Source organism: Sprattus sprattus, assembly GCF_963457725.1.
Source record: "Sprattus sprattus genome assembly, chromosome: 11".
Taxonomy (NCBI): domain Eukaryota; kingdom Metazoa; phylum Chordata; class Actinopteri; order Clupeiformes; family Clupeidae; genus Sprattus; species Sprattus sprattus.
Genome location: NC_137909.1, coordinates 10,935,239 through 11,007,327, shown reverse-complemented (window position 1 = coordinate 11,007,327; position 72,089 = coordinate 10,935,239). Strand labels below are relative to the sequence as shown.

Below are 72,089 nucleotides of genomic sequence, written 5' to 3'. Positions count from 1 at the left end.
CTTTGTATCACAGCATGGCACACTACAGGAGACCCCTTCACGCCCAAGCTATGTCAAACTATACATTATAATAAGCATAAGGAAGATGATCATAGAACATGATAAACTAACAGATTTAGACAACCAGGGTAAAGTGAGGCTTTGATTCACCTTAAAGGAAGGGCCGACGTTTCTCTCTATATAAGGAGAATCAGAGCCTTCCAGACGGAACGGAGTGCTCTCGATCTCACCCCAGGTCATCAGCGGGGAGTCAGCCACACCTTAGAGAAGCAGAAAGAGGTCACATGTGTAGTCTTGGCCACATGCATTACAGGGGTCGTCTACACCCATCCAATGACGCCCACTTTCACAATACATGACATCACACCATTTTACCCAGTGTAATATTCAGAACTCCCCAAGAACTCTATTCAATTTCTACAAAAATAATGTGTTAAGTTGGCAGATAGTGTGAACATGCATATGCGACACTACTCAATATTAAACAATACAAAAAAAAACTTGCACAATCCTGCGTCAACTTTTTATAATAACTGAGTCTTTGAGGAAGACGGGACTGAATGTCAGCATCCCACAGACCATCGTACTCACCAGGCATAGGTGATGGAGTCCCAACATACCCAAAGCCATTTACTTTAGGGGATTCGTGTGGAAGCAGGTCTTTCCCATCGGGGCCAACCTTGCCCTGTTTGTACTGGGTGAAAAAAAGACATAGAGGAATATGATTGTGGTTGTCACACCGGTTATAGGGAATATTTATTTAACAGAATAGTTTAGGAGTTAGATCCGTTGGTTATTGGAGTACCTGTGCATTGAGAGCCGCAGCCTCCTTGATCTGGCTGTTGTTGAGGGCTTTGCTAAAGGGGTCCTCCAGAAACCGTGTGTTCTTATGGACCACCTCACGAGGTCTCTTAAAGATCGCGTCTTCGTCTTTCACTCCTTACAATTCAGAAAGGTAATCAATGAGTAACAACACAGCAAATTACTTTCCAGCATATAACGTCATGTAAAAAAATTATTCAATTAACAAACAAGGGCGGCAATCCTGTCCTTACCTTCTGGATAATACATGAGGGCGTTTTTGGCTTTGTACACCCACGTCTCCAATCCTGCCTTTGTGCTCTCGATGGCCTGGACCTCTGATGAAGGTAGCGCCATGTATTCCTCATGGCGCTTTGAGGGGGGGAAACAATACAGATGAAGGCTGGTTTTGAAATCAGCTACACACACACAGCCAAATCTGACAGCTCTGCATTAAATGGTCTACAGTAAGCGCTCAACTGTTTTGTGTGGTATGGATTGAGTAGCTGATACATGTGTTCAGTGCAACGAGTACCTGATATGTTGGTATGGTGTGTGTGTGTGATATAAGGCCTGGACTGAGTACACGATAGTGTGTGTATCTAGTATGGCTGGAATGAACACCTAATGTCTATTGGTACGAACAATGATACATGATGTGTGTACAGAGTACATTGACGCTAAGTAACTGATATGGAGTGCAGTGAAGTTGTGTGCCTCATATGGGATGGTATGGTTTGTGTTCTGGTGCGAGTACCTGTTGGTACTCTTCCTCTGCCTCATAGAGCCATGAGTGCCTCAGCTTCTCCTTGTCCTTGGCGAGCTCCATAATCTGCTCAAAGGAGGCATTGTCCTCACTGGTATTCTTAGCCAGAAACCGATCCAGGCATGGCAGTTCCTTCTCCTCTCGTACACCATCCTTCAGTCCTGTAAACATACGAGCCGTGCCTTTAATACCCAAGCCATAGTTTGCTATCCAGTACCTCTATCGGCTGTGGCCACCCAGGGCTGACTATGACACATCACAGACCCTACATTGGTGACGAACACTGCTACTTGTCCAGTACTCCCTTCAAACAGACGTAGAGTATGTAGAACATTTTTGACCAAATAAACTACTGTGGAAAACACTGAATACAGAGAGCACCTTACCATATCCTGATTCTCTCATTCCAGACCTGAGTTTGCCATGGGAGGATGAGGGAGACACAGGCCTACCCTCTGGGGTTTCAAATGAAGCTGGTGACACATCTGAAACAAGCCACAGAAGCCATCAAACAACACTGGAAAACACAAGGTCAGCTTTGAACACCTGACATGGAAGTGTTCTTCTAACCAGGAAATAAATCTATCCCCGGGGTGTATGCGCTTTCTCTTCTTTCTTGTTGAGTGATATTTACTGAGGGGGATATCCTTTGAATTACACTTCAAATGAAAAAATAGAATAAATAGACACAACACTTCATTCTATTGACCCTATTACTTTTTTAAAAACTTACATGGCATGCTGACGCGCGGGGTAGATCTGTTCGAAACGGACCCGTATTTAATAGCGATTTCTCGCATCTTCCCCAAGTCTCCAGTTTCCTCCGCCTCCAGGTAGTCTTTCTGAGCCTGCAGTTTTGTGACATCTGGGAAGAAGTCTCGCTGAATGATCTTCCCTAAGCCCTGCAAGACAGGAATACAGTTTAAATGTACTCCATTCCTCTAAAGTTTACTCCATTCCTCTAAAGTCCACAGACAGGGTACACCTTGATTATTAGAAATGTACTGTAACGTGCATCATTGCCGCACAGCTATCTTATTCTTTATCAAGCTAGAGGTCCACGCCAGATAAACGAACAAAACTCTACTCACGCTTGCCTCACGGGTGCAATACCATATGCAGTTTCATCATATTTGGTAGAATACTATCACCGTGTTTGAAATGTAATGGTTTTGTTAATAGCCGAGTGACAGCTGATTTTCCAAAGTGAAGTTGGCAATTTTGCAACTTTTCCGATGAACCATTTTACCGTACAGATAGATGACATGACTAACAAGTGGTGAAATGTGAACGTGAAAGTATTTGTTCGGTAAATTAGCGCGTTCGGTCATTCTGCGTGGACCTCTAGCAGATAGCCTACCGATATCTAGTGATGAAAACAACTTGTCGTTAACGGAGAAGCCAATGTTCGTTTTGCAAAGTTTAGAAGCGACACACACACACCAACCAACACAAGCAGTAATTTAACGTTTCATTAGCCATGAACAATTTTATAAATCGCACAGATAACATCTGATCTCTGAACAATGTAACATAATCCAATACGACGACCTAAACCGCCTACTTGCCGAGAACGCCCTCTTCAACAAACAGACTAGCTAATGCAATTTGGAAAGACATACAGATTATTTAAATTAGCCATCTGGGTATTAGCTGGCAGCTCTTTATCAGTCATTACCTCAATGTAGTCCTCTTCAACAAGAACCTTCCTGTCGCATTTCTTTACTTCCTCTGCGGGTTTTCTAATAGCGAGAGTTGTGATTAGCGACTCGGACTTGTTAGCCTTCTCAAGGATTCCTTGCATTGTTCCACTTGTTAGGCTAACGCTACACTACACTTGGACTTGATAACCTCGAGGCACGGATGAATTGTAATTGTGGTTACTGTCGTTCCATATGTACACTATTTTAAGATAACAAAGTTTCTCTATTTATTTTAAAAGTGAAATGTCCTGCCAGCCACAAATCGTACAAACGTTAGATAAGAGCACAGCACATTGTGAAATAACAATCGTCATATCCGGAATGACGAACAGTCTACCAGAGAATTTCGTGAACGTTCTAGAAAACCTGCAAGGGCTGACAAGTAGGAGAAATGTCTTACCGCCACCTAATGGTGACTTTGGTGTACAATAATAACAACCAAGTAACCAATGCAGTTTTATGCAGGTTAAGGTGTAGGTGTTTAGCAGACACTTATAATATTATTAAGTCATACTAAATAATAAATAATATGATTTTTTTTTTAACAATAACAAACAATTATGCATGAGCCTACATATAAGAATATGAATCAACAATTAGTATTAGCAGCAACAGTAACAACTGTAACAACAATATGAGATGAGTCTTTCAAAATCTACATTATTCTGTGATACATACTTATACCGTATATTATTGGACTCATATTTGTGAACTTTAAGGTACATTTCAAAAGCAGAGGATAATGAGCCATATGTCCCAAAGAGAGGACAGGGAACCAACCACCCAACCCACTTTTGCCTTTTCATACAAATAATTAGCTGAGCACAAAGAAAATGCATGTCCTCATTCTACACACATCTTCCCCAAAGGTTTTGTTATTGTCAAACAGGGCAGCTTCCAAACAGGTCACAGAGTTCCTGTCAACTAACAATCTCCTCGATCCAAACCAGTCTGGATTCAAAGGCGGTCACTCCACCGAAACAGCCCTGTTGTCTGTGACGGAGGCCTTAAAAACAGCTAGAGCAGCAGCTCAATCCTCGGCTCTCATCCTGCTTGACTTATCAGCTGCATTTGAAACACTCAACCACCGCATCCTGGCATTTTTGGCAAGGCGCACTCCTGGTTTGAATCGCACCTCACTGGGCGCTCATTCAAGGTGTCATGGCAAGGTCATCTGTCTGTGCCTCACCACCTCACCACTGGGGTGCCCCAAGGGTTGGTGATGGGACCACTTCTCTTTGCCATTTATACCACCTCGCTGGGCCCTATCATCCGATGATACTCAACTGGTGCTGTCTTTCCCTCCTGAGGACAGTCTTGCTGATATATCCACATGGATGAAAAACCACTACCTTCAGCTGAACCTGTCCAAAACAGAACTGATGGTCTTCCCAGCCAAACAGGTCATCCACCACAACATCAATATCAATATTGACTCTTTATCTCTTGTTCCATCCAAAACAGCAAGAAACCTCTGGGTCATTATTGATGACCAACTGACCTTCACTGCCCACATTGCCTCTGTCTCCAGGTCGTGCCGCTTTGCGCTATACAACATCCGCAAAATCAGGCCGTACCTCACCCAATATGCCACCCAGCTGCTGGTGCAAACCTTGGTGAGTTCCCGCCTTGACTACTGCAACGCCCTCCTAACGGGCCTGCCGGCTTGTGTGGTGAAACCACTACAGATGATCCAGAACGCGGCGGCGCATCTAGTGTTCAACCAACCAAAGAGGGCACATGTCATCCCGCTACTCATTGAGCTCCACTGGCTGCCGGTAGCTGCTCGCAATAAGTTCAAGTCACTTATGCTTGCCTACAGAGTCTTGCTGGATTTGCTCCCACCTACCTAAATGCTCTTGTAAGGGCAAATGTAACACCTAGGACGCTGCGCTCATCTAGTGAGTGGCATCTGGCACTGGCGCCTGTGCAAGCACGGCAATCCAGACTATTCTCAGTTGTAGTTCCACGTTGGTGGAACGAACTGCCTAGCACTACCAGAGCAGGGGCATCCCTCTCTACCTTCAAGAAGCTCTTGAAGACCCAACTCTTCAGAGAGCACCTCCCTTCCTAACTGGCACCTTGGCATAACTTGCACTTAAGCAGTGACAGTCCCGCACTTCTTTTTCTTTCTATGTCGTTTTCTTTTTCTTGAAAAAAAAAGCAGTATTTATTGTTACACCAGGTTTTATTGCTCTTAGCTTGACTGTTCTCTCCCTTGTACGTTGCTTTGGACAAAAGCGTAACTAAATGACTTAATGTAAATGTGAAACAGAGAACAAAAAATAGTTTGGATCTGCAAACAATAGTGACAGATATATTTGCAGTCGCATCTTTGACTGGATTACTTGCCTCTCTCTTTCTCTTTCTCTCAAACACACACAAACACACACACACACACACACACACACACACACACACACACACACACACACACGCATGCACGGCATGAGTAACCACACAATACATTATAAACATATTAAACATTAAATATAAACATACCATACAAAGAAATGCCACTGATTGCATGGTGTAATGGCAGCAAGTGTCCAATAGATGTCACACTTACCCAGTAGAAAATATGAGGCCACTAGGCCCCCCTTAGCCTTGAATCTGTCAAACTGTTTTATCCCACTTTTCAAAGCTCAAATTGAATTACAAGCTGCATAGCTAATGCAAACAATTCCACCTTTGTTCTTTGCTAGAATCGACATGAAAAGACTCCCAGCTGTAGAGAACTGCACAAGGACAATCCCACTCACCTTTTTTACTGTGAGGTTCTTTCAAGAGGAATACACAGTAAAGGCAAATCGAAACACTTTGTGTCTGAATAGATCAACATCAGTGTGTACACTAATGAAAGGAAATAAAACAACCGCTTCTGTATGTGTGGGTAGTTCTGTCTAGCTAGCCATTCTCTTCTGTTATCAGTCTTCTTTTCAGAGAGAGGGTAGGCCGTGTAACAATAGCCCTCTTCAAAAACATTTGTCCTTCAAAGCAGCGAGCTAATTGCAATTACGTTTAAAAAACATTCTGTGGTTGAATCTCTGACAGCATGGAAGTGCTGACAGCATCCAGTAATGAGCAGTAATGGGGATCAGAACACTCTTAGAACATATAGGAGACCACAACAGTATTGTGTCCAACAGTTCCTCTCTCAGGAGGTATTAAGCACCTTTTGTTGACAGAACAACAGAATAAGATAACTATATGAGATAAGTATCAAATGAAGGTTAACTTAGCACCATTCTACCGCAAATGTATGCGGAGTTATGCAGACCTATTAGCCAAAATATGTGTCCTCACCAGCCACTGGTAAGTTAAAAGTGTTGCATTTCTATTCAGACATTCAGACGCATAAATGTCTCTAATGCCTATACCAGAGCAACAACACTGACTGATTTTTCAACTACTCCTCTATTCACACTCATGGTGCCTATTTTTCAAAAAAATTCTGAAGTGTCTTCCTCACTCATCTAATGTCCTCCGTCAGTCTAAATTAGTTTTAGGCCTTATTTAATGTCAATCACTCTAGCCTACTCAACACTTGCATCACTCGCTCGCAGCCACCTTCAACACCCCTACACACACACACAATCACACACCCAGCATGCAACACTACTGATACCAATGATGTTCACACCCCATCGTATGTTCTGTACTGATAATTTCTAGAATGTAGTTCATACCAGGGGCGGCTTGTCCATAAGGGCGATTGGGGCGACGCACTGCCTCCGGGAATTTTTATTTTTTTCTGTCGGACTCTACCACTAGACTGTCTGATCTGCCTCTGAATGTCATTGTCCAATCAGACAACAGTCACTCAGGCAACAGTCAGGCAAACGTGTTGCTTCAAATGACCCCGCCCCTTATTGGGCAACAAGGAAATCGCCCCAGATCTCTCTCATTGACTCTCATGTTAAATCCATTTTTAACATTCAGTGCATCAACTCGATTCACTCTTTGAAAGTCGGCGTACCAATGTAGATAAATTGACAACAAATCCTAAATCCAATACTTGGAAGGAAAGAAAATCGTGGCTAGCAGGCTGTGAAGTGGCCAACACGGTCTGTATTCCTATATAGGCTACCACTGTAACCAGGGACGTGCACAGGAGGGGGCTAAGGTTGCTCTGGCATCTGCGTTGCCCTCCTCGACTGAAGTTGCCCCTCCGGAGGAAATATATATTTGCGATCAGGAGACAGGGGAGAGGCAGCGGCGGTGACAAAAATTAACGAGTTGCCCCTTTTTTCCAGGGCAGAGCAACTGCCCTTCAAAATTCCTGAGCACGTCCTGACTGTCACTTTTCATAGCTTTTACAGTGTAAATGTTCGCTTCTTACACTAACACTGAGTTATTTTCTATGTGAAGACTAATTTAGCTTTTGTAAGCCACTGCTTACAAGATCAGTCAAAAAATATGGTTGGTTTTGACTTACTTGTTGCCCCCTTCTTTACGTGCTTACTGGACATAATGTGTCCTGTTACACTATGTTACATCATACAACTTTTGATAATGAAGAAGTAGGATATTTTAATGTGGAGGCACATCATGTTTGCTTATGAAGGTTCCTGGATGCAACTTTCTTTCATAGCTTTCCACCTGTAACTAGCTACTCTAGCTATGTAGGTACAGGGAAAATATTTCTGTTTTGTGCTGCCATCTAGTGGACAAAAAGGTATTGATGTATGATGTATGTATGTATTTTTTACAATCGGATACACACTAAAATCAAAAGTGTAACACAATTATCAAAACCTTCACTCAAGGAGTAAAACAACGGCTCAGATCTGCACAACTATAAGCACATTTAAACATCACACTTTTTGCGAAACCATACACACAAGTGATTTGCAAAGCACTAAACACACTTTTATGCTTTAGACACAGACGTATATCAAGAGGTCACTTTCTTACAATTCCAAAACACTCTGTCAAGTTACCACACCTATGAGCCGGTCAAATAAACACAGCCATCAAGTGCCCAAACACATGATTGCTTAATTGTAGACACAACAAACAGGTTTAAGCACTATAGAAATGCAGCAGATGAGTAACTGTAATCTGTCTTCAACCAAAATGGAAGGAGTCAAAAGAAGAAGTGTGAGGGTGAGGGGGGGAATCCACAAAGGAGGAGAAGGAGGAAGAGGCCGAGGCCATGCCATGAGGCTGAGGTCAAGGTGGAAGTAGAGGAAGAGGAAGACCTGTAGCAGGAGGAAAATGTGCTCAAAGAAATAGACCAAATGTATCAAATACAGTAAACTTGAAAGGAGGACAGGCCCATATTCACGCAAAAGCAAGATATAGAGATCATAAACATGCTTATGGCAAATACGTAATGCTATCAGGCTCAGAGAAATTCAAGCAAACATTATCAGTGACCATGCCATTTTCAATACAGTAATATCCATCAGGTCTCTCAGTCAACACTGGCGACACTGACAAATCTGTACATTTTACTGTAAATGGAATTGTAACCTGTATTGGAAACATCTTTTCACCTTTGTCTGATATTTGCTGAGCTTACAAAGTTATGCACACTACTGAAGTAGCATGAAAACTGGGACATGTTTTGTTGTGATTCTCCATGTTGACATGTTGACTGATTTGGGTATATGGAGAGAATTACGTAAATAATATTTTCATCAGCATTGGTCTTTCTCTGTGTACTTCACTTACACTACTCTAATCACTGAGAAGTAGTATTGCTAAGTGTTTTAGGTTTATAACAGAAGTGTGTAAGTGGTTCAAACAGAATTCAGTATATGCCATGTGTGTGTTTCATATGGTAACATAATATGGTTTTGTTAAATGAGTGTATAGATTTTACAAGAGTGTTTCATTTTGCAATGGATCTGATGTTTTTGCTCATTGGGTGTGTGGTTGTGCTTATTGTGTGAGGCGATTGAAAAGCAAAACAAAGCAGTCAAAATTGTGTGTATCCGATCGTAAAAAACTGTAATGTAACTACTGAATGGGTCCCCTTAATTATTATCAAAAATATGTCCCCCCTGAGAATTTTTTCAGGAGCTGCCACTGGTCCATACTAATTCTACCCTCTGCTTCCAGTTTCTTCATTGTGTGGTCTTTTTTCTGCTGATATTCATTCCTAAAGGCTCTGTTGTTATACATTTATTACACGGCTCTTCTTAATGCTGTAGAATGCTCCATTCACTTGAATGGGGCTTCCCAACGTTCTGCGGTCAGTTATTAACCGATAGCAGACCGTTGCTATGCAATAATGACCGCTGTCAAGGAAAGTGGCCTTTTTGCCTCTGATTCACATCTTTCGTAGCACTCTGCAAGTAGTCCGGTAACTTATCATGGGATTTTCAGCGGACGGTTGACCAGCTGTGTTCTAAAGAATGTTTGTTAAATGTTTGAAGTTCAACGTCTTTGAGGAACTATTTTTCTGCTTTCTCCGCTTTTTAATACTAATGGTTACAAATAAATTGTCAAGAAAACACACTGTGTGAAGTTATTTTTTCGTGTTGGCAAGTAGCCGTATAATAAGCGGGATAATGTATAGAACGCCGGTCATTGTCGGGAAAATGTTTTCAGTTGTTAAGTTGGGTCAGTGGTGGAGTGTTTGTTCGATCCATAGGGCCACCAAAGGTTTGGGCGTAACATTCAGTGACTCATAAATGTGTATAAGGTTGTCTTGTGTAAAGTTCGCAGGGGCGAGGTCACACAAGGGCCTGGGTGGGCCAGCTGTACGCTTACTCGTGTTGTAAAATAGAACTGTACAATGTTTTTACTCAAATATACAGTTTTTCTCGATTGCTTTGGCACATTTTTCCAATCACTGTTTACTTTTTCAAAACAGCTCACACATAGCCCTTAACAGTAGAAGAAATAACCAAAACACTATTTGATGTTTGCAGAATGACACCACCTTCTCAAAACGTATCACACACCCATCAAAACCAAACATTTCCATCAAAACCTACAATTTGGGCTCAATTGAAAATGTATGTTTTCTCATTGATTCAACAATGGATAACAAAATTCAAGCTATCAATATCAACATCTGAAACCATCACTTTAAAGTAACAGTATGCAACAATTATACTTCAGGATTAAGAATAAGCAGTTTTGTAATAACAGCTTGAAAGAAATTGGGGCACTACAATGACTTTAAATATGGAGAATCGCCTCCGTGCCATTGCCATACCAGAGTCCATAGGCGTATAACTGCTAAATGTAAGATTGCCTGACGCCGCCCGGCTTTCTACTGTTTGCCAAACTAGTAAGTAGCTTATTTGCCGTCTTGCTTTGTCTTGTGTTGCACTTGCTTGATGTTTGACTGTGTTATGACAGTTGTTGAGTAACTAGTTACTACAGTTTTTCTCAATCGCTTTGGCGAATTTTTCCATTCACAAAACAGCTCACACACAGCCCTTAACTGAAGCTGAAATGACCAAAACACTATATGATGTTTGCAGAATGACACTACCTTCTCAAAAACGTATCACACACCCATCAAAACCAAACAATTCCTTCAAAACCTACAATTTGTGCTCAATTGAAAATGTATGTTTTCTCATTTATTTAACAATGGATAGCAAAACTCAAAATACAGCTTTCAATATCAACCTATGAAAGCATCACTTCAACTTTTGTACAACACCCTCCCAGTATTGACTATTTTACCACTGACAACGTACTACAATTTGGGTTTTGTACTGAGCACTCTTGCTTAAGGAATATACTGTCAGAAAGTATTCGAAACCTGAACATTTGTATACTGTAAAATTTTGTAGTTCTGTTTTTGTATTGCTAAACACTATATCATATATTCTAAACAAGGACCTGTCAACACCATTGATTACGTAACATTTGTTCTACTGTGCACAAAATGGCAAAGATTCTGACACAAAATGTTTACAGTATTGCAGTCCTTTTTCCACATTACATGTATATTCTGTACGTCAAAATGACAGGTTTCAATCAACAGTGAAAAGGTCAACTCTGTTCTGCAGTGAACAATCTCCCCCTGCCACCAGTTTGGGCCAGTGTGTTGATTCTGTAAAAATAGTGCAATAGGCTGTAAATACTGTAAATGTACGTAAAGTAATCAGAATTCGACCGTATATGTTGTAAATACAGTAACTTTAGTGAAACTATACATTGTATTGTGACAACATACTTTACAAAAGTATAGAAATTGTTGTTGTCAAGAGTGCAAATACAGTGAAACACAATACATTATATTGACTGTGAAGGCCAGCAAAGTGTCATTGTCATTGCTGAACGTATAAACAATTGATGCCACAGTATGACAGCTCAGGTTTGAAAGAACCCTTTGGCCAGCCTCTCTCATGGTGGTCATGATTCACTATAGATCAATGACTCTTGCCCTAATTTCATTTGAGCATCTTACACGAATGCCACATCCCCTGACAGGGGCCCCTCTACCTCTACCACAACCTCTTCCTTGTCCTCATCCTGGTGGCCTATTTGATACATGCTTACTGTAGTATCAACTTCAATCTATTGACCCTTTTTTAGAGGTTGAGAACTGCTTGATTAGTTTTGCACAGAGAGTTCACACAGGTGCTGACGATATTTAGAATATAGAGAGAAGTGCCAGGCTGCTACTAAGTGTCTGCAATGTGTTGACATGGTTATTCAATTAGGTTTTGTGTCTTTCTCTGAGAAGTGTTTAAACTGTTTTGAAAAGTGTGTTAAAACTCAAAGAAATTAGTTTGAAAGCAATGAGAAATGGTTAACCCATTCGCCAGAGAAGACTCTTGCTGTGCAAAGAAGATGTGAGCATTAGATGAAGTTGACCCATGATTCGCTAAATGCCTGAAAATGATTGGGAAAGACTGTAATAATGTCAAAGTCAGCAGATTTCAAGAGATTTTGTTAGTTTTAGTCGCTATTATATCGTTAGCGAATAGCAATTGATCCGGATGCTTCTTTAACTTTTGTGCAACACTATTGACTATTTTACCACTATCAACATTCTACAATTTGGGTTTTGTACTGATCACTCTTACTTAGTGAATATACTGTCAGAAAGCATTGGAAATCTGAAAATGTGTATACAGTAAAATATTTTAGTTCTGTATTTGTATGGCTAAATACTATTAAAGATATTCGAAACAAGGACCTGTCAACACCATTGATTTTACATTTCTGCCCTACAAAGCCAAAGAGCAGTAAGTGCAAAAACCCCAAACTGAGAAAAACAGCTTTTTGTGTTTTTTTTTACACCAAGTAAAAGTTTTAAATTATATTTAACAACAAAATGTATAATTAGATAGATTAAAGTGAGGTGAACACCACCCTTTAAGTTTTTTTTACATTTTTGCAAAATCTGGTAATTTTATAGGCTATACTGCGTTTTGCCTTTGTATTACTGCTTAAAATTACACACGCATACATTAAGGTATTGCATGTAGCAGGGCAAACTGCAGTAAAGACATATACTGCACTTGGCTTGGTTTTACTCTACTTCTACTTTTCTATACACACTGCAAATTTAAATTGCAAATATTTACATGAAACAGTTTATTGATCAACATAACATTTTCACAGATTGAAGAGCTGACCCTGCACTTTCAATTTCTGCAAAAAAAATTTTTTTGAAAAAATGCACATACTGCTCTTTGCCTTTGTAGGGCAGATTTGTTCTACTGTGTAGAACATGGCAAAGATTCTGACACAAAACATTTAATTGCAGTCAATTTTCCACATTACATTGGATACTGTAAGAAGTAAAAATAAGAATACAGTAAAAAGGTCAAATCTGTTCTACAGTGAACATTTTCCCCTGCCACCAGTGTGTTGATTCTGTAAAAATAGTGCAATAGGCTGTAAATATACAGTAATCAGAATTCTACCATATATGTTGTAAATTACTTTAGTGAAACTACAGTACTACATTGTATTGTGGCAACACACTTTACAAAAGTTTTGAAATGGTTGTTGCTAAGAGTGCAAATACAATGAAACACAGTGCAGTAAATTGACTATAAAGGCCAGCAAAGTGTCATTTTGTTATTGCCGAATGTACAAACAATTGATGCCACAGTATGACGGCTCAGGTTTGGCTGAACCCTTTGGCCAGCCTCTCTCATGGAGAGGTCATGATTGACTATGTGATCAATGACTGTTGACCTTAGGCAACTTACAGGAATGCCACGTCCCCTGACAGGGGCCCCTCTACCTCTACCACAGCCTCTTCATGTCCTCGTACTAGTCCTTGCTGAGGTTGTTGGTGGTTGCCTCCTCGATCCATGCTTGTTATCAAAATCAATCTATTGACCTCTTTTATAGGTTGAGAACTACTTGATTAGTTGTGCACAGAGAGTTCACACAGGTGTTGACTGCTGATGATATTTAGAATATAGAGAGCAGGTTTACTGTAGTAGGCTGCTGCTAAGTGTCTGCAATGTGTTAACCTGGTTATTCAATTAGGTTGTGTGTCTTTCTCTGAGAATTATGTTACCGTAACTGTTTTGTTAAAACTTGAAGAAATGTGTGTGAAAGCAATAAGAAATAGTGAACCCATTCGCCAGAGAAGACTCTTGCTTTGCAAAGAAAATTAAGATTAAGTTGGCCCGTGATCCTCTAAATGTGTGTAAGCAATCGAGAAAATCTGCAAAACAACACACAAATATACAGCAAAAATATTTCTTTATTTTTCCCAAAAGTGCTGTAGTCTATATGTCAAAGCACATCACCTCAGTGGCTCGAATCTCATCATAGATAATGGCTCTCCTTCTTGCTCTTCCTCCTCCTCCTTACTCTCACTCCTCTGCCTCTCTGATCACCTCTCACCTGATCACCTCTCACTTCATTGTTCCCATTCATTGTTATCCAAACCAGGAGCTCCCCTGTGGCCCATATATTGCTAAAGCTTGGTTTGCAATTGAACTTTGATCAGCCTTTGAAATGGCAGTTTTGTCATTTGAATGGTAGTGTGTTCTGTCCGAACACAAGGAGATTTGGCATTGATGAAGTGTTCAAAATAGAGAGGATTGTGTGAAGTGTTTTGAAGAAAGTGTGGTTTAGAAGCAGGACATGTGTTTATAGTTCAGCAGAATTTGTTTAGGAGTTGGCACATGAGTTATAGGTTTGGCTATTGTGTCATAAGTTCAAACAATTGAAAACAAAAACCTGTAAAGCTAAGTTTTAAGTTACCGGAGTGAGTGACCATATTTTCACGGCCTCAAACGAGTCATTTCGCACTTTCTAGTGCGCTAATGCATGCACCATAGACAATTTCATCAGGATGGGGGACAATTATTTTAGTGCATGTAGCACACCTAGAGACTGCACCTAATGGACCACGGCTCACTCGTTCTCGCTATGTTTCCTGTGAAGACTAGTGCACCACTCTGCCTGCAGACCTGGCTACACCGGGAAGTTGCCGTGTTTGTCACCTGGTAGGTTTACTTACAGCTCATGAACGATAGTTAACAGAGGCGCTGTACAACCATGAAAAACGGACACACTCAGAGACCAATCATTGTTCTATTTTGTAGTCAGACATATATCAATGTGAGTGAACATAAAGAAAATAGTGGCCAACCTACCCAGGGATGTATTACCGAACGGGCCTACCGGGTTACACGTTTCATAATCCATAATCCGTCCGTGGACCTACCCTATTTCTCAAAAGCCCACCCATCTACACATTCCTAGCCTCGTCACCGTTCGTAGAATTCTACGGGGGTGACCTCAGTTTAGCTGAACTCTACCCCTAATCAAAAGTCCGACACGATAAGAAATTATCCAGGCTTGTTCGCTGTAGGCCTACTTAATAAGGATCGTTCCTCGGCCATTTCTTTGATTCTGTGTTTGACGCATAGCCTTCTTAACAACCATTATTTGAAGTATAGCAGTTCAACACAGCAGGATATGTATGACATTGTTATTGTCGGGGCTGGGCTATCTGGACTAAGTGCAGCCCATAACCTACTGAAGAGAGATGCAAAGTTAAAACTTTTGATTTTGGAAGGGAAAGGTTGGTTAATATATCTTATTTTCTTATCGATTGTATTTCACATTAAATAGGCTAGGCCTAATTTATACTTTTGTTTTCTGATCGTAGATCGAGTAGGAGGACGAACTCTTACTCAGGATGTAACGGCTGTCAGTGGAGTTGACCGCTGGGATTTAGGAGGGCAGTGGGTTGCAAGGTAGTTTACATATGTGGTAATAGCATGTTCTGTTACCAGTCGACTTGATATTACACGGAACAGGTTGTTACAATATGTCAGCCAGCAAGGCTTGTGGAAGCGTCTCATCGGAAACACTAAACAATGCAGGCTGAGCATAATCATCACAAATGCGGTTATGCAGGGAGAATAATGTAGCTTACCTACCAAGAAGTAGTCTATCAAAGCATTTTACTCTGAACGTGTCCATGGGGAGTCCTCTAAGGGCTGAAATATTTATAAATTGACTTGCGCTCTGACACAGTTTTAAGACAGCAATATCTCTTATGTTGTGTGAAAGGTTTGCACTCACTTTGATAGTCTCCAATGCTATTATTTCCAGTTCTCAGACACATGTAATGCAACTCATAGAGGAACTTGGATTGGAAGTAAGGCTGCAATACACCCAGGGCAAGAAGGTACATCATATGGGTGGTCCTAGGGCTAAGATCAGCCATTACACCTCCAGTACCCCATCATACTCCCCGCTGGTCATGCTAGACTTCGCGCAGTTCATTTGGAAGGTAGGTGTGCAGACTCCGTTAAATGTAAACACAACAGATCATTAAATGAAAAATGGGTGCAAAACGTTAGGCACTTTCAAGCCCCTCAGAAAAGTCCTAACTGTAGCAAGAAAGCAATTTCTCCTGAGAGTGGAAGTCAAAGGCGTTTCAGTGTTTTCTTTATATATAATGATTTAGTTGGGGGTTGAAAACTTGTGGTGTGTTCCACATGCTGGGGCTGAAGTGATTTTGTGGAATAGTTCTGTATAGAAAGAATTACCTGTATACTGCCCTTCAATGTTTAATGTGTAATTTTAAGGTATGAATGCAATTACACTGTGCGATGACATTCACATGTGCCAGTAGGTTTATGGGATAACACAATAATTGTAACCCAGTATAGATATTTGATGAGATGTTGCATAGTTTGACACAGAGAGAAGTAAATGGACGTGTAAAGTCTTTAGTGACCTCCAGTCCACTTTGCATTTAAGTTTTGTTGCAATATGGTTATTATCGGCTTGTTTATGGTAGCTAGCGGGCTACAGTGGTACCGGAGGTAGAGAAGTCGTTTAGTAATCAGAAGGTTGCTATCGGTTCCCTGTTGAAGCGTCCATGAGTAAGACACCGAACCTCTAATTGCTCCTGATGTGCAGCGTGCCATCAGTGTAAAACGTAAAATGTGTATCCTTGTAAGTCACTCTGGATAAAAGTGACTATATGTAAATGTAGTTCATAGAAGTTTCTGAGATGGATTATGGATGGATATTAAGTATTTTCAGCCTTAATTTATGTATAATAATTCACAAAATATTACGCCTCATTTTTATTAATCCTTTTGTAGTTTCCTTTTAACAGGAAAGCTTTCTTTTTCACTCACTCACTCACTTTCTCCCACCTCCCCTTTCTGCCTTTCTTTCCCTCTCCATCGTCTATTTTTACAAGTACATGCAGATGTGGTAGCCTGCCATGCATAGACTAAATCTGAAAGGTGTCTTATGTGTAGATCAGGGTCCACCTATGTGATGCATGGATACAACCTACATGCCCATATACCAGCAATTGCAGTCTCAGCTTCATAGTGAAAAAGGTTTTTTTAAAGTAATGCTTGACTAGCATGTTTTGGAGATGTCACATTGACAGGATATGATGTTAAATTGAAAGGATGTTATATTAGATTGACTGGCTGTGATTTGGGCGACAGGATGTGATGTCATTTTGCTAGGCTTTAATATCAGATTGATATGATATGATGTCAAAGTGACAGAATGTGATGTCAGATTGACAGGCTGTGTAAGTCGGTGTGTGTGGAGGAGCCGTGGCGGAGTCCTGATGCTGTGCGCTTGGACAGCATGACTTTCGCCTCCTACATCGAGCAGCAGGTGTGGACCAGAGGTATGGTAGAAAACACTTCCATGGAAGTTTATTTGATAATCCCTTCATGTGTCAGACAGGAGTAGTCTGCTGTAACCTCTCGCTGACAAATCTTCAAAGTCCTAGAAATGAATTTACATATTACATTATTTGCACCTTGTTACGGATGTGGCATAAAATGGACATTTGCATAGAATTGGCCGAATGATTCATGCCGTGAACAGAGTGCCTTCTGCATAACGCTGCATGCCATTAAACATTCCATGTCAGGAAGGAAGTCTGAAGAGCTGCTAGCTGGCAGGGTGGATATTCATAGACATTAGTCTTAGTGCTGGCTGTGCAGCCTCACGCGCGCGAAGAGCGGGCTCCATAACGGAAAATCACAGTGATTTGCCTCGGCAGAGATGTGGGTGATACTATAAAAAGCCATTCTGTGAATGGAAAGTTTAAGTGCAAAGGCATGAGTAAAGCACTTCTCTGCTTTAAAAGGATGGTGGCACAGGGTGAAGCATAGTTGCACTTTTGGCCTAATGGCCTACACTCACTCACCCCGCATGAAATAGGAAGCCCAATCACCTTCCACTCTGTCACCCCGTGTAGAACAGGAGTCCAAATGGCCATCCATTCAGTCACTCCACATGTAACAGGACACTCTGTTGGGTCCACATACTAAATGCAGTGACCATTGCTAGTAGCCTCTATTGTGAAAGACCATAGTAGCTTAAATAAATTCACTACACAGCAGTGCACCACACTACTAACCTGCACTCAACATTATAAGTTTACAGGGTAAATTACTTTTGATAAAAGTGTTTGCTGATTGCCTAATTGTGACTGTAATCTAATTGACAAAACATCTGAGTCCACATCCTGTTTTTCTCTCGTGTCACATGTCCTATAAAAAGGCAGTTTATTAACTATTGTATTATTATTATTGATTATTGTATTATTGCAACACATTATGGCATGAAGGCTCATGCAATTTTCTTTATCTTACTCCAGCTAGTGTGCACTTCATCCGCACCACAATCAAATGGTAGATACCCTTGCTGCTTGCTTCCCTTTTTTGAGTCAAAGTTTGATGGGTTTGTGTGAATTCGGGATGTCCTGGAAAAAAAGCATACATTTTTGGAGAAGCATTTGAAATGGATTTTTTATAGCAGTTGGCCTCAGAACAGAACATGAAAGGGCAGTGTGTTTTGTCTGAAAGTTTGTGGAGTCCACAACAAAACTACATCTATGTATGAGGCTGTTCACACCTGGTATTATCATGTGCCTTATATGAGCCGATCAAAGGTGGACACTGGACAGCGTAGGGGTGAATGCACTAAAGATTCATTAAGATGGGGGGGTGCGTTTCCCCCAAGCGTTGCTGAATAAATATCGAACTGATTTGACTGATCGGTTAAAGACTTTTTGATCTATAACTGTTTTTAACCGGCCATTTTTTGCCTGTAATTTTTTTTATCCCGGGGCCTGAAATAAGGAGCACTATGATACTGTAGTTAATAATAGTGACTATGACAACACTCTCTCCATGGGTACTATGGTGGATGATCAATGAAATGCAGTCCTGATCACTTAGACCACATTCGGAGGTGGACTGGGACGCAAATGGCCACACTCTTTTAGTATAGCTTAGAACATTATAGTTGCAGTATTTTGCAGACACTTTTGTCCAAAGCGTCTTACAAAATATGAAGGCATAAACATTTAAGGTAAAAACCATGAATTATTATTATTATTATTATTATAAATAATAATAATCAAATCTATCATTATAATTATAAAGTATGCCACAAACAAATTAACTAATTAGAGACAGGTGAAGTGCAAAGTGACTAACGCTGAGTCATGGTGGTTAAATAGGTTGGTGCTGATCCAGTGGCTGTCCTATAGGCGAGAGTGAGCGATTCAAATTTAATTCTAGCAGCTACAGGGAGCCAGTGAAGGTTGACCATCAGAGGAATTAAATGTGACCTGTTTGGCCCATCAAAGACTGAACACGCCGGTCTTACTACTCATGCATGCATGCCCATTCAAATTTGAATGCAATATTCTAGTTTATAATCAACCAGGGCCTGCACAAGAAGTTGTATAGCATATTATATGCGATAGGGTTTGAGCTTCCAAATACTATAGAGTGAACCGACAAGACCTTGAGACCAAAGCTACATGCTCAGACAAAATGTATTTGGTCATCGATTATAACACCCAAGTGTCGTGTAGTTTTAGTTGGGGTCAATGTAGATCAACCAAGCTGGATGTTAATATATTATTGGATAGCCGGATTGGCAGGGAATACCAGGAGTTAAGCTGAAGGTCTCAATTCCTCACCCAAACTGAAAAATCGCTGAGATTTGAGCTGATATTGTGGAGTCATCAGAGGGGAAGGAAGAGTAGAGTTGAATGTCATTCTCATAACATTGATAGGAGCTTGATAAGTTGATAAGTTGAACATTGATAAGTACCCATCCCTGAGGTACACTAGTGGAGAAGTGGTGAGATTTTGACACATGTCCCTGCCAGGACACACTGAATGAATGTCAAGTGAGGTTTGATTCAAACCAACTGTGTGCTTTCCCTGAATTTCCCTTTTCAGACAGCTAAGAGAGGAAGATGTTGTTTGTGTTTTTTTTGTCTGTGTGCACGTGTGTGTGTGTGTGTGTGTGTGTGTGTGTGTGTGTGTGTGTGTGTGTGTGTGTGTGTGTGTGTGTGTGTGTGTGTGTTTGTGTGTGTGTGCAGAGCTGAAGGAGGAGATGGGTGTGGCTAGCCGTGCTGTGTTTGGGGTGGAGCCGACTCAGATGAGCTTCCTGTACCTCCTGATGTACTCGGCCGCTGCTGGGGGGATCCTCCAGCTGCTGGAGACCAGTCCCGGGGGCGCACAGGAGTTTACAGTAAAGGTGAGGTCCCCATCTCCCCCAGACCCACTCCCACCATTACTGCACACTGATAGAGGGAGAGGGAGAAGGAGAAGGAGAGAGAGAGAGAGAGAGAGGTAAAGAAAGAAAGAGAGAGAAGGAGAGGGAGAGGGCGAGAGGTATAGAGAGAGAGACAGAGAGAGAGACAGAAACAGAAACTCAGACAAAAACTCACAGAAAAAGAGCGAAAGAGATGAATAGCAGGAAACAGAGAGAGATTCCGATTTACACAGAACAGAAAGATATATAGAATGATGGGATGATAGGAGAGAGATAGAGAAGGAGCGATTCAGAAATATACAGAAAAAAGATGCTTAGATTGATAGGATGATAGGAGAGAGAGAAAGAGAGGGATGGAGCATGAGATTAATTGAGGTCTCTGTCACAGTGATGGATAAGGAGCTACCTTACAGTAGCTGCTGATGACTCAAGTTAGACAATATCAGCACACCTGATCTTACAGAAGAGGGAGGAGCAGCAGGCCTGGGTTAGAGAGGAGCAGGATGAGGAGCAGCTCTGAGAGAGGAGCAGGATGAGAAGCAGCTGTGAGTCAGAGAGGAGCAGGAGGAGGAGGAGCTCTAAAGGCCGAATTAGACTTCTCCGTACAACACGATTTTGGGCACATAGGAACGCCTTCAGGTAGCTGGAAGGCCTTCTCAGGTAGCTGAAACGCCCTCTCCGTGCTCTCCAGAGCCCTCGGACAGCTCTCCATGTCCCCGCAAAAATTTCTGTCGGTCCGTTCATGGCGACGGATACTACTTGGCCGTGATTGGCCTGCTACGACATCATTTCCATACGACATCATTTCTGGACCTCGCGTTTCCTGTTTCATTCCCTTTACATCCATACAAACAACAGCCACTGTCAAAGGCGCAGATCCTTTCCTTGAAAACAATTCCCTATATATCACAATACCGCCATATTCAAAACCCACCTGCCTTTATTAAACTCCGGCATCAACAGATAGCCTACTACATGCACTCGCTCACACAAACAAGCCCCGTTAAAAGAACAACCGTGCACGAGAGGGAGATAGGCATATTGAAATTAAATTATTCACATTGTAAGAACGGAATGAAATAGCCTACACATTACACATGATAGGCATCTGCAATGCCCAAATAAAACTCACATTGTATGCTACACCAGAAGAGGCACAACAAAAGGGTCTTACCATTGAAGATATTTGTTTTTTCTTGTAAACTTGAAGTCCATGTATACAACGTAAGTATGGGATTTTTCAATATGTTGCGATAATTTTTCGAAATCTCCATTAAAAACCCCTCGTTAGGCATGTCGTCCATTCATATCGATGTGAATCAATCAATACTCATACAACTTTACCTGGGATGTGTTTTCCTTTCATTTCACAACTTATTTATTGTATAATTCACGATAGCAGTTGCTCCTTCGTAAACATTAGGCTACACATCGTATCGTCTCGTCACATGATCAAATAGAGATTTGACATTGATTGGACAACAACACAAAAATTACCCAGAAATCATCATTGAAAATCTGTATATATACGACGAAAATACCGAAGAAAATAAGAACGTATTCATTTAATTGAATCGTTTTTTAAAAGTTTCTATAGTGTAAGATAAGCATATAATTTTGTTGTAGATTCCTACTGTTTCTCCCACAAAAAATACCATGATAGAGATAAGTTTGCCCTTTCAGGTGTATATATAACATTAGACAAAGTCCGGTTGTTATGCGACACCTGCTGCATTTGAGCAGTGTCAGTGGTAAGTAAGCGACACTTGGTGGAGAGGCAAGGCCAACTAATGAGATCCATTGTCATGAATTAGCTTATCTTCGGCAGGTAAATCGCTACTTCGACTGCTGTTGTGGCAGTGAATTGTTTTCAGCACCCAAGGCAGTTGGAGCACCATTATGGGACACAAATGCTAACTACTACGTACTATCCGGCCGCCCGCCCACCGCCCGACTATCCGACATGACCGTTTGAGTACCCTAATGGCACCTTTAGAGAGGAGCAGGAGCAGCTGTGAGTCAGAGAGGAACAGGAGGAGGAGCAGGATGAAAAGCAGCTGTGAGTCAGAGAGGAACAGGAGGAGCAGCTCTGAGAGAGGAGCAGGAGCAGCTGTGAATCAGAGAGGAGCAGGAGGAGGAGCAGCTCTTAGAGAGGAGCAGGAGCAGCTGTGAATCAGAGAGGAGCAGGAGGAGGAGCAGCTCTGAGAGAGGAGCAGCTCTGAGAGAGTAGCAGGAGGAGGAGCAGCTGTGAATCAGAGAGGAGCAGGAGGAGGAGCTGTGAGTCAGAGAGGAGCTGGAGGAGCAACTGTGAGAGAGGAGCAGGGGGAGGAGCAGTTGGAGAAGATGTGAGTGAGAGGGGAGCAGGTGGAGAAGCTGTGAGTGAGAGAGGAGCAGGAGGAGGAGCAGCTCTGAGAGAGGAGCAGGAGGAGGAGCAGCTGTGAGTCAGAGAGGAGCAGGAGGAGGAGCTGTGAGTCAGAGAGGAGCTGGAGGAGGAGCAACTGTGAGAGAGGAGCAGGGGGAGGAGCAGCTGTGAGTCAGAGAGGAGCAGGAGGAGGAGCAGCTGTGAGTCAGAGAGGAGCAGGAGGAGAAACTCTTAGAGAGTAGCAGGAGGAGGAGAAACTCTGAGAGAGGTGCAGGAGGAGGAAGAGTTGTGAGTCAGAGAGGAGCGGGAGCAGCAGCAGCGCTCGTTGTCCTCTGTCTCCGGTTGCCGAAACACAGAATGCACATGTTCATGTCTGACTGGCTTCCTCTGCATTTGGCTGTGAAATAGCTGAGATGAAGAGCAACTTGACAGGTTTTAACAGGAGCGCTCGGGCGTGCTGCTCCTGTGAACAAACATGCTGACGATTCGAGACAAAACAAGAGCTAGATATTAAACTCACAAACACCTATATTTCCTCTTTGCCCCCTCCCCCCTCTGTCTCTTTCAATTCAATTCAAGTTAATTCAAATAAGGCTTCTTTCAAAGCGGCGTTGCCAAAACGAACATATTTTAAACACAACAAAGCAATGTCTTAGATACAATATCTGTTTAAAATGATAAGAATACTTATAAGAATACGATTACAAAAATCTCTCAGACAAGCAGAGATATCTGTATGCATCTCTCTTTCTTTCTCTCTCTACCTCTCTCTCTCTCACACACACACACAACACACACACACACACACACACACACACACACACACACACACACACACACACACACACACACACACATATCTGTATGTATCTCTCTCTCTCTCTCTTTTACACACACACACACACACACACACACACACACACACACACACACACACACACACACACAGATTTCTGCATACATCTCTCTCTCTCTCTCTCCCCCTCACATACATACACATGTACATAGATGCATACACATGTACAATATGTATGTACGTGTGTGTGTGTGTGTGTGTTTGACACTTCCGTCCTTCTCCTCAGGGGGGCACCCAGCAGCTGTCAGAGCGTTTGGCGGAGCGGGTCGGTATTGAGCGGGTGCAGCTCAGCTCGCCCGTGACCGCCATATGCCAGGTAAAGGCTCAATCTAAGCAGAAGTGGTGTGGTGAAGCGATTAGGATCTCTCTCTCTCTCTTCCTCGCTCCGACACACACACACACACACACACACACACACACACACACAATCTCTCTTTTCCATCCCCCCTGTTTATTTCTTCCTCTCTCTGTGATTGTCCCCATCTTTTCCTTTCTTTCAACTCCCTCTCTCCTCATTCTTACTCTCTCTCTCTCTCTCTCTCTCTCTCTCTCTCTCTCTCTCTCTCTCTCTGTCACCACCCCTCCACCTGCCTCTTCTCTCATTCTTTCTGTCTCTTCCCCCGTCTCTCTGTGTCTTTATGCTGGTCGAAGTTATTCTTGTCTCCTGTTGAAGGTAATTATCAGGAGAGAACACAGGCCTTGTTGAGCAGGTGTGCAGTGTTTGAACAGGGAAGAGTCTCCAGCAAACAAACTGCCATCGCATATCCACCGAAGCCCTGGCACCCGGGATTCTCTCTGTCTTTGTGGGATTAATAATCTCTGTGTAGGTTTGACAAAATATGACAGGATGCGGAGGAGAGTTCAAACAAAATACTGTTTATTTACAAAAAGCAAAGCCGTTGACATAGACTAACAATGGAGTATAATGTTGTCTTTGAGTGAGGTGAGTGTGTGTTTGTGTAATTGACAAGTGTAAAGCGTGTCAAATATGCTGCACACAGAGCTCAAAGACAACACGCAGAAGGGAAGTGAATAATCAGCTGTAGAGTCATTGACAATGTTAGAATGTGTGTGTGTGTGTGTCTGTGAGTGTGTATGTGTGGGTGTGTGTGTGTGTGTGTGTGTGTGTGTGTGTGTGTGTGTGTGTGTGTGTGTGTGTGCTTATTTAAACTCTCCCTACATAACAATTACAAATATGACACAGCTGTTTTATCATTATCTTTTATATTTCAAGTATTGCCTTTGGTGACTGTTCTTCAAAGTAAAATTATTGTAGAGTGTGTGTGTGTGTGCGTGCATGCATGTGTGTGTGTGTTTGTCTGAGTATGTGTTTGCTTTTATACTTTAGCCCTTCCATCAAAAATGCCCCCCCCCTCCTCCACGCCTTTATTCGCCTTGGGGTACATCCATTAGTGTCAACATAACTCCCCAACTAGAGTAGATCCAGGCCCCAGGGGGTTGTCCACCAGCCCTCCCCACCCTACACAGCCCTCCTATGAGAAGCACGGCGGGAGCCTCCTGGGCATATGTTTCAGAAATAGCCCCCTGAGAAGAGCCGTCCTAGAGCTGAATATCAACGCCAGGCCTTCCTCTCAAAGACAGCCGCTGCAGAGGAGTTATTTAAATGTTTTGTTTGCAGGTTCAATGTATTTGTGAAACATTTAAATTATCTTTTATCTCCAAAGTGTGTTTTAGAGTGTGTGTGTGTGTGCGTGTTAGTTGAGTTGCAAGCTGTTATGAGTGTGATTTCAAAATGTGTGTTTGTGTGTGCGCGCAAGCGCGCGCGTGTGTGTGTGTGTGTGTGTGTGTGTGTGTGTGTGTTTGTGTGAGAATGTAAATATGTGTCTGTCCAAATAACTGTTTAAATAATACTGTATATTTGTATTTCACACAGGGAGATGACAGTGTGGAAGTGAGGACACTGTCTGAGTCGTTCTCCTGCAAGGTGGTCATCAACACCTGCCCCCCTCATATGGCAGGTCAGAGTGTGTGTTTGTCATATCTGTCTGTGTGTGTGTGTGTGTTTGTGTGTGTGTGTGTGGGTGTGTGTGTGTGTGTGTGTGTTTGTCATATCTGTGTGTGTGTGTGTTTGTCATATCTGTATGTGTGTATTGCTTGTCTTCTGTGACACCATTCTATGACCACATAGACACTGTTCTCTCTGTTGGTTGGTGTGACCTGACTGCTCTACCTAATGAGTTGTCAATGCCACTGCTCTTGCTGATGGTTGGTTGCTCTGACTGCTCTGTGTGTTGATTTGATGCTCTGACTGTTCTGCCTCCTGATTGGATGCTACAGCTGCTAGACATTGTCACTGATCACAGACTAATTGGATCTTTAACCCCTGAGTAGGCTTCTGCTTGGCTGAAAGAGCTGCAGCAATGTGTGTGTGTGTGTGTGTGTGTGTATGTCTGTGTGTGTGTGTGTTTATATGGTGTGTACATGTGTGTGTGTGCGTGCGTGTGTGTGTGTGTCTATGTGCGTGTGTGTGTGTGTGTGTGATTTCCTGTGTGTGTGTGTGTGTGTGTTTATATGCTGTGTATATGTGTGTGTGTGTCCATGCGTGTGTATGTATGTTTGCGTGTGTGTGTCCCCTTGCTCTGGGCCCTGAGCCTTGGCCAGCCAATTTTTAATTAGACTGGGAACAGTGCTGAATTATGCAGCACCTTCATGCAAGGCCCCTTGCCATCAACGCACTGATATTTTGGAGTGTGTGTGTGTGTGTGTGTGTGTGTGTGTGTATGTGTGTGAGTGTGTGTGTGTACAGTGTGTGTGTGTGTGTGTGTGTTTGTGTGTGTGTGTGTGTATAAAGCATTGTCTTTGGAGTAGACTGTCATGTAGTGGTGCGGTGATTTAGACGTCTTCCATACACAGCCAGGGATGACTAATGAAACCATGAAGAGATTGTCATGAAGAGACAAGAGTTTGTATTGTGTGTGTGTGTGTGTGTGTGCGTGTGTCTGTGTGTGTCTGTGTGTGTGTGTGTGTGTGCGTGTGTGTGTGTGTGTGTTTGTGTGTGTGTGTGTGTGTGCGCAAACGTTTCTGTAATAATAATGGACTCAGGCAGACATGCTCAAATTCATTTTTGGAATATGACAACCTTCGGAATTCAGTGCCTGTTGATGCAGTTGGCCGACTTCTCGTCCATTTTAACAAACATCAACACAAACACAAACAACAGGCAACACCCTCCCATCCATTTTGACACGTTTCCAGACATCAACACAAATAACAGAAAACACACCTTCAATCAACCTCATATCCTCGTCAACACAGAACACACACTCAAACTTAAACACAAAGAACAGAAAACACACCTTCAATCACCCTCACATCCTCGTCAACACACACTCAAACTTAAACACAAATAACAGAAAACACACATGTACAAACACACTCACGTCCACGCCAGCACACACTCTTGATTAGACATGCAAGCACACCCATTCTCACACATGTACAGACACAGATATATTAATGCATTCAACTACACATTACAAAGACAAATGTATTTCATCAAAGGCACACACATACTCATTTCCTCCTAGAGGACATTACGGTCACTCTCCGGAAACACACACACACACACACACGCTCTCAGAGAGCGAGCCTGGTTGTCTAGAAAAGGATTTCATGTTTGGTGAGTTCTTGCATCAGTCGTGGCTTTTCGGGGTAGCGCTAGATTTCTCTGGCATGGTCCCATCTATCTTTTATAATGAGCCCAGACTGTGGTTGGCCTCCTGCTTCCCCCCCTGATTTATGGGCTGCTGGGCCCGGCTGCATCTAGGCTTGCTCTGCTGCCAGCTTGCCTTGCAGGAATATGAAAGCAGCAGGGCACTGGCACTGTGAACGACGGCCTCAGATTCATCTTTTACACACTCACTCTCTCTCTCTCACACACACACTCTCTCTCTCTGTCACACACACACAAACTCTCTCCCTCTCTCACACACACACACACTCTCTCTCTCTCACACACACACACTCTCTCTCTCACACACACACACACACACATGCTCCCTTTCACTCTCTCACACACACTCACTCTCTTTCTGTCTCTCACACACACTCGTTGTGTCTGTCTGTTTGTCTGTGTGTGTGTGGTGTGTGTGTGTGTGAGTGGGTGAGTGTGTGAGTTGACTCTTTTTTAATCTCTTGCTCCATCCAAAACAGCAAGAAACCTCGGGGTCATTATTGATGACCAACTAACCCTCTGTCTCTAGGTCATGCCGCTTTGCGCTATACAACATCCGCAAAATCAGGCCGTACCTAACCCAGTATGCCACCCAGCTGCTGGTGCAAACCTTGGTTAGTTCCCGCCTTGACTACTGCAACGCCCTCCTAACGGGCCTGCCGGCTTGCATGGTGAACCCACTACAGATGATCCAGAACGCGCATCTGGTGTTCAACCAACCAAAGAGGGCACATGTCACCCCGCTACTCATTGAGCTCCACTGGCTGCCTGTAGCTGCTCGCATTAAGTTCAAGTCACTTATGCTTGCCTACAGAGTGCTTGCTGGTTCTGCTCCCACCTACCTAAATGCTCTTTTAAGGGCAAATGTTACAACCAGGACGCTGCGCTCATCCAGTGAACGTCGTCTGGCCTGCCGCCTCTGCAAGCAAAGACAATCCAGACTATTCTCAGTTGTAGTTCCACCAGAGCAGGGGCGTCCCTCTCTACCTTCAAGAAGCTCTTGGAGACCCAACTCTTCAGAGAGCACCTCCCTTCCTAACTGGCTTTTTGGCTTAACTTGCACTTAAGCAGTGACAGTCCCGCACTTCTTTTCTTTCTATATCGTTTTCTATTTCTTGAAAACAAAAAAGCAGTATTTATTGTTACACCAGGTTTTATTGCTCTTAGCTTGACTGTTCTTTCCCTTGCACATCGCTTTGGAAAAAAGCGCCTGCTAAATGACTAAATGTAAATGTAAATGTGTGTGTTTGAGTGAGTGAGTGAGTGGTATTGCCTTACCCCCCCTAGTACTGCCCCTTCCTGTCTGCTGTGGTGAGTTGGTGATCCCTGTGATGGGCATCCTGACACAGACGTCACTCTCAGTTTAGCTTCTGGGCCAGTTTATGCAGCTACCACATTAGCATCCCTCAACTGTTCATACAGCCAGGGCATAAGCATTCATCCGCTGAGGGGGTGGCGTGAAGCCATGCTCCCTGGAAGGGAAAGAGTCGGAGATGAGGTGAGACAAGATGAGGGGCCTGTGGATAGAAATGAGGTTTACAGCATGTCTGTCATCTGTAGTTCTCTCCCCTCCAGCTCAGGCGGGAGGCCTCGGGGAGTACTCAGCGAGGTGTCACAGAAGTCTCAGGGTTTTAGTGACGCTCACAGCTACGTTTACCCTGAGTAGGGGAGCCGAGTGTCCTGCACGTCACTGTTTACTAGGCAACTGGTGTAACATAGGTGCTAGAAGGGCAGAGGGGATAGAGAGGCGTTGGCAACACATGACAGCTGGGGCCTAACTGAGATTTGTGTGTGTGTGTTTGTATGTGTGTGTGTGTGTGCAGGTGTTCAGGTGTGTGTTAGTGTGTGTGTGTGTGTGTGTGTGTGTGTGTGTGTGTGTGTGTGTGCGTGCGTGCGTGTACGTGTGTGTGTAGTTGTGTGTGAGTGTGTGGGCGTGCATGTGTGTCTGGTAACAGATAACAGAACACAATTGTACCAGATCAGTGCCAGACACACTCCAATCAGCTGCTGTCTCAGTGTGTGCGTGTGTGTTTTTCAGGAATGTCCGGTGAATCACTTTGTGGGTGTGTGTGTGTTTGTGTGTGTGTGTGTGTGTGTGTGTGTGTGTGTGTGTGTGTGTCTGTGTGTGTGTGAGTGTGTGTGTGTAAAAATAAGAAAGTGACTGAGGAGAGGTTGACAGTGAGAGTGCTCTCAATGAGGGATGTTTTCTGACGCTCCTTCTCTGTCTCTGACAAAGAAATGCAATCATGTTCTTGGTCATGGTCTGCAATCATTCTCCACACACACACACACACACACACACACATAGGTATACCTCCACACACACATAGGTATACCAACACACACACACATACAGAAATCCATTTATACAGACAATCATACTGTATAAATGGGCACTCACAAACTCATATGCACATGCGTGTACTGTATGCACGCACACACACACACGTGTGACATATGATTCGTTTTTTTAACCTAATAGGCCATTTGTAATAAATTATAAATGACATTGACTTAATTTGCAGTAATCACCCTTGGCAGTATACAAAAGCTATAATAAATCTGTCTGCCGCTTGACAACAGAACATTTGAAGTAAATTATAGTCCTTTGTTATTTCCCATTTCCTGAAAGTCCTCATGGTCTGAACAGCAGCAGCAAGATGTCTAGTACGTGCCCTGGGAGACCAAGTGTCATGCCGCATTTTGACCCAAGTTCTTAGAAAGGATGCCACCTGTCTCTCAGCAGACTTGTGGGGTGTCATGCCACATTCTGACCCCTGTTGTTAAGGTCGGATTTTACTTCTCCGTACAGCACGATTTTGGGCACATAGGAACGCCTTCAGGTAGCTGGAACGCCTTCTCAGGTAGCTGAAACGCCCTCTCCGTGCTCTCCAGAGCCCTCGGACAGCTCTCCATGTCCCCGCTAAAATTTCTGTCGGCCCGTTCATGGCGACGGATACTACTTGGCTGTGATTGGCCGACTACATGCACTCGCTCACACAAAGCCCCGTTAAAAGTACAACCGCGCACGAAAGGGAGATAAGCATATTGAAATAAAATTATTCACATTGCAAGAACGGAATGAAATAGCTTACCCATTACACATGATAGGCATCTGCAATGCCCAAATAAAACTCACATTGTATGCTACACCAGAAGAGGCACAACAAAAGGGTCTTACCATTGAAGATATTTGTTTTTTCTTGTAAACTTGAAGTCCAAGTATACAACGTAAGCACAGGATTTTTCAATATGTTGCAATCATTTTTCGAAATCTCCACTAAAACCCACTTGTTAGGCATGTCATCCATTCATATCGATGTGAATCAATCAATACTCATACAACTTTAACTGTGATGTGTTTTCCTTTCATTTCACAACTTACAGTATGTATTGTATAATTCACGATAGCAGTTGCCCCTTCGTAAACATTAGGCTACGCATCGTATCGTCTCGTCACATGATCAAATAGAGATTTGACATTGATTGGACAACAACACAAAAATTACCCAGAAATCATCATTGAAAATCTGAATATGACAAAAATACCGGAGAAAATAAGAACGTTTTCATTTAATTGAATCGTTTTTTAATAGTTTCTATAGTGTAAGATAAGCATATCATTTTGTTGTCGATTGCTACTGTTTCTCCCACAAAAAAAACCCACCATGATAGAGATAAGTTTGCCCTTTCAGGTGTATATAACACATTAGACAAAGTCATATTGGTATGTGTCTGCTGTCACCTGCTGCATTCGAGTCGTGACAGCTGTAAATAAGGAACAGTTATGGTGGAGAAGCAAGGCCAACTATCGATATCCATCGTTATGAAATAGCTTATCTTCGGCAGGTATACCGCTTGTCCACCTGCTGTTTGTGGCAGTGAATTGTTTTGAGCACCCGCGGCCATTGGAGCACCATAACCGGGACACAAATGCTAACTACTACGTACTATCCGCCCACAGCCCGACTGTCCGACGCGACCGTTTGAGTAGCTTAATGGCACCTTTAGAAAGGATGCCTCTGGTCTCTCAACAGAAGTGGTTCCTGTACTGAGAGGAGGCACTACTGGTCTCTTAGCGGATGTGTGGGGTGTTAAAAAAAGGCCCCATGTTGTGTCTGTCACCTCTACTTCTCCGTGGTCAGAGCTGAGGGAGCCATGTGTGTGTGTGTGTGTGTGTGTGTGTGTGTCTGTGTGTGTGTCTGTGTGTGTGTCTGTGTGTGTGTGTGTGTATGAGCTGAAGGGGGTTTGAATATAACTATGGATCCGCTACTCTCAAGGCTTTTAAGAGAATCTGCTGGTGTTAAATAGTGGAGAAATATCTCCTTTTTTTTTCTTTCAGTCTGGAAATTTAATGGAGAGGTAGTCTCAGGGGCATCAAATCCAATTTGCCAGAGTGCCGGTCGATTAGAAAGTAATGCCAATCGATAGATGGGTTTACCAAAGTGGTGAATGTTATCTCCCTGCTCATGCTAACTCCTTCCTCTGTCTCTGGCTCTTTCTTACTCGTCTATCCTGGTCAGGATGTTTAATACCGAACTGTCTTTTCTTCTATTCTCCCCTAATGATCATCTCTAAGTAAGATCTGCCTGGGCGCTTACTAGTTTCCGAACGCATACACTCTCAGTACACACACATCCCTCACAGACACATATCCAACACACACACATGCAGCTCACACATATCCAGCTACACGCACATGTCAAGAAAACACACATTCCCCACAAACACATATCCTGCGCACACACATTTATCATACACATATTTAGAACACATATATCCCAGACACAGGCATATCCAACACACACAAAGCCCAGACACACACGTGTCTATCACACACTTCCAACATACATGTCTCAACACACACCCTATTCTAGCACACGCATGTATCCATCAGTGACACACACACACACACACACACACACACACACACACACACACACACACACACACACACACAAACACAAACACACACACTTACACACACACACACACACACACACACACACACACACACACACACAAACACAAACACACACACTTACACACACACACTCACACACACATACACACTAGCACACACACACACACACACTAGCACATGCATATAGCACATGCATATCCACCTTACACACATCATCACATACATACACATATCCTGCACAGACACAGTCAGCACACACCTGATTGACTGAGTGACTGACAGGTGGAAGGCAGTGAAAATGAAAAAGCAATCGCCTTGGAATGTATTTTCACAACCATTTAGACACAGAATGCGTGCAGAAAGTGGTAATATGTTATTGTAAAGCGGAGAGGCGTTCTAGTCGGATAATTACATTTTTAACACATTGTCGTGCATACTGTCTACAAATGCATATTAGGTGAATTACATTTGAATGATCATTTTGACACCATCGTTTCCTAATCAAATTAAACACATTAATCTGGTTAATGAGACAGCCATTTTAATTTTGCATATCACATGTTCATGTTGATTCGCTGACGTGCTTCCATAGAAACCAGCCTGACTGAGTTTGGCTCAGAAATCCACTGAGAGATGCATGGTGGGTACTTCCATAACAGAGCATCTCTTTGCTCTCCACAGTAACAGAAATAACAGTAAAGTCTCTGCTGAGTCTTATTAGCCAGGAGGACCTCCATTTCTCTCCTGTAAGGGTAGAGGGAGAGTAATTTATCAGGCCAGGGCTAGAGGACATATGCTCACACATATAACCAACCCCTGTGTGCTTTTCCAAAACAATGGGACTTCTGCTATAGAGGTCAAGTGTTAAATGACTGGTTCTGTATGTGTGTGTGTGTGTGTGTGTGTGTGTGTGTGTGTGTGTGTGTGTGTGTGTGTGTGTGTGTGTGTGTGTGTGTGTGTGTGTGTGTGTGTGTGTGTGTGTGTGTGTGTGTGTGTGTGTGTGTGTGTGTGTGGTGGGTGGGTAGTAAGCTATTGTCTCCCTGTAGTAAATATGTAGTAAGCTCTTGTGTCCCTGTAGCATATATGTAGCAAAGTCATCTCCGTGTAGTATATGTATGTCATGAAGCCCTCTCTCCCTGTAGTAAGGGTGTACTACATTTTAGTCTCCCTGTAGTGTGTAGTAATCTATGGTCTCCCTGTAGTAAGTGTGTAGTAATCTATGGTCTCCCTGTAGTAAGTGTGTAGTAATCTATGACCTCCATGTAGTAAGTGTGTAGTAATGTATGGTCTCCCTGTAGTAAGTGTGTAGTAATTTATGACCCCCCTGTAGTAAGTGTGTAGTAATGACCTCCCTGTAGTAAGTGTGTAGTAATCTATGGCCTCCCTGTAGTGTGTAGTAATCTACGACCTCCCTGTAGTGAGTGTGTAGTAATCTATGGTCTCTCTGTAGTGAGTGTGTAGTAATCTACGGTCTCCCTGTAGTAAGTGTGTAGTAAACTATGGTGTCCCTGTAGTGAGTGTGTAGTAAAAAAAAAAAAGTAATCTATGGCCTCCCCTTCTCTCAGCTAAGCTCCAGTACCAGCCGGCTCTCCCAGCAGACAGACAGCAGCTCAGCCAGCACATGCCAGTGGGCCACATGACCAAGTTCATCATCACCTATTCTACAGTAAGTGCCAGCTATACTGTTACCAACCAAACAATCATCGCCTATCCTGTGATAACTAACAACAATACTGCTACCAACCAAACCATTTTCGCCTAGATTGCGATAGAGACACCAAAAACGCGATAGAGACACTAAAAACGGCAAAGTTGTTATACCCAAACCAAACCATCATACCCTACCGTTCTGTACGTACCAATACTACTTAAAACAAGAAAATGAAATCACATACCCTGCAGTGCCTGCTCCCCAGCAAAACTATCATAAGCACCAAATATACCATCATCACTTCTCAACAGTAAGAACCAACACTATTGTAACCCACCAATCCATCATCACGTACCCTATGGTAAATAACAACACCTCATTAATTAACCATGACAAAACGTAATCAAAATCATCGTCATAAAAATCAACCAAACCATCTTCACCTTCCGTACAGTAAGTACCAACCAAAACGACCATCCTCAGTATAGATGCAGCGCTCCTAGCTCCTCTGTTCTGATGCCTCTGCAGGGCCTGGTAGAGTCAATCAGGCTTGTTCTGACCGGGTCTTTAGATCTCTGTGAGCCCCTATGGGCACTGCGTGTACCTGGGCCTGGCTGAGTTATTGCCAGCAGCCAGCGGCTGGCGCGGCATACGGTAGCGAGCAGCCAAGCTGGATGCAGGCCTCACGTGTAAGCCTCTTAAGAGGAACAGAGTCAGCGTGTGTCATCGCTAATAACACACTCCTCCTGACATTCGCCTCCGTGGGGCCACTGGTCAGAAGAGCAACGAGCGCCGCACAACGCTGTGTGTGCCCCCTTGTGTATGTGTGTGTGGTCACCCCGGGGCTAATAGCTGTTCAATCTCTTGAGCTGCTTTACAAAAGGTGACGGTACCCGTTTTGTAATGAGCCATGCATAATACATTTGTAAGCCACTTGTTACTTATTCATGAGGCATTCAAAAGCTATTATCAGGCCTCTTGTTCTGCTGGTGTTTGTGTGTGTGTGTGTGTGTGTGTGTGTGTGTGTGTGTGTGTGTGTGTGTGTGTGTACGTGTGTGTCTCTCTGTGTGCGTCTGTGTGTCGGTGTGTGGGTGTGTGTGTATGATGAGTGTGCAGTGAAGTCGTGCTGTCAGGTTGGAACACTTTTAGAAACTGGCTCCTAGATTCTGGAATCCTAGAGCCTGTCTGAAGTGAAGTAGGAGTTCCTCAGAGACCTGTGCCTTTGCCCAAACTTAGCCAAGTAATTAGGTGTCATATTGAATATTTTTAATAGTAGAATCATTTCCAAAGAATAATAGTTCTGGGCTGATATCATTTGATATTTCAATCTAACACAATATTTCAATCTTGTGATCATATTGGATACCTTAGAGTCAAATCTCCTGTAATAGATGTTCTTGGTGATGAGAATATTTGACTTTATTAATGTCATAATTTGTAATAATAAAAGTGATGTTCCATTCTGAATCTAGCCTGACAAAGTATCACTGAAGTTAGGGTAACACTACAGTGAGTTAATGATGCATTCCATTTGTCCTTAGGGAACCTGTTTCCTGTTTGGGGCCATCACGACTTTTGCTGAGCTCTTCCACGTAGGGAACTTACTGTGTAACTAAAATGCATATATCCTGATGTATTAAGAGATGTGCTAGCAACAGCCCCGTTACTCCCTATGGGTTTATTCTCCTCGCAAGCATGCTCACCTCCCACTTCAGGTTTACCATTCATACATGCCCAACATGCCCGGTGTTGTTGACGCTTCAAGACACAATAGATTTGTTGCATTGCCAGACCTTTCTGTATTGCCTGTCTTTTAAAAAGGTCTTTAAAAGGATTGAAATACATAAAGCTATATTAGGCCCTCGCCCGCATACTGAGACACGATTTGCCAAATCATGCTCATGTATTACAAGTAGATTTTTGAGCTTTAGTTTTCTACAGTGAAGGAGTACGGGAGCACTTTAAAGGTTATTTAAAGAAACATTTGACCAACAATGTGTTGAAATTACCAGACCAATCTCCAATTTAACGGTTTATATAAAAAAAATAGATTTATTACAATTTCGAGATAAACCAATCAACCAGTTAGCATTCCAGACATAATAGAAAACTAAGATTCTAAGAGGAAAGAATCTTCCTTATAGCAGAGAATGGGTACCTTCGAGCATAACAGTTAGAATAGGAGCAAGACAGGGGAAGAGCAGAGAACAATAGATGCAATAGAAGCTCTCAAATGAAAAGACTCTCGTATCATTTGGACGAAGAATAAGCATCACAACCCCAGGATTTATTTATACATAATCAACTCTCGGCCTGCAGCAGGAGGGGGATTTATACTACAGCATAAGTGAAAATTCAATGATACAGTGTACCGGAAGGAGTCAGGGAGCGAGCGTGGCCTCTCTAAATATTTCACTGCTGCAGCGAGCGAGCGTGGCCTCTCTCAGCCATGTGGGATCCTGCTCTGTCTTAGTTCAAGGCTCTTTTGCTCTTCTGCCGGGTACTCTTTCAGTGCAGACACAAAGCCTCTCATGCCTGCGATTATTCTCTCCCCAAAACACAATACCATACTTTTCATTATCGGGCTAAACGTGGGCGAGCTAATGTGTTCCATGGCCAGTTGGGTTTCCATTGTCACTTTGGCCAGTGTCCAGGGGCTAATAGCCTGCCAATTACCCTCGGGCCAACTGGTGTTTGAGGCAGTGTTGTAACCCGCATTGTGTGGCCAGGCACAGACACACACCGGACTCGAACTTGCAACCGCAGACATGGTAAGTGGGCGTATTAGCTAGCAGACTAAAACCTTTGGGTGCTTGCATCTGTCGCTAGCATGTCTCTTAAAGTGTCAGGGAGAGAGATTTCCTGTAGCACTGTACCTGCAGGCTACTGATACAATCACCCCCCTAAACCTCACTCTCAATATGGGTCACGGCACCAACGTAACTTGCGTCAGGTGGACAAGCTTAATCCCGCACAAGACTCGAACTTGAACCTGGCACATTTGAGGTAGGCGTTTGTCGGTAGAACTTCTCTTAAGGTATTTGTGTTTATCACAGCACAGTACCCACTGGCATTGTGACATCAGCACTCAAAATCAGGGCTCAGCTCATAAGAACGTGCAATGGTAGCTTGATCAAGGAGGGGAGAAGAACCGACACGATTGTAATTTTATAGGTCCGTTCTGATTTGATAGGCATAAAAGCTGAGAAATATTTGGTCCGATGGCAAATCGTTCTCCTTTATGTGACCTAGAGCCTCGAGGGTATTGGCCCCGGCTGATAGCTCTGGCTCGCACTGGCCTGATAGTGGTAATGTGACTAGTGCCCAGTGCCAGCGGCTCAGTCCAACCCTGTCCACAGCAGCCAAGCTCAGACAGGGAGCAGCCAGGAGGAGGGTGACAGCCTGTCCTCTCCCTGTTTGTTGCATGATGAAGGACATGTGATGGAAGTACTCCCATGGCAGACACTTAGTGGATGTGTGTTTCTCTTGTGCCGCCAGGCCTTCTGGAGGGAGAAGGGATTCTCAGGTGAGATTGTGGCCCGGCCGTCCAACAGCTGTCCCTTCAGTGTGACTTTCGACGCCACCAGCCCCAGCGGCAGCCCAGCGCTAGTGGGCCTCATCGCCGGGTTGCAGGCGCATGACTGGAGCTCTACAAAGGTGAGTGTGTGTGTGCGTATGTGTGTGTGAATGTGTGTGTGTCTGGGGTTGGGGTGGGGTGGGGTTGTCTGGGCGGGCATGTGTGTGTGCGAGTTTGTGTCTGTTTATGTTTGTGTGTGTGTGTGTGTATGTGTGTGTGTATATGTACTTGTGTATTTATGTGTTTTTGTGTCTATGAATGTGTGTGTGTGTGTATATATATATGTGTGTGTGTTTGCGTGCGTGCATGTGTGTGTGTTTGTGTCTGTGTCAAGGACAGGGGAATAGTGACAAAGAGGGAGTGAGTGATAAGAACACATTGAGCACTCTTCATTGCCTTGCTTCGGGTGCTCTTGAAAAGGTCTTTGAAGGCTAGAGGTGAGTGTGAACATGTGGAAGACAGGAACACAGAGACAGAGAACTATACCAAAAGAGAAACTCAACTTCAGATAGAAGTGGAAAGCATGAGAGAAAGAGGGAGTGGGAGAGAGTGAGAGAGTTGGCGTTGGTTGTGAGGACAGCGTTGCACACGCGTGCGAGAGAGAGAGAGTGTGTATGTGTGTGTCTGTGTGTGTGTGGTGTGTGTGTGAGTAGAGACAGCTAAGCTGTCCCTGAGGCAACTGTGTTCCCAGCTTCACACCAGACGAGGAGCAAGGAGTCGGCACAGCAGAAGGAGAAGCAGGTGCAAATGGATGCGATTGGGCTCTGTGTCTGTCACCGTGTGAAGGTTACTCTGCCGAAGTGTGTTCTCTCAGCTCCTTAATGTGTGTGTTCAAACGCCAGGCTCCATTTACCGCTTATGCAACACCTAAGCTGGAGCTGAACTGGCAAACAGGTTAGGCTGCTGCCTTGAACACTTTCAAAAAGCTATACACGTACTCATGGATATGCACATACAGACACACACAACATTGTGCGCACACACAAACACACACACACCTTTCAGCAGAGACAGATGACAGTTCCCATGGCACCAGCCTAGTCAGTTCAGCAGTGGATGTGCGACACACACACATCACGAGGACTTGCTCATACCTACCCCTCCCCCCCACACACACAGACACGCACATCACCAGCCTCACATTTATTCTACAGGTGAACCACTTGAATCGATGGGATTGCATTTTTGTTGTGGTTTTCCAGACTAAGATAGTTGTGTTACGTGCACGGCTCACAGCACGAACATAAAGGAGAGGCCACGCTGGTTTTATAAGAATAAATCATTTATTAAAAGGATAAAGGTTATTTCAAAGTATGATGCAAAAGTGTGATGCAATTCAGTATTGTGAAGAGTAAAGCAAAAATTGGTGCAAAGTCAGTTTAGGGGTAAACAAACAAAAAGACAACGGAGATCAAACTTTCAAACGACAACAAAGAACCAAACACCAAAGGCGAACCCACATTTTTACGACAAACGACGAACCAAAGAGCCCAAATGCTGGGAGGACCCAAGCAGCCTTGACTGCAGGCTGCACAGGGCTTTTATATCCCAGCTAATCATGAACACACCTGTCCTCAATCACCTGCCCAGCTAATCAGGAAAACACCTGTCCTCAATCACCTACTGCAGAGACAGAGAGGTGGAGAAAAGCATGGAGAGAGAACAGGCATGACAATCCTAGGGTGGGGCCTAGACCCGCCAGGGTCGTAACAGTTGTCAGAGAAATAATTAGTGAGCGGTTTTGTTCCGGTTCTTGGTTTCCATAGAGAGTGTGAACGTGCTGGCATATCTTCCTTTCTCTCTCCTCCTTTCCCAGCACTGAGAGCCTGGGTCTGGCTCTTTTGCAGTCACAGGGAGCTCAGCTCCAGCTGAAGCCACGTACGTGTGCAGTCATGCTGGCAGCCCGCAGGCCTCCACACAGGAAGTGCTGAGGAGAAATATAGCAGCTATACCCTCCACTGCATACTGATGGAAACAATTGGTATTTATGATAGTGTTTAATTGTCATATCCATTAGTGGAAGGTTGTTAAAGCTAAATATCAAAACCAAAAAAAAAACAGCCAAGGGGGGGATGATGCATTGCGCTTGGAGACAGGGGTGCCCTGTTTAACCGATCCCACTGTTCGTGACCACTTAGAAAGGATCTGCATCAGTCCTAGCCTGGTCAGGACTCTAGTAAACCTAACAGAGCTAGAGTATAATGGAGAATGTTCCAGAAGCTGCTTAGCGTGCAGTCCACTTGATGGGCAGGGTCGTGTGCTGCGAGTGGACACGAGCAGTGATTTCATGTGACTTAACGTCTGCCAATGATTAGCCCTTCAGTTCCACAAGGGCTATCTTTCATGTGTCCTCAGCTATATCTTTCTCCCTTTCTCAGAAACACACACACGAACACACACACGAACACACACACACACACACACACACACACACACACACACACACACACACACACACACACATTTACTTCCCCCCTAACGATCACACACTCATCATCCTCCCTCGCCCCAATCATCACACGCAGATCTCCTCTTCAAACTATCACTCATACACACACACACACACACACACACACACACATCATTTTCCCTCTAATGATCACACACTCTTCCTCTCTTTGAAGCTGTAATAGAGGGGCCAGTTAACCCCTTGGCTGAGTAATTGGTTCGGACATGCTGCTGTGTGCAGGACATGCAGACGTGTGTGACGTGTGTTACAGTGACCAGGGCTTCGGTGACCCGCACCTTTATGTCCAAGGGCTTCAGAAGAGACTTGAGTTATTCACATCGATCGCTCTTCACTCCCACACACTCAATACACACATTCATTTTTTAACGGGCAAACTCTTTTTTTTTTCTTACCGTGTGTGTTGTAAGAGTGTGATTTGAAAACTAACGACCAGCCCCTTCTCTCCCTCTCTCTCTCTCTCTCTCTGCAGTTGGAGGAGAGGAGAGATGCGGTCGTGTCCAGCCTGGTGAGATACCTGGGCCCTGAGGCCTCGCACTTCATCCACTACGTGGAGAAAGTAAGTCCAGAGTCTTTCAGCGTGCTTCCTTGGCCTCGCCTTAGAGGCTACTGTTGTGTGTTTTAGACTTAGGCTCCAGAGGCAAAGAATAAAAGCAGATGTTCCAGAACGATCCACCGCTGTGTGTGAGCCACCGCTGTGAAGGCGCATCACAGACATCAGTGGTGACACGCGCACTATCGGGTGTTAAAGTCATCTGTTAGCCTCGACAGAGTTAGCCCCTGGAGATACCCCGTGTGCTGTCCTACCCCTCTTGAGGGCTGCAGCAAGCAGAGCTGAGGGCAGTCGGCCAGCTTTAAGGGGCAGTTAGGCTGCTGAGGAGAAGAGAACTGCTCCCCGAGGAGCCCCAGCGCTGACTCTAATCAAGACTGACAAATGAACACGGCAGGGTGACAGCCGTCAGCTTAGGCAATATGTTAGCATTTTCCCTCCCTCAGCAGAGAAAGGGCAACGCACTTTAGCAACCCAAACACACACACACATACAGTTTTACAGACACTCACACACCCACACAAAGGCGTACACTCACCACACACACACACACACACACACACACACCCACACACACACACACTCATCATGCACATACACTCATTCACATATGCACACAAATACACTCAAAGAGGGACACTCATTTCATGCATGCACACACGCACACACACTCACACACACACACTCTCATACACACACACACACACACACACACACACACACACACACACACACACACATATAAACACGTCTGCCTTTAGGGGAGCATTAGCTGGCTGTATGAATGAGCTGTCAGTAAGATGAAACATTTTTGAGAGGAGTTAAAGTCTCAGTTTTCTCCCTTACTAAACTGCAGAAATGTGTCTGGAGCCACAGTTGACACAGTTCGGTTACATGAATAGAGCAGCACGTGGCTGCCACAGCAAGCTGCATTAGTCACAGTCAGGTATCTGTGTGATGCTGTGACTCAGGGGCGGAGTGGGACACAAAAATCCACCGGGACAATTCTAACTGCACCGGCCCACAACGTGCCCACAACGTGCCCACAACTGGCCCAACCCGCATCCCCTCCACCTCCCATATATCAACTACAGAAACAAACGGGCGGCTTTTGATCATTATTGTTAGATTTAGAGTTGATGTGTGGGTGACAGACATGACAGTGACAGTGACAGTGTATTTGTATATGTACATTTATGGAAATACGGAACAAATCGACTCCCGTATTGGCTCAAATGTTATGCTAATTCGCAACAATGTGTCCTGTCAACTCACTTGCATCTAGTTGACGGCTGGTTGAATAAATCCGTAATTCTTGTACATTTTGATGCACTTTCCTCCTGCATCCGCCTCTTTTTCAGTCTGGCCTTTTTGCCCCCTCCTTTCTCCTTTCTCTTATGTCCCTCCATCAGGTACGCTTCACCTGCTCTCTCTCCCTGATAGCCGCTAATTTATCTCCCTAGGTTCACTTGATAAAGGCAGAACGATACACATTTCCCATGATGCTTTGCTCGACCATTCTACATTCAACAAAAAAACGAATTAAATCGCTGGCCAATTTATATTTGTGGTCATGAAAGTAATGGAGCGTCTGAATAAAAAGAATTACATCAATATAGGAGGCTAAACAAAAATCAGAAAGTTGGATTAATGGGAGTGAGTTTGACAGACACCACCATAGGTGTGATGTACAGAGACAAATAGTGCTATAAATAGTGGTTGGACGGCCCAATCCTGTAACTTTTGGAGAATTTAGAGATTTTCACGGGACCATGATTTGACGTACATGCAAATTCGATGGGCCGCTCATGGCTTTGACTCAACGGCTGCGAAGGCCGGCCTGCAGGCTGGTTCTCGAGAGATAATTGATAGTTTTCAGCTGACGTCAGAATGACCAGCTGAAGGGCAAAAAAGACGTTCCAAAGCTATTTAACACAGGAGTTAATACAGGAACCACCCACCTTTCAAGCTCTTTTAATATAAGTTAGTAAAATGCCAGACAGCTGTTGTTCGGTTGGCTGTTTAAATCGGCGAGTCGACAACCCCGGATTTAGTTTTTAATCGCATTTAAAACCCGCTACCGCTCCTGCCAGCTGATACAAGAAGTGTTTATTTCGCCGTGGCTGCCAGCTGATTGTATGCGCCTTCTGGTTCAACTTTTCTCGGACACACAGTAAACTGTAGACTTACTTTTGGAGCTGGAAAGAAAAGCAGTCACCCTGTTCTGGTCGCCTAATTTATCAGAATAACTACCTAAAATGGGAACAAATCAAGTAATAAAGACAAACAAAGCATCAAAACTATTCAAATGGGATTACCCAGCTGCTGATCTACCTTAGTACCTAAGCAAGCAAGTAGGTTAGGCTAGTGTATTTTGCCATTCAACTAGTAATACTACAATGTCAGTAGAAAATATATGGGAAGATCATTTAAGTTGTCATTCGCCAGACAAGGTTTTCGTACTGGTTTAAACCAGGGAATTGTTTCAAAACATAACGAACATCGTTGGGTAGGCTAACGGCTGCTAGCTTACAGCAGGTACCTCGCTAGCTGGTACCTAGCTAATAAATGGCATTTATCTTTGCTCTTATTATGAAGATGGTTTTTAGCTTTCACCTTCCAGACGACATCGTTGTGAACCCAACCACTTCTGAAAATTAAATAACTATCTGTGCTTCTGTAGGCTTTCTGTTTCTTTCTGTGAGATGTGTATGGGGACGGATTTTCTATTAGATAGGCCTAGATGTAAATATCTCCACACTGGAGCTCAGACAGGGACTGTGGGGAGGTTAACGAAATAAAAATGTCAGGACACCTGCAATAAATGTATCACAAGTTCCTAATTTGTTTTCCCTTGTGAATATTTCTGTCTGGCTATTGTGGTATGGTCTGTGGTTGATGGCATTCGTATTTGAGTAGGCACTGATCGGCGTTTTTCACTGTTTCTCGCTGTTTCGCTGTTCTTTTTGCCCGTCAGCTAACAATTGTTGTGACGTCACTGAAAACTATCAATTGGCCGACAGGCCCACCGGGAAAAATCCCGGTGCTCCCGATGGCCACTCCGCCCCTGCTGTGACTATAATCATGATCCAAGTCTGCTCGTGCAACCCGCTGTCCTCCCAAGAAATCTCATCTCACAATACTACAGATTTCTACAGCTGAACCATCAAACCGAGGTTTAATTTAGCATCTGTGAACTAAGATGATGTTCGTTTGTGAGGTTGTAGGCATTGATCTTGGATATCTAATTATTTATCTCAATGTTTTACTATGTGAGGTTTTCCTGTGGTTATGTCTCTAACACACTCTTTCCTAAAAGTTGGTGTGAGTTGAGCTTGGGGTCTGAGCGTAAGTGTGTGTGTTTGTGTGTAATTGCAGGACTGGGCCCAGGAGCCTTACGGCGGGGGCTGCCCAGTGAACGTGATGATGCCAGGGATGCTAACCTACTTCCACCCCAGCTTCCGCAGGCCCTTTGGCAGGTGAGAGCTCACCCCCACCCTGCCCCCACCCTCTCAGCTTAGCACCCCCTCAGTCCTGCATGCCTTAGACAACTCGCCTCAGCACCCCGCCTGAGGGGATCAGACAGTCAAAGTCAACCAACAGTCCGGTTCCGGCCCCACTCCGGCCCCACTCCGCCCGACTCCGGCCCCACTCCGCCCGACTCCGGTCCAGCTCCGGCCCTCGTCCACAGTTGTCTGAGGTGCGGGCAGAGTAGCCTCAGGAGGGACGGAGAGGAGGGGGGGGGGGGGAGGGAGTCTGTCTTTAGTGCCGGTTTGACTTTAGCCACAGCGAATAGACAGAGGGTCAATGGGAGGCCACTCTGTAGGGAAACCAGCTCTGAATCCATTTACAGATAGGGGTACGAGCGGAGACGAGGAGAGGGGAATAGGGTGGTAGTGGAAAGGAAGATACAGAGGGAGAAATGGAAAGGGAGTATGAGAGAGTGAGATGTACAGATGAATAGAGAGAGGGATAGAGAACGTGAGGGACTGAAAGAGAGGTGGGGAAGGACAGAGATAAAGAAAGAGACAGAAAGACAGAGACTGAGGGGAGATGAGAAAATTAGTAAGTGAGAGAGAGCGAGTGAGTGAGCACGAGAGAGTGAGTGAGTGAGTGAGTGAGTGAGTGAGTGAGTGAGTGAGTGAGAGAGAGAGAGAGGGAGAGAGAGAGAGAGAGAGAGAGTGAGTGAGTGAGTGAGTGAGTGAGTGAGTGAGTGAGTGAGTGAGTGAGTGAGTGAGTGAGTGAGAGAGGGGTACACGTAACATCAGTGGATTTCCATAATGGCATTAAGTCCCCTGGCGAGAGGATGAGCTCAGCCTGGCTGGAGAGTGTGCTGTGCATGTGATGTGCAGCAATGCTGGGAACCTGCACCCACAACCGGCACATTTAGCTCTGAGCCCCCACCGCACCCCCGCCCGCACCATGTTCAGCTCGTCCTTGAAGTCTCTCTCTCTCCCTCTCTCTGCTGCTGTTAGCATTCACCACAGAGCACGAGGTACGCAGATCAACCTGATGGTACAGACGAGGAATCACAAGGACTCAGAGCACGAGAGAGAGAGAGAGAGAGATAATCGCAGCACACTAGAGGCCAGAAAGCAAAGCAGGGCAGAGCAAAGAAAAGCTAATCGGAAGAGAACAGAACCGAATCGAACCCAACAGCAGAGACTTTAAAACAAAACACTATTCTGTCAGATACACACACACACCAGGCAGAGAAGCTAGGATGCCATACAGGGCTCAGTATGTAAGAGTGTGCAATAGTGTGTGAAAACACAACGAGAAGCTTATATTCCAGTTCAGTCCAAGCATGTCCGAGTGAATGTTTGACGTGGTTGCAACAGTGGAGAAAGTGGGATAACACACACACACACACACACACAGACACACACACACACACACACATACACACACACACACACACACACACACACACACACACACACACACACACACACACACACACACACACACACACACACACACATACACACACACACACACACACACACACACACACACACACTACAGCTGTTCTCACACGAGGCTTGCACAGGCACACCTCTGGCTCTGTGTGTCCTCCACCAGTCTGGGTTGGCCTGGTGCAACAGGTAGTTTGTGCACATTTTCAGCGAATGTACTTGTTCAAAGAGCTCTATTGCAATGCACACCACAATTACACAAATTACACACACCACAATGAATACAACCCCTAAATGTGAGATCAGTTACAAGAATATAAGAATTATAGGATATTTTAGAACCACAGGAATGATGTATTATTATGAAAAGCCTGATGAGAAGAGGATGTTTCTCAATATAATGTTGCCTTCTAATATACTTCTGAGGCTTGGTTCCTGTTTCTGTCACATTTGAAAACCTTAGTTTTGAATCTTGCCTTTAAAATAACAGTACTCAAGAAGCAATTTGTCGGCACATCACAAACTCTGTATTGCAGCTTTAATGGTAAGCTTTGTTGAGTGAGCTGGTGCATGTTATGAGTTTGATGTTGACAGGCCTCTTTGACTCTGAGGGGAGTTATTGATTGCTGTTGTGTGTTGTGTTGATGTGTGGTTTGCTCTGCGAGAGCAGAATCACAAGCAGAGCTCTCACATCTTTACTGAAGCTTCCTGACAAGTCCCTCACAACAGCGTGGATGGCGGTGTGTGTGTGTGTGTGTGTGTGTGTGTGTGTGTGTGTGTGTGTGTGTGTGTGTGTGTGTGTTTGGGGGGGGTCCAGCTTCCTAGCCAGATGAGCTTCATTGTGATACAGCTAATCTGCCTCACTCAAACTAATGCATGGGGGTCTAACAAAACATTAAACATTCTCTCACACACGCTTAAAGGAGAGGAACATTATAACTCTTACATACTCTTAAAGGAGAGGAACTGTAGAACTCTTACACACACTTAAGGTGAGGAACAGTAAACTCTTAACACACTCTTAAAGGAGAGGAACAGTAGAACTCTAAACCACTCTTAAAGGAGAGGAACAGTAGTCTAACGGAGAAGAGGTCAGGGAGCTAGCAGGGAGAGGTCAGGCACTGCACTTAAACATTATATTACGCTTCACATTACCTTACATTTTATTAACATCTCCTTGCATTATATTAACATTACAGTACATTATCTAAATATTATGCTGTTAGCTGTCAGGCCACTACAGCATGACTTTAAAGGTGAAATATGCCGTTTTTGTTGTTGTTCTTGTTCTGAGCCAACAGTGCAAAGGTTACTCTCCAAATATTTTGATACATTATTTATGCATTTATGTATTATTTGGCTCATGAACATTTTAATCAAGATGCACAGGTTGAACAGGACTGAATTATGCTTGGAGTATTTTTGTAGGTCAAAACGATTTTTTTCACAGCAACTATTACAAACCTTTGAAAGTGCAGTCCTTGATTACAGTCAACAGGGGAGAAAGGAACATGTTGTCCCACCTTTGTCTCCTGTCTCCAAACGTACATCATAATAGTGAAAATGTTCCGTACCAAATGAAGGACCAAAGTCTTGGGCATACATTTCGTATTCATTGTTTTGACATAATATTTCAGGATACAATTATTATGCATTAACTTGAGAGTGTGCTCATGTGACAACTTACCCGATAAATGGAGAAGTTGTCACGTTGTATTAATAAAGTGTAATTACACTTAAATGTTTATTTTTTTAGTTGTAAACTGAATGATGTCACTGTGCTGTGATCAGAGATGGGCAAAAATACATCAAAATGTATTTTGATACAAAATACAAAATACCCCTCAAATAAATGTATCAAAATAAAATACAAAATACTGTTGCCAGAAAATGTAACAAAATACAATACATGTATTTTGTATTTTTAAAATACAGGAAATACTTTTTCTGAATTTTCAGTTTTCTCACAATTTGGTATAGCAGAACATTCAGGTTTGGGCTATTCAGTGGCGTAACGAAGTAACCACGGGCCAGGTGCAGGCTATTATGACGGGCCCATGTCAGTGGTTCCGTATCCTTTTTTTCATGTTTGTAACCGCCGCCACAGGGCTCTCATTGCAATCTCTTTGGCTTCCGGGAGGGCTATCCCCACCGTGCTTTCGTCATACATAATTGCAAGGTAAGGACTAGGACGCGATCTGGCACTCCTCGCCTGGGCGAGACGCTCCACTTTGTGAATGAGGCGCGCCTCACCTAGGACGCGATCTGGCACTCCCCGCCGATGAGACTCTTTTTAAAGATCTTACCCTACTATAAACGTTGTTGAGACTCTTACTAAAGATCTTACTCATTCTCACAGAGACAAAACAATACACGTAGCCTACTATAAACGTTGTTGAGTGTTGTGTGTTGCTGTTTATTAAGTTGAAAGTCGGTAACAAAACAGAGACAAATAGCTACACGTCAAGCAATGTCATTTATTTCCTAAAAAACATTTTACGAATCCAACTTACATTACCACTGCACACTCACAACTAGGGGTGCAACGGATCATCATTGATCCGTGATCCGTTCGGATCATCTATTTCGGTTCGGCACACGCATGATCCGCGGATTGATTTATGAAAAAAATAAATGACCATGCTGACCAAATAAAACAAAATATGAATTTATTATGATTTTACACCAAGCGCCTAAAGCGGTACTAATGCGACGCAACGTTCCACACGGGTAAATTAAAACAGCGCACTGTAGTTTGCCATGTGTGGTGCTTGTTGGAGAGAGGAGCTACGATTTAAATGTTTAGCTCGCTCCCTATCATTAATAGATCGCTGGGTTTTAAACTTAAGCTGGTAGTCTGCCTGTGCCTGTAGTGGTAACCATAGTGATGATATACAACTGTCTACCGGCTGAGCTGGTGATTTTTCTGCCACATGAAGGCAGAGAAGATTTTTTTCAAGAACCAAAAGATGGAAATATCCTATGCCTGTTGACTTTCCCAGATGTTATGTGAATACACAGACATCCCAAGTCTCCCTGAAGTTCCGGGAGTCTCCCGCATATTGATAACGACTCCTTGATGCCTGCAAATTACTTAAAATCTCCCGGAATCTAGAGCGAGCGAGCCAGACCGCGCACACGAGACAGACGTGATCCAAACTGCGTTAGCATCTGTGTAGCGCGCTCACGACAGAGAGGGAGAGGGACCTAGAGACTGTGCGTGTGTGAGGCAGTGTGCGTGTGTGCCTCAGGAGCATCCTGATTGGCCTGTTTCGGTAAGTCAACAAATTCATTTTCAGTGTGGGCGGGCTTTTATCTCTTCTCCCGACCGAATTAATCAATAATGAAATTAATCAGTTCAGTGTATCTAGGAACAGGGCACAGGGAGAGTGCCCCCCAAAAAGAAAATGTAAGACATTTTACAACAGACTATACAAAGGTGTACGTACCCCTGTAAAAGACTTGTTGTTCATTTTGTATGGCCCTACCTCTCTTGCACTAATTCTTATAATGTTAAGTTATACATGTTTATATGTTTTTAAAGTAATATAAGTTTATTATCTTTAAAAAGAAAGCCATACAACAGTGGAAACACATCGGCATGGCCACGCATTTACAGCGACATCACCCCGGTGTTTCACTGACAGGAGTGAAACCAAAAGCGGCTCAACAACCGCTCATCACCGTGGCATTTAAGCAGCCCCTTCCTCCACATGTTTATTTGTCTTTTTTTTTTGCTAATCCGTGACTCTGATCCGAGGAACGATCCGAACCGTGAGTTTTTTGATCCGTTGCACCCCTACTCACAACCTTACAGATAACGTATAGAAGTTGTACTAGCATTTGTATTCAAAGTTTATACTTTAATCTACCAAAGTACTCACCGTTTAACAATACAACTTCCACAAGTTACAGATTATCTTTGACAACATTGGCGCCCACATGTGATTGACAACACTGGCGCACACATGTGACATCACACAGATAAATGACTATTTGTTTTGTTTCTGTGAGAATGAGTTAGATCTTTAGTGCGAGTCTCAACAACGTTTATAGTAGGCTAAGATCTTTAATAAGAGTCTCATGTGCACCCGGGCCCCTGCCTCTATGCAATGCGGCGCAGAGTGCCAGATCGCATCCTAGGTGAGGCGCGCTTCATTCACAAAGTGGAGCATCTCGCCCAGGCGCGGAGTGCCAGATCGCGTCCTAGGTGAGGTGCGCCTCATTCACAAAGTGGAGAGTCTCGCCCAGGCGCGGAGTGCCAGATCGCGTCCCGGACCTTAGCTCTAATTGCGTATAAGGACATCACACGGCTTTCATCAAGTCACATTGTGTCAAGATGGCTAACGTTCAGTGCATCAACTCGATTCGCTCTTTGAAAGAACCTCCTTTAAGTCGGTGTACTGAAGATAAATTGACAAGGATCAAGACAGCTTTCTAAGTTTTCGACCACAACCCTGTGTTGTGAAAAAAATTGATTTAACATGAGAGTCAATGAGAGAGATCTGGGGTGATTTCCTTTTCGCCCCAAAAAGGGGCAGGCCATAAGAAGCAACACTTTGGCAAATTGACTGATTCGACATTGACATTCAGAGGCAGATCAGATGGTCTCGTGGTAGAATCCGACAGAAAAAAAATCTCCTTCTACCTAAACACTGGAGAAAGTAATTTGAGTATTTTAAATACAAAATTACTCCATTCTAAAGTATTTTGTTACAAATTACATTCAATTTTTTATCGGCCCTATCAAATACAAATGACAAAATACTTAAAAGCAAATTAACTGGTATTTCAAATACAAGTAATTGAAATACTGCCCATCTCCGGCTGTGATGTTATATCAATGCTGGTACAAAAAAAAAAGGTTTCCAACGGGTTGGAAAAGGCTCAATTCTCAAGCTGCTGTTATCTACGTCATAAAATGGGCAAACCACCACCCCCAGCCCGAGAGTTTGAATTTAATTTTCACTGGCTGATCGAGACTCATCATTCACCCCCTCCCCTCCCCACCCTGGCCTCAGTCCTTTCAAACCTTTTCAAAAAGATGCAATAGGTAGAGTTAGGCTCAGAGCTGGGAAGGAATTTACACTTTAAGCAAAAAAGCAAAACATTATTAATTGTGAACGTAGATTTATTTTAATTTTATATCTGAAACTGAACTCGACACCTTAAATGAACATAAAAATAAGCAATCATTTCTAAAAAATGTCAAAAATAATGATTACAGAGTAAGTGTGGTCTGCCAGCGTTATTCAAAGTCATAATTCTGGCAAAACATAAATGGCCTCCCCTGAGGTAGTCTACTTGCAGCATGGGCAGTTTTCTGCAACACACACATTGAATCCAAGTCTTCCTTGGCTGGCGGTTTGAAAATAGTTCACACAGGCAAGGCAGAGGCACTTGCTCTCATCTGATTGTATGTTTAATGTAATTAATGAAATGTTTAACATAATGTTTAACAGCATAATGCTTTGTTGCCCTCTTTTTCTTTCCCAAACTTGATTTGTACACTTTGATATTTTCTTTTTCTGCCCACATTAAAGGGATTTTCAAATACTGCACCACGTTGCAATAAACTAGTAATATTCTCATTGACCTAGTCATGTACCCTACCAGGTGCCTCTCCACTTCAGGGGAGAATAGTCAACACAACACACGTACCCCCTGGTCACTATGACAACTTGCCCTGAACTCACTAATTAGTAATAAGTTAGTAATTGATGAATCAGTAAAGTAATTAGTAACAAATGAATAGTTAATTAACTGATTACTAATTCAAAGACTGCACCTAGACTGCACCTATACCTGAGTATAAATAGATGTATGTGACAGGCTGTTTCCTGGATGCCTGTGTAAATTGTGTATGTGTGTTAACTGCTTGCTGTAGGATCCACTGGGCGGGCACAGAGACTGCCACCGAGTGGTGTGGGTACATGAGCGGCGCCATCCAGAGTGGCCACCGGGTGGCGCTGGAGGTCCTGGACCGTCTCAGTCCACACACCCTGAGCCAGGAGGAGAGGAAGGCAGCACAGGGCCCTTCCCAGCCAAAGGCTCAGAGTGACCGCTGGAGCCACGTGACTGGCTACTCTCCTCTCCCTGTTGCCCTCACCCTAACTGCCATTACACTATGTGCCACCCTGCTATTGGTCAAGCCCCAAATCAATAGGGATGTGATTGGACAGGTGATTGCATGGCTCCCTACTAGAGTGACTAAGAGAGTTGTTCCCTAGAGAGATGTAGAGAAACACAATGTATTACTTGAGGAATTAACCGTCCATACATACCTATGTATCTGTATCTTATGCTATTAAAGTTGAATTCCTGAACAGTGTTTCTTCAGATGAACTAAACTGTATTGTTGCTGTGGTAACCATGAGGCCATCACACACTCCTAAAATGGCTGAGCTGAAGTCGTTGGAGGTGGGAGTTGATAGATACTCCAGTCAGGAAACTGCTAATTTATTGCAGAGCAGCTTCCTGTTTGTCTTGAGGAGGAGGAGGAGCAGACAGAGCTGCTTTGAACATGCCAGCACAGCTCTGGGCTGCAGTCCAATAGTCTGTTTTGCGAGGAAGGTTCCTACCTGAGTGAAATGACCTGGTAGGAATTAAGTGAAAATCATGATAAGAGCTGGTTGAATTCTCTTGAAATGCTAAAGGGAAGGTGCTTCAATGCACCCTTTCTTATCATCATTAGGGTGCACTGGACAATCCTTTTACAAAAGGATCCAACAAATGATCAACATGACCCTTGCAATAGGTTGGTTTCTATCCAACTCATTCAAATCTGTTATGCACATTCATGAAAATTCAGCTCAACAGTTTCCGTCAGCTGTGTTAAGCAAATAAAAAAAATCACAGGAGGAATTATGAACAGCTATGGCATAAAAATGTAAGGTTGTTAGGAGATGTTACGCCCCAACTTTAGTGGCCCTATGGGGCGAACAAACAATCCACCACTGACCAAATTAAATACTAAAACACCTTTTAAAAGTACCAAATCCATGGGATTTATTACCAACAAGTACACAACACTACATGACAAAATCCCAGGTTGAGAGGCAGCAAGACCAGCAGTCCCCACACAAAAAGCCTCTCCTCTGCAGCAGCAAACTGAAGTCTTTAAGTGCTGCTTGATCACCTGGCCAGGTGCATCTCATCTGGCCATCAGGGGGAACACAACATGGGTGGAGCTACAGAAAAGGGAGGGAAAGTGACAAACAAAGAACACAACACATGGTCGTAACACCCCCACCCTTAAAACAATGAATAAATAGTGACGCCCGACTCACATTGATGCGTTGGAATGCGTTGATCCAACGGAAGGCAGAGGAGGAGTCTGGCGCATGGGTTTCTGTTGATACCGGAGACGTTAAAGTGAGATTGACAGGTCATCAAACCAATCAAGTCACTAGCAAGCTTTTCCCCTTTCAGTAGTAGCATGCTATTATTAGACAGGGTGCTCAGAGACCTCGCAAATCCTATGATACGTATTTTTCAGTTACAATAAAGGGGTTTTTACATTGTACAGTGTCTATTTCTCGGTAACTTTTAAAAAATCTAACCAAAAAAAAGTCAAACAACCAACTTGTTGGTACAAATACGACTATCTACGGAGTTTGACAGCCATCTTTTTTTTTTTAAGTTTGCCGCTCTGTAGACGTGAGCATATACGGGACATGATTGGCTAGCGCCTGTGCTGTCAGTTATGCATGAAAGGCAATATGATTGGCTGACGCATGCATTGCCTCTCGAAAAGTTCAACCTTCTTCAACTCTTGCCGCAAGCAAAGCATGAAACGCAACGCACACGAACCAAACGGAGCCACAATTCAGTTCGGCAAAGGATGACGTCACCCCATGCAAAGCCCAATTTATACTTCGGTAGACGACACTTTTGAAAAGGTCGCCGACACAAATGACGTCATGCAATTCACTTAGCAGTCAGTCATGCATGAACACAGAACCGGAAGTTTATGGTCAGTCCCAACTTGCACACTTAAGCAAGGGCACTTTCGTGTGCTCAGGCGCCAACGTCCACCATCGTGAACCAGTACTGGGCATCACAAACTGCCATCAGCACCACGGAGTGAGTTCCTTTGTAATTAAAATATTCACTGCCGGCGGACGGAGGGGCTTTGATCTGAATGTGTTTCCCGTCGATGCAACACAGGCAGTTGGGGAAGTTCCACATCCTCCAGAAATGCTTTGAAATCTCCTCAAAACCAGCTCTTGATGGGTAGGGGATGAACTCCTCTTTAAGAGCCGCATGAATTGCCCGGCACACTTGGGTCACGATTTTTGAGACCGTAGCTGACCCAAGTCGGTAGCTAGCAGCTACACTCTGCTGTGTGCCCCCACTAGCCAGGAACTTGAGGGTGATGGCCAACCTCTCCGCTACCCCGACAGGTGATGTGTGGGTGGAGGCACGCTGGATGTGAGGACTGATGCGGTGTACCAGATCATCGAACCGACTTGCTGACATCCTGAGGTATTTAAAGTGCATCTCTGTGTCGAGTTCCCTCATCTGTTTGACCAGAAGGAACTCTCCCTGGCTCAAGCGGGTCCTGTTAAGAGGACGAACACACCATCGCCTCTCCTTTCTGTCCCCCTGTCCTCTCGCTACGAGCAAGGCTGCCAAAAGCTCTTCCTCCTCTAAATCCTCCTCCTCTGACAAGCTGTCAATAAATCCTACAGCTCTCTCTCCCAAAACTTCTCTCTCCCTCTCCCCGACTCTCTCCCTCTCCCCGACTCTCTCTCTCTCCCCGTTCCTCTCTCTCTCTCTCTCTCTCTCTCTCTCTCTCTCTCTCTCTCTCGCTCAAACTATCCTCCTCTACCATGCTAACTATCTCCATCTCAAAATTCGCTACAGCCATTTTCTCCGATCAGTCACCTACAAAGCGTAAACAATGTAACGGTAAAATAATTCAGTTGACGTCGCCAGCGCCTCTCCCATTATGACGAACTCGGCGACGGTTCGCCTGAAGTAAACTCCTCAAAAAAAGTTCGGAAACATTTCTTCAGTCGATATATATAATAAAGTGTAAAAATGGTCAATATGTTTAGTTTTTTCCTCAATACTGTGGGAGAATCATCCAATCCACCAAAAAATGTGGGCCGCTACCCACACGGTTAGCTGTGTTGCTCATTCCACGAAATCACGATCCTTACAAGTTGTACCTCGTTGTAAAGGTGACTAATCAGGCTTTCCAACGATATACAATACAATACCAATTGGTATTATTAAAGGGGAGGGATAATCGACTGAAGAAAGGTTTCCGAACTTTTTTTGAGGAGTTTATAAACGCACCTGGCCTGGAAGACCTTTTCAAAAGTGTCGTCTACCGAAGTATAAATAAAAAGTCAAACAACCAACTTGTAGGTAGAAATACGACCATCTACGTAGCTTGGCAGCCATCTTTTTTTTTTTTTTTGAGTTTGCCGCTCTGTAGACGTGAGCATATACGGGATATGATTGGCTAGTGCCTGTGCTGTCAGTTATGCATGAAAGGCAATATGATTGGATGACGCATGCATTGCCTGTCGAAAAGTTGAACCTTCTTCAACTCTTGTCGCGAGCAAAGCATGAAACGCAACGCACGCGAACCAAACGGAGCCACAATTCAGTTCGGCAAAGGATGGCGTCACCCCATGCAAAGTGAATGGAGATGCGTTAACCCTGACGCATCAACGCCTTCCAACGCAACAATGTGAGTCGGGCGTGAGTCACATACAAGTTCATTGTGACTTATGTTTAATCATTGTACTCTAAAACAAAAAAAATAAGGACTGCTTCTTAGCCATACAAAGTGGGTCCCACTCCCACAAGACACAAAATGGCTACCACCATGAGGTGAACAAACAAAATCCAAACAAAGTTACTGCATCTTCCCACAACCACACAGCACCACAGGTGACCAACACAAAGTGGAGTGCAACAGCCACAAACCCACAAGGGTCACACAGTAGTCATCACTACAAACCAAAATGTTGCCAGCTTACACCTAAGCTGCAACCAAACGGTGACCCAAGTGAAGTGAACTGCAACCACCACTACACAAAATGGACACCACGTGGTCTTCAACTACATACACAAGTAACTGTGATGGATGCAAGAAACCAGCAACACACAAAGTGACCTTATGTAGTGGGTGTGGCCTTCCAAGCCAAGCTCCACTGATCTCTGGAGCGGTCACCTCCCACAAACAAAAAGGCCACAACACACTGATTAGCTGTAATTCAAACATGTAAGAGAATCAACACACAAGTGGCCCAACCAAACGTGGACTACAACAACCACAACTCACAAATGGGTCACACAGTAGTCATCACTACCCACAAAATGTCGCCAGCTTACACCTAAGCTGCAACCGAAACAGTAATACTCACTACACACAAAATGTTGCCAGCTTACACCTAAGCTGCAACCGAAACAGTAATACTCACAACACACAAAATGTTGCTAGCCTACACCTAAGCTGCAACCGAAACAGTAGTCATAACTACACACAAAATGTTGCCAGTTTTCACCTAAGCTGATACCGAAACAGTGACCCAACCAGTATGGAGTGCCGTATCCACCTCTCAAAGGTCACGCACCACAAGTCTTTACTCCCCATACAATTTCAAATTTACAGCCACGCAAGACAAAATTACCATATAACAAATAGAAAACAACACAAAGATAAGACCCGTTGCTGTGAAAAGTGCAAATGACTGGAATTCCTACAGAGAAAACACCCCAACCTGTCTACAAAGACGGCTAATGTTCCTAGCTAGTCTTCAGTGGCACCCCGGGAGGCTCCTTTAAACGTTGAGCTCTGTAAGCAGGCAGCAGACCCAACCAAGCCTACTGCCACACTCAGAAAACGTACCCACGTCCAGGTATACCACCAAAAATAAAAAAGGCAAAACAACAAAGTGGCAAGACTCTATTGTCTTGCCCGACGGCTATCTAATTAGGATGCTCCCCAAAACCCTACAGGCCACTCAGGCAACTACCAGTCACAAGCACTAAACATACAACAGATGATCTAACAAAAAGATGACCACTACTCAACACAAAGGCCATTAGCTACACACAAAACCTTACAAATCTACCTCATGGATGTTTGATCCCAGACGAGCCCCCAATTTATGTTACGACCCCTGGAGGCTCGGAGTAGGACGCAACATAAGGGCAACAGGTTTGGGTAAGTGAGGGTGCAGTCACACAAAATCCAAGACACAATATGAATTCAATAGAAAGTATTTTTTTTTTTACAAAAAGGCAACACAGGGATCAACAAGGACTGTCAGTGGCACCAAAGAAAAGAACATAACAAAACCCACCCCCCCTTTGACAGGTGCTTTGCACCCAAAAGTACAATGGGTGGTGCTCACTCTAACCTAGGGTATTAACAGCAAGTAAACCTACGTGTATGAAATATGTAAACCCTGGAGTATCTTACCTATCTACCTACCTACCCCACAAAACAGAACACAATACATGTAGGCCTATAACATGTATATATAGACATACAGAACACTGTACATAACAGGAGACAATGGAGATTAAATTGCAAGTTGCAATATATTGTACCTTATGCAAAGAGCGAGCTAATCCAACCCCCTCTAGTGAATTTCTCAAATGTATATTTACATTAGAGATTTTATGCATTTTAAGTAAGGTCTTATTTGAATGGTCAAAATGCGCATTAAAAAATTAGATTGAAACCCAACTGCTCTTGCACAATGACGTAGCCTAGTGTAAGCTCTATTGGTTGTATGTGCAGTCTTACATTCTCTCAGCACCATGGTTGTCTTTTCCTCTTCCTTAATAATTCTGCTTAACGTCTTTCCTTGACCTTGGGATGTTTCGACCACAGCCCAGGTGCATCAGTTTCACTCACAGAGACACAAACAGCTATGTCTACACATATAACACAGATATACATGCACAACCACACATGCAAACATGCAGAAGCACACACACACACAAGCATGCATGGGCACAGACACATGAACGCACAGACACACATACTTGCGCACACATACATACAGTATACGCATGTACAGACACACGCTCACACACTCAGATAAATACTCACACACACATACACCTGCCAGTGCGAAAGAGAGATGAGCAGCTCAGGTGATGCCAACATCCCCCCAGTGGAAGCGATTCAATCGCTATCACTCGATTGCACAGGTGATTGAGGTGATTTTGGTCGGGCTCTCCTGAGGGCACCTAACTCATGAGCCGGGGCCCTGCCAGCGGAACAGGCCGAGCTCTGGCCTCACACTTCACTATTTGTCTTTGTTATCAGCGCCGCACAGCAGATCAGCGGTTCATTTTCCCTGCCTGCGCCCAGAGCCCGCAAGATTAAAACCCACCTAACCCACAGCGCTCTGTACCCATCCAATCCACAGGCCCCAGTGAGAGGCCAGAGGACAATGCAGCCTGTCCAGGTCAGTGACTGGAGACGGGGCAGAAGATAGATGAGCCCTTAGGGACTGTGGGGGGGATTTTCCATTTCCTGAATGAGCTCAGAGTTCTTTCTCTGTCCCGCACATGTCTTGTTTTATGGCCTGCATCTGTATCAGTGTGTTGGGCAAGGCCAACGTCTCCAAAAATGAGCTTCAATGCTCACACAATGCTTACTTCTCAAACTGACTTCAATGTCAACACCCTAACTTCTCAAATTGGCAGTGATGCTCACAGAGTTGTTTTCTCAACCTGGCTTTAATGATTACATGTTTACCTCCCAACCCGTCTTTAAGGCTCAAGCTTCTATGTCTCAAACTGGCTTTAATGCTCAAAGTCTTTCGTCTAAAATTGGCTTTAATGCTCACAATCGTGCCTCTCAACTTAGCTTTAAAGCTTACATTCTTATGTCTCAAACTGTCTTTAAGGCTCACAGTCTTATGTCTCAAATTGGCCTTAATACTCAAAGTCTTACATCTCAAATTGGCTTTACTGCTCACAGTTTTATGAGCAGTAAGGTTTTAACTGTCTTTATTCGTCTGCTTACAGTCCTTAATAATAATAAACTTTATTACAGGCTCAAGGCCCACATGGAAGATGTACAATACATAAAATCAACACATTACATATAAATATACATACAATCATAAATATATATATACACAAGGAAAGAAGGGCTAATGGTTGGGGTCTGAGTCACTAAGTTTTTTCCCCATTTAGAGGGCAAGGACTGATTTTTTTTAGCACACACACTAGTGTACAATACAATCCCTGTATGTCTTGTCCCATCCCTTGTTCAGAGAGGCATTGCCCAAAGGATCTACAACTGTTTCTATTGTGTTTCAATGTTCTTTTTCAGTTTATAAAAAAAAAATGAATGGCAATTTAGTTTTTTTCACTGCCAAACTTAATGTCTCTGTTTTAGCTCCATAACAGTCTAACTTCTCCACATACCTTTAATGGTCACTTCCTAACTCCTTAACCTCCTTAAATGGTGGCTTCCTTAAGCGAAATTTATGTTACTCCGATTTCACGGGAGTCGGACTCAGGGAACGCCTCTCCGCTCCCTTCAAGCCCTCTCCGAGCACCTACTAATTTTTCTAACTTCCCGTACGAGAGCTCGGAGTAGCATAAATGTAGCTTTACTCCTCAACCTGCCTTTAATGGTCACTTCCTAACTCCTCAACCTGCCTTTTTGGTCATGTTCATATTTATGTGTCTGTCTTGTTTACCAAACTGGCTCTGACTACTGCGTGAGGGTCGCTGTGGCCCTAAGGGGTTGGCACTGTGGTCCTGTCAGCTGGCATTCTGTAGGCCTTTGATGTGGAGGCACGCATGGACATCATCAGTATATCGGTGCCATGAGGGTGGCAGTGGCCGCAGGGCCAAACACACAGAGACGAATTGGAGAGGACTGAAAGGTCAAACTGTCATGACTCAATGTTGTGTGTCCGTTTAACACATGGGACAGACCACAACAAGCACTGGACAGCGCCGATGCAAGTGGCACATGGCTCTAGACCTGTGGAAGCATAGGGGGCCCTATCTTGGCAGCGGAAACAGCGGGCGGAAATGGCAGCGTGAGAGGGAGCAGTAAAAAAGTAAATTAAAGGGGCAGAGCTAAGCCGGAGTTAATTAGTCAAAGATTTGGTTAAAGCAATCCCTTTAAACTGAATGTGTCAGACGAGATTACAATGTGAGAAGATGGTAATATTGTCGCGGATTCAGGACAGGAGCCAGGAGCGCCTTTACAAGGAACAAACTGTAGTGCTTCTTCTGTGCTTACATTTGTTGAGACAGTAAGGCCTGTTTTAAAATGCCCTAACCACATACCTTCAAACTGACTGTTATATTGTTAATCAGGATATGTGATTTTGAACCTATAAAAGTGTTTTGCTCACTTAGATTCCATGACAAGCTAATGTTATTTTTGTCAAGATCAGTATAGCCTCTCACGTCCATTCTGGACTATTTAGTTAGACCTAAAATGTAAAATGTCCAATCATACTTAACATGTAATACATATTCACTTGAATGACTGTCTAATGTAACACATTCTCGACTGGTTCTGAACTGAAAAAAAATGTATTGCTTCCATCTTTGATGAAATGTTAAATGTTTCAGCAGACTATCTAGCACTCTGTGGTGTGACTTGTGGGAGCAGAAGAGGTCAGCGCTATTTTGGATGTAAACCCGGGTTTTCCTAGTATTCTACTTGCACTCATTTCCCCAATAGCCTAGCCTTTGTATGGTGTGGTGATGCAAAAGAATGATCTTAAGCTTTTACTGCAATTCGCCTTATTCACCTCGAACGTTCCACCGAGCCTGAGGGGTAGCCTATACACAGGGAAAAATCAAACCGAAGACAAACGTTTCACCGTTTCCCCAACGATCAGGGACTATGTCGATAATGGATAATAAACATCAGAAGGGATCCTGGTCGTAATTTTAAGGTAAGTTTTATGTCTGCTGCTGTGATGCTGAGCCGTCTCCATAACTAGCTTGTATCGCTAGCAGCTAGCCAGGCTACTGCAAGCAAGTTGTAGTAGATAGATCAAGGCAGAGAGCCAGGTTGTTGAAATATACAGTCTAGTCCAAAATTAGTAGTATGTTATTAAAATCTACCACCACAAATTCACTAGTATAAGAATATTCTGAGTGACCTTGTTTGTTAGCTTCTAAGCTAACCTAGGGAACACATCACATCAGTTGTCCTAGCTAGGATGAGGATGTAGGAGTTACATTGAGTCTGATCAATACAATTATACATGTAAAAATGTTAGTATGATTACATTTTATTTACTGATGCAGATAAACACATAAACATAAGTGTGTTCGTAGCATTTCCTCCCAGACTGCCTTGTGAAAACTAAAGCAAGACTGGCATCACCAAGTTTAAGCCGGAAGCTTAATGGAAAGCAATGGAACATGATATTTTTTGCTAGATAGATTAATCAGACTTGGCCAGTGATGTTTTGTGATTGGCGCACGCAAATGTTCCTTGTTAGAGAAGAATATGTCTTCACACCCCTATCCAAAATCCATGCCTCGGCGGAAAGTTTCATTTATCGCCAGATTTCCACCAATCTGTCCAGGCAGAATAGGCCGCTTTCGCAATCCAAAAAGGGCCCCAGGACTGACATAGAAGATAAATTAGTGAAGACTGCAGACTAACATATGCAAAACCTCATTCTCCACATAGACATGTTGCTACCCATTCTTGAAGAGTCAGTCATTTTGTCAGTCTCGTATTCACTCAATGATTCCCTCACTCAATCACTTACTGATTCAAACACTCACTCACTCACTCACTCACTCATTCATACCTTAATAGAGTTTTGTGTACCTGCACACCAACTGAATAAAGATATCTTCCACATGGAAAAAGATATTGGCTTTTGTATTCATTTGTCCTGTTTGAATGAACTGTATTTTTGAAGGGCAGAATCTGGATACCCACGGGAGAGTTTGCCCCTGGTGGCTTTGTTATTTTCTCAGGATTCTGTGGTGTTAACAGAAAATAAGTCTTAGACTCTGTCTGTTTTAGAGTTAATGTCAAGGACGGCAGCCAGGGTCACCCTTTAGAGTACCAGGAACACCAGGTCACTTATCCAATCACCCGCTGAAACGGTACAGCTGTACTGTCTTGAGTTCCAAATACCGAATTGGCTATTACAAACACTGTTGCAACCACTGTGCAATCACATTACCTTGAATTAAAACAAGGTCTAATATGTTTATTAACAATTTTACTAGTGATGACAGTTTTACGCGTTATTAACGGCGTTAACGCAAGCCCATTTTAACGCCGTACATTTTTTCATCGCACGATTAACGCGTTGTAAAAAAAAAAAAAAATCTTTTTGCTCTCCAAAACTGTGTAGTAGGCTAACGTTACGTTTCAGTGAATGGTGAGCACGATACGGCGAAATGGATGATAAAAAGCTTCTGAATAGAAAGTTTACCTTTAAAAGTTGTGTTGTGCAAAAAAAGCGGCTTCACTGTTGTCTGAAAATGTCAACAGGCAGCTGGCTTAAAGCACAGAAGAAGTAGGCTGACCTTTTATTGGTAACCTAACTGTTACGGTTCATTGTTTTTGAAATAAGAGGCCTGACTTCTATGTTCACAGCAAACTAGAAAAAAAGAAAATATTAAGCCATGGTTTAACTGCACTATAGGCTGAGTCCTTGTTTATCTGAAATGTGCATTTTGTAATTTTTTTTTGTACTGCCCTGTTTGGCAATGTTGTTTTTCAATAAAATAAAACATTGCATAAAGCAAGCCAATCCACTTTTCGATGTTGATAAGAGCATTAAAAAAAAATGATTGAAGGGACATTTACAATAGATACAAATTTGCGATTAATACATTTGCGATTAATCGCGATTCATTTTGAGTTAACTATGACAAAAATGCGATGAATCGCGATTAAATATTTTAATCGTTTGACAGCACTACATTTTACCACATTCCACTACATTCTTCAAGGTTAACTCCTATCTCCATCCTGGCCTGAGGAGAAGGCAATTACAACTGTCTATGTTTGCCCCTAGGGGGACATCGAATGAGGGCAGTGGTGTCAGACCAAGTCAGTGGGGGTGAGAACGTCATTTTGACTTATTGAGGAATGAGTGCCTGGCAATTCATTACTTTAACACTACATCAGTTATCTTTCTCCTGTAAGGGTGCAGACGAGAGTGGTGGAGTTTATGGAACCTTATTGACTCATCGTTCACTGTGTTTGTGTTGATTGTCTTGAGCTGTGAGCTCATTCAGGCAAGCACTGATAGTAGGTGATGATAAAGGCAGACATGAGCACACACACACACACACACACACACACACACACACACACACATATATATATGTACTGTATATATACAGTCACACACATACACACACACACACACACACACACATACAGTATATATATATATATATATATATATATATATATATATATATATATATATATATAACACAAACCTGGCTGATTAAAACAGTGCCGTTAGACACAAGGATAACTTTTTTTTTCATCATTAAAATAAACTGTATATCCCATAATACATTTTAAACATAATGTGTCATTTAGTCTTTGCTCCAAGTAATGTCCAAGTTTCAACATAGTGTGATGCATGTTCTTTCAGTGTATGCTCCGGCAAATGTGCCCTGCATGGATACATCCAATGACTGTGAAAAAAGTCATTTTGAACATATATGAAGATTGCTCTGATGTTTCACCTTGTGTATTACCCCAGTGCTGCTAATTTACACAGTAGGGGAAGTGAAGTTGGTAATTTACTCCTATTTTGACTTCAGAAGTCCTTCAGAAGGACATGTTGTGTAAGTGTATCTGTGAGTTGTGGAAATTGTATAAGCTACTAGATGTCCTAACATTTCCCTCAGGATTAATAAATTATCCATCTGTCTTGCCTCTCACAGTCCAACCCTAATGTCCTTGTCGTGAGAGGTGGAAACAGGTAATGCTGACCAATAGGGCACTGGTGAAGCTCATAGGCCAATCACCGGTGAAGTGGATAAAAATGATTACAGAAACATTGTTGAAGAAAAAGAAACCCCGCAACCTGGGATATGAAGACTCTCCAACCATAGAGGCTGAAGAGGAAATTAAGACGCATTTCGAAAAACATACGGAGAGGGTGCGTCAGAATCTTCTATCTCTGAGGCAACCTACTAACATTGCTACCTGGAACATCAGGATGTACACAGCAGGAAATAGGCTATGTCAGTCATACCAAGTGAGATGAGGAGCAGGAATTCAAGAAGAAGGTGCTGACGTGGAAAAAGCTGGAGAGGATGGCTCAGGACAGACGAGGGTGGAAACAATTCATCAATGGCCTATGTTCCGAAAGGAATACAAAGGCCATACTAACTAACATCTGTCTATCTATCGATCTATGTTCTTATTGGTAAAGATACACTTACAGACACACAAACAGGATGGTCAAAGACATACATTCTCTCTCTCTTCTCCCACACAGAGACATTTTCACACAAACCACAGGACGGTAAGAGAGACACACACACACACAAAATGGTCAGAAACAGATCTCTGATCTCTGACGACTGTGGGGGAGGCAGAAGTATGCTTCATTTTAACACATATTTACCAGAGCTGAACATCCACAACTGAGCCGATTCATTTTCAGCAGAGAAAAAGTAAAAAAGCCTCTTTTCAATTCCATTCCGCTTGCTTTTACCTTTGTTTCAAACAATGTCAATGTCTGGAGTGAAGATCTCTCCAGTCAGATGGGCCTAGCACTGGGATGGATGCAGAAACCTGAAAAGTGTAAAGTAGGCCAGATGGGATGCAGTTCTCAGTAATGACAGCTAGCCTAGAGCTTCTTAACCGGAGGGACCAGTTCAGAAAGTGTGTGTTTGTGTTTGTGTGCGCGTGTGTTATTGTGGTTGTGTGTGTGTGTGTTGGCTGTCCAGGAAGTGTGTGTGTGTGTTTTTGTGGGGAGGAACTGGCAGTCCAGGAGGTGTTTGTGTGTGTGTGTTGGCTGTTCAGGAGGTTTGTGACCACAGCTCTGTAATGACAAGCAGATTTTGGTCCAGGTGGTCCAGAAGACCAGACCAGGAAGTATGTGTGTGTGTGTGTGTGTGTGTGTGCTTGAGTGCATGTGTGTTTGTGTGTGCAGTAGTACTGGTTCTACCTCACATGCTTTTTGGATTTTACATAGATGACAGTAAAGTTGTCAGTAGAGTTGAGCTGTATCTTGATGACAGTAGAGTTGAGCAGTCCCCAGTCACCCTAATGCTTCTGTAGGAAGTGTGCCAGATGATTTCAGACAGCTTGACCATTTGCTGTGCATCTGTGGAGTTATAATACAGCTTACCTCATTATGCGGTAGCTTAAGAGCAGAGGAAAGAGCAACAAAGTGTTTGTGATGACTTGATGATGGCCAGTGATGGGTGCAGCATCTTGCGGCTTTGCTTGATGCGTGTTTCGGTAGTTTTCGGATGATGGGATGGATTTGATTTGGCTTGGCTTGAGCAGGCTGAGGGTGCGGGTGCGGGGGCGGTGTTGACTTTCTGGCTGCGGAGAACCCTGCCTTCTAGGGCCTTCCGGGGAAGATGCAGACTTGGCCTAGACTCAGGAGCAGTCGCTTGCTCCACAGCTGATGAATAATTTATATGGAGGGCTATGTTAAACACAGTGCAGTGTCTGTTTCAGCATCACTGTAGGGTAAAACACACACACACACATACACACACACCTCGCATAAGCTATGCCAGGCATATCGGCCATCTGGGCTACAGAAATGACAGCCTGAAACATTCCAGGAGCGAATCCCCCCCGCCCCCCAGTATCTCTCTCTCACACACACACACACACACACACACTAGGGGTTGCATGAGAACATCATTTTACAACTCAAGTAAGGGCGGGGTCATACATAGAAGGATCAAATTATTGATATGAAGATGACACTTGGTCTTACCTTTTGGATTGATGATACCAGCGACATTTGACTATTATTATTACCATCATTCTACAGTAGCCCAGGTGAATAAGGCCTCATAAGTGTTTTCTATTCCATTTTCCTCCAAATATACGTCTATAAAACCTACAAATTGCATTTAAAATGATGAGGGCATAAATATGTGCAGGTTGGAGGCTGGATTTCTGATTGGTCATCTTGTTTCTGGCCAGTGAAAATGTTTATCTGTTGTTTACCAAAGGCTCTAACTGAAATACAAAACTGACGTCATACAAAATTGAACTACCTCTTTCTCTTTGTTTCTCTCTCTCTTTCTCCCTCTCTCCCTATCTGTCTCTCTATCTCTTTCTTTTCTTTCTCCCTCTCCCAGCACCTGCCTCTGGCTCTGCCTTGGCCAGATGCATGCTAGCCACAGCTCGTGTGGTTCTTGTGTTTTTGCTATTACTTTGCAGTAAATGAAAATCCATAAGTCTGAAAACAACTTCTTGAGAAATTTATAAGGTTTCCATTAAAAAGTAAATAAGTTGATCAATAGTCATTTCCATTTGACAAATGTATATTTCTCACCATTGATCCTTACAATATTCTCATTATAAAACAGACCATTTCGGAGTGAATTGATACACTTCATTACAAAATGTCATTAACTCGGAGGGGACGCAGAAATAAAGCATTTACAGTACAAAACAGTTTTTATTCCAACATACGATTATGTCGTTCCATTTTGGTGGAGTTGATGGAATAGAGTAGAGCCCGTGGACAAACACACACACCCCCGACACAAAAGTACGCCCGACACACACTCTCACTCTCACACATACACACTCACACACATGCTGAGCCCACACACATTTACACACACACTTAAGGTGAATCATCTCTCTCACTGTCAGTTACATCATAATAAGAGGTTGTTTGTTCGATACCTCTACTGATCATGCCCGTTTAAAGTCGCTATACTAACCCTGTGAGGAGCCTTATGTATTGCATATGACAGTGTTATGAACATGTTATATACAAGCACTCTTGAGAAAGCAAGTGTTATCAAAGAATCCTGGTTTATACAAACTGGTTGTAAATAAATGCATAACAGCAGCACACACACACACACACACACGCACACACACACACACACACACACACACACACACACACACACACACACTTAGAAACATGCAGGTAATCACAAACAATCTATCAAGATTTATCATTTATTCATCATTAAGCATAAACACACACACAAACACTCTCTCTCTCTCTCTATGTCCCTCTCTCCCTCACACACACATACACACACAAACATACACACACACACACACACTCTCTCTCTCTCTCACTCACACATACACACACACACACACACGCACACACACACACACACACATACAAAAGCAGATTTGGCACAACGTCTGCATGAGGCCATTGTCAATCATCTGACCTGCTGACACACACTTCATGTACAAGTCCACTGTCCTTCTCCTCCATCACACGATCTGCCAGCTGAATAGACTCTCCTACACATACTCAACATAATGGGCAATAAAACTATTTAAAATGGAGTTCTATTCAACAAAGGTCAGGCAGTGCTCTCGGAAGGTCTCCCTGCTGCTTCTGAAGGTCTTGTGATGGTCTTGAGAAGGTTTATGAATGTGGCACTCCATTACGGCTTCAGCCAAAGCTGTGGAGAGGTGGACACTCTGAAGGCAGCCCCATATGGAACTTTCTAGCACATTTCCCCAAAAGCCCCAGACTATGCTGAGGAGTTTGCTGATGCTGATCTATGATCAGTCCTGGCCCCTGTTTTACCCACTCTTCAGAAGTTTGTCTGGGGCATGACTGCCCGGTACAAGGTCCTCACCTTTAGTCTGACTAAGAAAGAAAAAAAGAGGCTGATTTCCCGACAAGGTGAAATGCAAAAGCTGTGTTCGGTAGAGCCCCTTAGACTGCAGCACACAATGAGTCAGGAGAGAGAAGAGAAAAATTAAAAATGAAATAATACAGAAGACTCGGCTTCCAGCTGTGACTGAGAGGCTTAGTCGTGTCCGGGGATGATGACCAGTGAGGGGAGAGAAAAGAGAAGAGAATTTTAGAACAGAAGAGAGGGAGGAAATATGCAAGAGGAGAAGAAAGGCAAGGAGAGGAGCTGAGATTAGAAAGCCGAGTAGCGGAGTTGAGAGGAGCGCATAAGTGTACAGGGCGCTGTCGGCAGACGTGACCCAGGAGCTGAAGGGGAAAGCTGGGGTGCGGTCTCGGCTTCCCTCCCTGCTTCCTCCCTGCTGCTGGTCCAGCGGAGCGACTGATGGGGCTGCTCCTCTAGTGCAAAGAGGGGATGTCTCCCAGCCAGGATCCCGGGAGAGGTCTGGGACAGGGGAACTCGCTCTGTGGGTCCAGAAACAGACAGACACACACACAGACACACATAGATAGACAGACGAAGAGACGGACAGACAAAGACAGACGAGGGGAGAGTGTTAGGGACCTCACAAGGCTGCAGGCAGTCTGTCAGTGCCACAGCAGATAGCTTAGATAGATTAGTCCAAAGTCGAGTCAGAGCAGAACGCACAGCCAACAGTGAGGTGAATCTGTGTGTGAGATGTCCAGTGAAACAGGCATGAACAGACAAGACAATGTTAAACCAGTGCCGGAAGTAGTGCTGAGGTTGCAAGCGGCCATTCACAGTGAAATGCTTTTTTCACCTTCAGGGGGTCGATTTAAAGTGTTTCTCAGTGGAGCGAAGCAATAAGGGGAAAAGCTAGGCTGTTGTGATGCTACTTCCATTTATTTGAGCAAGGTGCAAGAAAAAAATTTGAGGTGTCTGGTGCTCAAAGTTAAAAATAGTTCAACTTCTGAGGTCTTGTTGTTTTCAACAGTGGGTTATCTGTCTATGATATGCCAGTTAGATGACTATCTAGCTAACTATAACATTCCATAACAACAACACAGACGTGTCACATTTCTTCCTGACATTTTTTTTTTTACGTGCACATTTTGAATTATTAGCAACATGCCTCCCATAATGGAGGTGAAAAGAGTGTCTCACTGTTAACGGCCCCTAAGGCATGCGTCTGACAGTTCGGAGAAATATCACTGCAGATAAAGACAAATGGACCACACCATGCCAATGGCTTATTGCATTCCGTTTTAATTTGAAGGTAATTGGACTACTGAAAGCAAATGACCTTGCACTGAGAAGAGGTTTATCTAAACAGGATAAATGCAAACTTCCAGAATGGCAATTTGTGACCTGCATTGTGACAGAATGATTTCTATCACATTTAGCCCTAGTTCAACATTGCATATCCCGCCCAACACGCCACACTGATTATGAATCAGTCTGTCCCTGTTATTGGGGAGGATTGTGGTAATGACATGACAAATCTGAGTGCCGTGGTTATTTTCTTTATCTGCAAATGTGATAGTGTTTTAAGCCCCGCTGTTAATCTGGGGCTGGGGAACTCCATCTGTAAAAGCCGGCAAATGACAGCTTGCTCATCCGAGTCAGAGTCAGTCAGCAAGCCCATGCAAGCAGGATGGGAGGTGGGCAGAATTCAGATGGCAGCTTCACTGCAGAGTGACTGTCTCTGGAGAGAGTGTGCTGAGGCAGAGGGGTGGCCATGTTTTTCTCCTCTCTCTCCCCCCCTGAGCCTCTAGCGGGGATACGTTTTTAAACCACACCGAGGCAGAGGCAGAGGCAGAGCAGAGGCAGAGCAGAGGCAGACAGGGGGAAATCCAGCTCTGTGGTTGTATGGCTGCCTCTCTGTGTCTTCTCTACTTACAGGGATATTCTTCGGGGGGAGGGGGGTGGTAAAGGTAAATCTGAGTTTTAATAGCATTGAAGTGAGAATCAGAGAGATTGGGAGTGAGAATGGCAGGCTCAGCATTTTAACTCAACTCTGGGGGATTGGCATGGCATTAAGAGCTGCTGTTTGCATCAGGGCTGGGATAACTCTTGCTTCCTCTATCCCTCTTCTCTCTCAGTCCCTCTCTCTCATTCCCTCCTTCTCTTCTCTCACTCTCTCTCTCTCTCTCTCTCTCTCTCTCACTTTCTCCTCTCCCTCCCTGTGTGTGATATGCCGTCAGCTCAGCTTTGATACAGGTGTAATCACACAGGCAGGGGAAGCCGCTCCTGCCTCCTCCTCCTACTCACTGTTTGGGAGGTGGGTTATGGCTGACACAGCAGCCGAGTACTCAGATCAAAGATGGGGAATGTGCCAGTGCAAAAGGACACAACTACACAAGCATGTAGGGGGCACACACACAAAAACACACATTCACAAACACTGGGCCCTAATTTGATAGGGAAACAAGCTGTGCGTTAAAGCGTGTGATATGATGATAGTCCGCAAATAATCAGAGGGAGGAGGGTAATTGTTATTTGCATGTTTGCACTTATAGGCCACTTATAAGCCTTTGTGGGGCAAATGGTGAAAAGGCATATTTGTAGGTGCGCCGGTGAATTTGAACTTATTATTAGTTTGGTTCAAGTCCAGCAGACATTAATGCATGTTATAAAAATATTCAAACTGTTAAATCATCATTGTGAAATGATTAAATAGGTTGTGTTGAATTGATAAAAGCCCAGCACAGTTAAAACCACCAAATTGTAATCATTGCCGTGCCATTTTTTAACATAGGCCTATGGGCCTAATAACCATGCATGAAAGCAAGCTACATAAGATATTAGGGGAATGATTGATGTAGAATATAGTGTAAAGGTAAGTGAAGGGGTTAGAGGCTCAACAGTGGTGTCTGGCATCCCAAAACCCAACCCCTCCATACCCATGATGGGTTAGGACACATGCTGCTACCAGACACAACAACAGATACACCTAAAGATACACCTCGACAATATTTCACATATCTCAGTGTTAGTTCAAGTTAATTCAGTTTAGGTTCATTCACGACCCCAAGTAGTTTACAGGCTCCTCAGCCATAATCACTGGCTCACTTTTTCAGCAGCCTCAGACAAGTCCTTTAAACCTCCTTTGAATGACCTCAAAAGTGTTGAGGTTTATCTAACTTCACAATATAACAACAAAACAAATATAAACAACAGCACAAAATAAAGGACACATCTCAGTACTTGGAGGACAACAGTTTACCATAAGCACAACACATACTGCCTTTCACATAGCTCTGCCTTTTACATACGCACTTCAAGTAACAGCAGAGCAGGATGCTGGTAGATGGTGTGAGGTCAGTGGGGCTCCTGTGGGCATCTAAGGGTGTGGGCATCTCTCTCTACCCTCCTCAGTAGGCATCCTGGCCTGGCACACACTCAGTCTCACACTCTTTGCAAAAACAAGGGTTTGCTAAAACCACAAACCCCTTCGGGAGGAGTCTTTTCTGATATCGCTGTTATTTAGCTAAAAACCTCCCAGGATCTGGAACCCCAAACGACCCAGCGGCACGGTGCTAAAAGATGAAAGTCTTGGACAGGCACATGGGCAGATGGGCGTTTGTTTTGAGGAAAGATAATGGCAGCAGATTGGTTTCCTTTTCTCCTCACTCAGCCAGATTGAGTGGGCACCGTTGTTATCACCTTCTTCAGGGCAACACAAAATGGCTTCCTGAGCAGCAGTACCTTTAATGAATAACCATTGCTACGTCTGCAAAAAAAGGCTGTGATCACCTCTGCTGATTGGCCACAAAGCCAGCCTCTGTCTCTGTCAGATCCTTGCTGGCAGGAGCCAGATGCTATTAAAAGATTACTTCAACAGAGGCCTCCACTCTAAATTATTATGTGGGATATTTTGGTTAAATAATATGCATCGCTTTATTTAGCAGCTATGCTTTGGCAGAATGCCATGCAGGTTACCTGAGGTGGGGGATAGACACTACACAACTCAACACAAAAGCAGAGTAACTCTCCAAAAAGACCAACTGAAAGAAATGTTTAACCCACTGAAAGAAATTCAACTTTACTTTGAGGATATGCAGCAACACTTGATATGCAGAGTTTTTTTTTTTCTCCTTTGCTTACCAGATCTAGTACTGTTTTCATAATTGATTCTGTTCTGGCACATTCTGCAGTTAAGAGATGAGGTGGTCAGCAAGACAAATCCTTGCCCTCCCTTGTCCTCCGTCGAGACCTCTCACTTTTGAGTATTGGAAAAACAAGATGTCCTTGAGTAACTCTGCTACCCAGGTGCTTCCTTGTGCCAACAGTAATTTCCACAAAATAGTGAGTTGTGTCTACTCTGAGTTTATAAGTTGTGTGTGATTTTTGTTAGGGCCCCACTCTTTCTGAGAGCTTGGTTCCCACCTACAAGTGGGAAATCAACATTAAAACCTTTGCTGAGTGTGTTTGAGTATATTAATATATATAATTAAATATATAATTTCCAAAGAGTGGTTTCGTCCTCACCGGCCAATAAAAAGACAGTGAAGCAGATATAGTTTCTGTGGAGTGGTTGTGCTGCTCTGCTGTTTTCCTCAAAGGCAAGTTGCTCCACTGAGTCTAGCACTCCTCTACGTTTCCTGCTTCTGAGGGGATTCCCTACCCTTCTCTCCACAAATTAATCTTGAGTAAGGATGAAATAATAATCAGTTTGTATGGGAAACCTAAATGGGCTAATGGGTTTCAATTGCCAAAGATCTGTCTGACACATTTAATTCACTGCATTTCCAAATGTCAGTGAATTGCTGTCTCTCATTTGATGTAGAGTATTCCTCATGGCTTAGACTTCCTGATTGCGATAAACAAGCAAGCTTACTTTGGTATGATCTCCTCACTAGGAAGTTCTCATAATTAACATCAACAAGTATGCTAATAAATTACATAAATACGTGTGTACGAGTCTGTGTGTTTGCAAGTGTGCGTGTGTGAGGCTGCACTGGCCAACTACCTACTAAGTAGATCATACCTCAGTCAGCATGCTTATTTCTGTTCTTTAATAGCATGCTTGTGTATGTCAAAA

The 72,089-nt window shown here is 43.6% G+C and overlaps 3 protein-coding genes across 3 annotated transcripts in view; 1 reads left to right on the top strand and 2 right to left on the bottom strand.

Annotated features, from left to right (window-relative positions):
• ess2 (ess-2 splicing factor homolog) overlaps nt 1–3,551 on the bottom strand; it is a 4,914-nt gene extending 1,363 nt beyond the window's left edge. Inside the window, exons 1-8 of the mRNA XM_080847440.1 lie at nt 3,246–3,551; nt 2,301–2,469; nt 1,954–2,052; nt 1,559–1,728; nt 1,056–1,173; nt 806–939; nt 592–694; nt 151–260 (exon numbers count right to left, since the gene is read on the bottom strand). Coding sequence (XP_080703566.1) covers nt 151–260; nt 592–694; nt 806–939; nt 1,056–1,173; nt 1,559–1,728; nt 1,954–2,052; nt 2,301–2,469; nt 3,246–3,371 — 1,029 coding nt within the window. The 5' untranslated portion in view covers nt 3,372–3,551. The remainder of the gene's footprint in view (nt 1–150; nt 261–591; nt 695–805; nt 940–1,055; nt 1,174–1,558; nt 1,729–1,953; nt 2,053–2,300; nt 2,470–3,245) is intronic.
• Nucleotides 3,552–15,144: 11,593 nt separating this feature from the next.
• On the top strand, nt 15,145–51,471 carry LOC308372556 (putative flavin-containing monoamine oxidase A; the record flags this gene model as incomplete). Its single annotated transcript, XM_080847747.1, has 12 exons — nt 15,145–15,250; nt 15,338–15,425; nt 15,787–15,967; nt 17,227–17,341; nt 20,066–20,223; nt 23,686–23,775; nt 25,354–25,438; nt 33,643–33,743; nt 37,227–37,385; nt 40,245–40,331; nt 43,701–43,801; nt 51,129–51,471. The coding sequence occupies 12 exons, from the start codon at nt 15,145–15,147 to the stop codon at nt 51,469–51,471; spliced, it is 1,614 nt and encodes a 537-aa protein (XP_080703873.1).
• A 16,011-nt stretch (nt 51,472–67,482) lies between these two features.
• lrrtm4l1 (leucine rich repeat transmembrane neuronal 4 like 1) overlaps nt 67,483–72,089 on the bottom strand; it is a gene marked incomplete at both ends in the record, with an annotated part of 25,907 nt that continues 21,300 nt past the window's right edge. The window contains one exon of the mRNA XM_080847461.1: nt 67,483–67,548. Within this exon, the coding sequence (XP_080703587.1) occupies nt 67,483–67,548 (66 nt within the window). The remainder of the gene's footprint in view (nt 67,549–72,089) is intronic.